The sequence below is a fragment of the Castanea sativa genome, chromosome 6 (genome assembly GCF_040712315.1).
Source record: "Castanea sativa cultivar Marrone di Chiusa Pesio chromosome 6, ASM4071231v1".
NCBI lineage: Eukaryota > Viridiplantae > Streptophyta > Magnoliopsida > Fagales > Fagaceae > Castanea > Castanea sativa.
Window position 1 is genome coordinate 7,104,635 of NC_134018.1, and position 72,089 is coordinate 7,176,723.

The 72,089-nt window shown below is 34.6% G+C and overlaps 4 protein-coding genes, 1 long non-coding RNA gene and 1 pseudogene across 7 annotated transcripts; 5 read left to right on the forward strand and 1 right to left on the reverse strand.

Annotated features, from left to right (window-relative positions):
- Positions 1–293: 293 nt before the first annotated feature.
- On the forward strand, positions 294–7,221 carry LOC142638653 (fimbrin-1-like). Of its 2 annotated transcripts, none has more exons than XM_075812703.1 (15): positions 294–545; positions 1,471–1,603; positions 1,711–1,878; positions 2,131–2,369; positions 2,468–2,639; positions 2,729–2,767; positions 2,950–3,018; positions 3,152–3,268; positions 3,604–3,815; positions 4,208–4,363; positions 4,735–4,934; positions 5,576–5,733; positions 5,832–5,928; positions 6,148–6,239; positions 6,681–7,221. In XM_075812703.1, exons 2-15 carry the CDS (start codon positions 1,520–1,522, stop codon positions 6,942–6,944), a joined length of 2,067 nt encoding a protein of 688 aa, XP_075668818.1. In that variant the 5' UTR covers positions 294–545; positions 1,471–1,519; the 3' UTR covers positions 6,945–7,221. The 2 variants fall into 2 exon arrangements, with proteins under 2 accessions (XP_075668818.1, XP_075668816.1); XM_075812701.1 differs by having other exon boundaries at positions 295–545; positions 1,479–1,603.
- Positions 7,222–15,528: 8,307 nt separating this feature from the next.
- LOC142638320 (ribonuclease 3-like protein 2) lies at positions 15,529–19,347 on the forward strand. Of its 2 annotated transcripts, none has more exons than XM_075812336.1 (3): positions 15,529–16,064; positions 18,817–18,948; positions 19,047–19,347. In XM_075812336.1, exons 1-3 carry the CDS (start codon positions 15,915–15,917, stop codon positions 19,194–19,196), a joined length of 432 nt encoding a protein of 143 aa, XP_075668451.1. In that variant the 5' UTR covers positions 15,529–15,914; the 3' UTR covers positions 19,197–19,347. The 2 variants fall into 2 exon arrangements, with proteins under 2 accessions (XP_075668451.1, XP_075668452.1); XM_075812337.1 differs by having other exon boundaries at positions 19,077–19,347.
- On the forward strand, positions 18,307–18,430 carry LOC142641800 (U2 spliceosomal RNA; annotated as a pseudogene).
- Positions 19,348–30,218: 10,871 nt separating the features above from the next.
- On the reverse strand, positions 30,219–33,867 carry LOC142641727 (disease resistance protein RPM1-like). The gene is made up of 3 exons (XM_075816203.1): positions 31,029–33,867; positions 30,635–30,682; positions 30,219–30,506 (listed from the first exon to the last, which is right to left on the reverse strand). The coding sequence occupies exon 1, from the start codon at positions 33,865–33,867 to the stop codon at positions 31,051–31,053; it is 2,817 nt and encodes a 938-aa protein (XP_075672318.1). The 3' UTR covers positions 30,219–30,506; positions 30,635–30,682; positions 31,029–31,050.
- Positions 33,868–34,690: 823 nt separating this feature from the next.
- On the forward strand, positions 34,691–37,005 carry LOC142638857 (uncharacterized). The gene is made up of 3 exons (XR_012845071.1): positions 34,691–34,907; positions 36,057–36,125; positions 36,892–37,005. It is a non-coding gene; the product is annotated as an uncharacterized LOC142638857 (long non-coding RNA).
- A 32,861-nt stretch (positions 37,006–69,866) lies between these two features.
- LOC142639366 (uncharacterized) lies at positions 69,867–70,628 on the forward strand. The gene has a single exon (XM_075813560.1). The coding sequence runs from the start codon at positions 69,867–69,869 to the stop codon at positions 70,626–70,628; it is 762 nt and encodes a 253-aa protein (XP_075669675.1).
- The last annotated feature ends 1,461 nt before the right edge of the window (positions 70,629–72,089 follow it).

The window sequence follows — 72,089 nt, forward strand, 5'->3', positions numbered from 1 at the left end:
TTTTAGTGATGCATTTAGTTACTACATTTACCGTTTACAATGAAATACAAGTAGTACTATATTTTTGGCCAAAAAAAAAAAAAAACAATTGCCAAAGGAAAGGACAGTGTCTCACATAGTCACATGCTTACACATAGCAACAAAAGGCAGTTGCAGAAGCGACCAAACAGGCGTACACACAAAACTCAATGTGTTGGCACTGCAAAATGAGCGAGTCCATCTACCCTACCATACACTCGCAACTACGTGAACCACAAAAACCGCAAAAACTCTACAATAACCATAGTACCAAACTCTCTCTCTTTCATCTCGGTTGTCCTTCTCTCTGGTCTCCTTTGCGGGTCCGAAAGCCAAAACTGTTTTCTTTCTCTCCCACTTTGCTCTCCCACGAAGGAAAACTCGATCCCTTTCTCTCTGCGTCTCTCTTTTTGTTCACATTGTGTGTTATCACAATTGAGAAAAAAAAAAAACTAAGGAGAGACTTGAGACTTCTGTGAGGGACCAGGCTCATTCATTTTTTTTTTTCTCCAAGGCTTTTTTAACAGGTAATGGCTTCTGGGTTTTCTTTGTTTACACGTTTTGTTTACTGGGTTCTGATTCATTTGTATTGGTATATTGTTGTTGCTCATGAAAATCCATTGAAACAAAAAAGTCTCACAAAAGACACAAACTTTATTTGGTTTGTCTTATACCATTTGATTTATTATTGCTTTTTTTTTACTGGTATGGACTTTGGGATTGCTTTGATTTGACGTTTTCTTTATTGGGTTTTGATTTCTTCATCATGATAGTGTTCATGAAAAGGGCACTAGAATAAGACACACGCATAATATTATGTCTTGTGCTATTGGGTTCTTCGTTTAAGACTTATTGCAGGTGTGGAATTCTCGGTTTTGTTTTTATTGTTTTACTTTCTTTCTCTAACACGCACGCATGGACATTATGCAATAATGTTATGTTTCCTTCGTCTAATTTACCAGATTCATGGTCTTCTACTTCTTGTGGTTCTTGTTGGTTTTGAAAGTAGTGCAATTGAATGTTTTCCAAATAGTTAGAGCTTGAAAATAAACTCATCGATTATGACCCTTTTTTTTCCCCTTTAATTTCTATAGATATGCAGTTCTGGGCCCTTTTTAAGTTATGATATATTTGACAGGATTTCATTCATCGTTCATATAATCTAAAAACTAATTAAGTATTATTGTTTTAACTTAGTTTTGTGGCTGTTTTTTTATTTTTTAATTAATTTTTTTGTGTGCACCCCTTTTTTATGCTATCTGTTTGGAAATAGTCGGACAGGCTGGTGATTAGTAGGAACTAAATCACCCTAGTGCATGGTCTATTTATGATTATAACTTGTCCATGTCTATGTGGATTCAATTATGTACTTTTGTGTTTAATGCCAGACTGAATTGTTGATTCAAGGTTACTTGTTGGATTTTTTTACTGATTTTATGTAATTTGGGGAAGAATTGTAGAGGTTAGTTAGTTCTCATCTTTGCCTTGGCAATAGGCGGAGATGTCAAGTTTTGCGGGTGTTGTGGTTGATCAATGGCTTCATAGCCAGTTCACACAGGTTGAGCTTCGCAGCCTTAAATCCAAAGTAAGTTTAATTTTTTTTGAATTTGTTAGTAAATTTGATTTGAGAATATCCTGTGATGGTTATTTCTGATCATGTTAACATTTAATTTCATTTTTGTGGGTTTGAAGTTTGTATCAGTAAAGAATCAGAATGGTAAAGTTACAGGCGAAGATTTGCCACCTTTGATGGCGAAGCTAAAGGCTTTTAGGGAGTTCACTGAAGAGGAGATCAGGGGTATTTTGGGCGAATTGAATTCTGATTTGAGCGAAGAAATTGATTTTGAAGCCTTCCTGAGGGTGAGCATTCTGTGTCTTCTGGTTTCTCTGATTTCTCTCTCCCTTCCTCTGGTAGTTGATAAATGATTCTTTGTAGCATTAGCATCAAAAAAGGAATGAAAGTAGAGGTCATCTAATTTATTTGTTATTGTTCTGAAGTTAGAAGTAATGTTTGTTGTGTTGAAATAGATTTCAATGATTTGGGAATTTATAGGCTTTAAGGTTATGAAGGATAAGAGGTAACATGTTTAATTGGTTGCATGGTGGTACCAGGCATATCTGAATTTGCAAAGTCGAACTACAACAAAATCGGATGGTTCAAAAAACTCTTCTTCTTTCCTTAAGGCCACCACAACTACTCTCCTTCACACAATCAGCCAGTCAGAGAAAGCATTATATGTCGCTCACATAAACAGCTATCTTGGGGATGACCCATTTCTAAGCCAATATCTTCCGTTAGACCCAGCTACAAATGATCTATTTGATCTTGCAAAAGATGGAGTTCTTCTATGGTATTTAGCCAGGGTCTGCTTGATAATGCTTAACTTTTTTATGTAACTTTTAGCTGATACAATGTGCTGGTTTTGATTTATCTTATGGTTTTATGCAGTAAGCTTATCAATGTTGCTGTGCCTGGTACAATAGATGAACGAGCAATCAATACCAAACGGGTTATCAACTTATGGGAGAGGAATGAAAATCATACTCTTTGCCTCAACTCTGCTAAGGCTATTGGCTGCACAGTAGTTAACATCGGTACACAGGACTTGGTTGAAGGAAGGGTGAGTTTAGCTAATGCAGCTTCCCAGTTTAGGTTTATTAATGGACTCATTTCATCTAGTCTGAAGTGTTTTTTTTTTTTTTTGTGCAGCCTCATCTGTTATTGGGGTTGATTTCTCAAATTATAAAGGTGAGCATCTGTACTTAGGTTCTGATTCTGACAAAGTTTAATAGCCTTTAACCCTGTACTGGACACCAGAGTTGGGTCTGTAGCATGATTATATAAACATTGGGCTTCTGAATTTTAGAGATTGATTATTCAGTCATCTCTTTCACCTCCTCTCTGTCATGAACTTATTGTTGCATTTTCAGATACAACTGTTGGCAGATCTTAACCTTAAGAAGACACCTCAGCTTGTGGATCTGGTCGATGAAAGCAGTGTATGAAATTTAGAATTTTCTTGTTAATTATCGTGTTCTTAATATTCAACAAAACTAAGTCTGTCAATGTTAGATTTCCAATTGTTTATGTCTTAGGAGTGAAGCTCAGAGTATGCATTGCTTTATTTGACAGGATGTTGAAGAGCTTATGAGTTTACCCCCTGACAAAGTTTTATTAAAATGGATGAATTTCCATCTCCAGAAAGCAGGCTACAAGAAACCTGTTACAAATTTTTCTTCTGATTTGAAGGTATTGGCTACTCCTTCTGTGTACCTAGTTGCACTATAATGATGGTGTTATGAATAGCTGAGTAGTAAGTGGAATATTTAAATTGTATTATCCTACTATATATATTTCAATCATATTATCCTATTATTGCTTGTCTAGGTATCCATCTTGCTCTGTTATCATACTCTTCCCCAACTTCTCCCCTTCTTTTAAGTAGGGATTTGCTCTTCCTCACAAGCAATTACAGCAGAATTTTTTCTTTCTTACAAATTAATTCAAATTTTCTTATCAAGAGATTATGTTTTACAAGACTTGTAACTTGATTTGCTTTTATGTTTTTGCTCATATGCATGCAGAGTGGAGAGGCATATGCTTACCTGCTAAATGTTCTGGCTCCAGAACACTGCAATCCATCCACACTGGATACCAAGGATCCTCAGGAAAGGGCAAAACTGATACTTGATCATGCAGAGAGAATGGAGTGCAAAAGATACTTATCCCCCAATGACATTGTTGAGGGCTCACCAAATTTAAATCTTGCATTTGTGGCACAAATTTTTCATCAAAGGTGGGAAGAGAAATTCACCATCTCTTATTACATTGAAGTGTTTAGAACATGTGTAGGATTTCTTAATCTTCTCTCCTTTAAAGTCATATGGTAACTTTGTGGAATGGTTTTCCTCCTCCTCCTCCTTCTCTCTCTCTCTCTCTCTCTCTCCCTCCCCTTTTTTTCCGTCTCTTTAGCCTTTTGCTTCGCTTTTTCTTCTTCTTTTCAACACACACACGCACGTGCGCGCGCGCGCGCGTGTGTATATATATATATATATATTGGTGTGTGTGTGTTTATGTACACTATTAATATGAGTCCAAGAAAAATTCTTTATTTGTGTAATATGTTGGATCTCAGTAATTCATCCTCCCAACTTAGTGGTTCATTATGTTGAGAATGTATGTTTCCAGGAGTGGCCTCTCTACAGACAGCAAAAAGATTTCCTATGCAGAGATGATGACAGAAGATATACAAACTTCTAGAGAAGAAAGATGCTTTAGGTTGTGGATCAACAGTCTTGGAATTGCTACTTATGTCAATAATGTGTTTGAGGATGTCAGAAATGGGTGAGTTTTTTCTATTTTTGAAGTATTTATTATGTGTGAATTCTTCTAATCTTATATAGAAAAGAAATACAAACTTCAGCCAAATACTTATTCGATATATTCTGAATATATTTTTAGAAGAAATGCACACTTATGTTTTATTCAAATGTAAATGCCTGCCTTTTCTCTTCTCAATTCATTCTTGAAAATATTTACCCATCTCCCTCCCCCTCTCCCCCCCCCCCCCTGCGCGCGTGCTCCCTTTCAAGGTCTTTTTCTCTGATTAATTCAAATTTCCTCCCCAAAACCCAAAAAATCTTAAACAGGTGATTAACTACATTGCATTTATAGTTTCTCTTATATGGCTTGATGAGCATTATTCTTGTACACAGCTGGGTACTTCTAGAAGTGCTTGACAAAGTTTCTCCTGGATCAGTTATCTGGAAGCAGGCATCAAAGCCTCCAATTAAGATGCCATTTAAAAAAGTAGAGAATTGCAATCAAGTCATAAGGATTGGGAAGCAGATGAAATTTTCACTAGTGAATTTAGGTGGAAATGATTTTGTACAAGGAAATAAGAAGCTCATACTTGGTAACTCCTCCATCACATATTGCATTTGCATAGCATAATTGCAGACTTTTTATTAACTATTACAAATTTTCTGAACTCTCATTGTAGTTGATGATGTTGGGACTAGGCTTTTGAGTTTTGATTTGTGTTGTGAATTTAAATTATTAATTTATTTCATGTTTAAAGCTTGTGTTTGATTACCAAATCACCTTTGAAGCATAACAATATTTAAAGAATGACCTCATGTTAAGTATCTTGATTAAAAGGCATTATACTCGTACACTTACGCAGTTCCTCTCCTATTTTACCATATTAAGATGAGTTATTTTATTCAAGTTGTAGCCACGTTGGTTAAGTGTACAAGCAGGTGTCAATTCAGAGTAGTGTCTGACATTGCAACTTTTTGTAGGAAGAAGTATTGTATGTATCATAGCATAAGATATGAATTTAAATCTACTTATTCCACGATTCCCTGTTGAGCTTAAATATTTTCCTTTGTTCTTTAAACAAGCTCTCTAAATATTTTTAGTGGTACAGTTTTTTGATACATTTTATTACTTACTGAATTAAAAAAGAAAGAAGAAATGGTTGTTTGATTTTTGTTGAATTTGTGGCAGTAAATTTGTTGTCCCAATGCTCAAATTTTTTTGAATCTGTTTCAGCTTTCCTGTGGCAGTTGATGAGGTTTCATATGCTTCAACTTTTAAAGAACTTAAGATATCACTCCCAAGGAAAGGAGGTAAAAGATGCTGATATCCTAAATTGGGCAAACAACAAAGTGAAAAGTACAGGCAGATCCTCTCATATAGACAGTTTTAAGGTGAGGGAGAATTTTTTACTTTATATGTTTATCACATGAACATAATACTTTTATGGAGATTGATTGGTGACTTTGCGGAATATGGAAATTCTCTTCAGGATAAGAGTTTGTCAAATGGAATATTCCTCCTTCAGCTTCTTAGTGCTGTGGAGGCTAGGGTTGTCAATTGGAACCTCGTTACAAAGGGTGAAAGTGGTATGTTTCCTGCAACTCTGTATCATGGATTGGTTAATAACAGGATTACAACCATATCTTTTAATCTTATGGAGAGGCCAGAGGGGAATAGATGAAATCTAGTGCTTCACTTTATCAATTTTTATTTTTTTCTATTACTAGTTGACTCTAGACATTGCCAAAACTGAGTGAAGTACTAAGGAAGAAGTGGGCTGACTGTTTTTGTTGTTATTATGATAGACGATGAAAAGAGGTTGAATGCTACATATATAATCAGTGTTGCGCGAAAGCTTGGTTGTTCCATTTTCTTGTTACCTGAGGACATCATGGAGGTAAGATTGCAGCTGGGGCCTGTAGCTTTTTGAGTTGTACATTTCATTGCACAGGCTATAACTATAAGTTGACACTTCCCCTTTTTATCTTCATTACCTTGCAGCCTACCATGATTTATGAGCTTAATTTACCATATGTCAATAATTAACCAGATTACTGGCAGTTTAGTTTTTTTCATTATAGAAGAGATACAGACAAAAACATACGCAGGTGTAAACACGCACACGCACACGCTCACCCTCACACAGATTAATCTGTAACATGTCTATGGTTTCATAGCAATACAAGCAATAGGAATGTTCATTAGAGATAGTAGCAGTTACCCTTTTGTAGGCAACTCCGTCATTCATGTCAGTGAGTGATGCCTCTATGAAGTATGAATTTAGAGATGGAAATTGGAGAATTGCCCAATCATTGTCATCTTTTTCAAACTATGGCAGGTGAATCAAAAGATGCTTCTCTCCCTTACAGCCAGCATTATGTACTGGAGCCTGCAAAAAGCAGTTGAAGAGGCAGAGTCAGCTCCTTCACCTGCTTATACGTCTTCCAGTTCCACTATTACCGATGCATCCCCAGCACCATCAATTAATGGCGAGGATGAAATCTCATCCCTTTGCGGTGAAGTTTCAAACTTCAGTATTGATGATGCTGCCTCTGACACTTCCTCGCTGGTTGAGAATGACACGGCTTCTGTGGTAGATTGAACCATGAATTGCTATAGTTTTTACCTCCATAAGATCAGTTTAGTTAGAAATGAAAAAAAAAAAAAGTGAATATATTTGCAGTTAAGTGGGTAGATTTTCAGCTTCTCTTTATGCTAAAAAAAAAAAAAAGAAAAGAAAAAAGAAAACTACTTATCTACAACATGTGGTTGTAAACAAAAACTAAACGAAAGGGATGGAAAAAGAAAGAAAGAAAGAGGGAAGAATTTTGTACAAACAGTTACTTTTTTAGATAGAAAGAGGCTTTTCTTGCCACTGAGAGAAGGGAGGGGGGGGGGGGGGGGGAGAGGGGGGTGTTGGGGAAGAAGAGAAAAGTAAAAGAACAACTCTGGTGATACAAAATTTTCACAAGCTCTTTTTAATTGCTGAGATGGTAGGTTGTGAATTTGTGATGGATGAGTAATAAAAATAGTGTTAATGGTGGACCTATATAAAAGCAATGTTGCATTAATGACAACGGGTCACCTTAACAAGTTGTGAAAAAATGTGTTCATAGCATGTCTTAGAGACAGATGTTTGGCTTTACGTTTATTTGTCTTCTTTATTCTTTCATTACTCAAGTGGGCTCTCCCATTTTAGCTGTATTCTTTTGAAGGAAATTGCATTGGTCATAAATGATATAACTCAAAAAAGTTCATTCATACTAAGCGAAGAGTATTTTTTACTTGGTGTTTCTTGAGTTGGATTTGGATACAAGATAATAGTTTGTAAACAATATATTTTAGGTAGTTCTCTGGGTGCTTGTACAAGGAGTCACCTTGGTGCAAGTTGTCACCAAAAAAATGCATGTCAAAGAGGCTACATGTCAAAAGCTTTTAATTCGAGTGATGGCTAGTCCCAGCCCAATATGAGCAAGGGTAGTGTCTATTATACACAACCTACCCACATTTTTTTTTTTTGGGACTGAAAAGGTAGGGAAATAAAGAATCAACCTACCCACATTTGAAATGCATTGAAATTGAGATTGTGTAATATGATGTGTGTACTAGTATTTCCCAGAAAAGTATAGATTTTTTTATGAAATGTATGAACAAAGATATATAAAAAGTCAAATTTGAGTTAGCAAGCATGATTTGAAGTCAATTTACCTAAAGTTCTCCAACGAAAAAAAAAAAGAAAAAAAAAAGAAAAACCAAAACTTGGCTCTCACAATGGACTTGGCCCAATGTCATTGCCTCATTAGTGCCTAACCCCTTGTCATGTAGGATTACTGTAATTTTTTTTTTCTTTTGGGGGGGGAGATGGATGTAGGATTACTGTAATCTAATGATTATCGTTTAACACAATGATTTTTTTTTAGAATATTTCATTTTATTTGTTAATTTGATTACTTAACAATAAAAAAAAAAAAAAAAAGTCGATAAAAATATTTGACCCTTGATTGTAACATTCACCTTAACTCCAATTTTGGTTTTTTTATTTTTATTTTTTAATACTGACTCGAATATTGGGAAAGAAGACTATGGTTCACTTAAAAAATAAATTGGGTAAGAAAAATTCCATTTCAATTTCCATTCTTTACTTTTGCATTACCCAATGTCCAATAATTTCCATAATCTTCTTTCTGAATAGATAACAAAACAAAAATAATCTATGTTTGTTTAAATAATTTTTATACAAGGTTTTTTTTTTTTTTTTGGTATAATTCAATAGTTGGGGGTGTGGGAAATTTAAATCCTAGACGTTTCACTAGGAGGTACCAAACTACCAGTTAAGACATAAGGCCCTTGGTAACAAGCTAGCAAACTATAGAGACATCCGATAATAGATATGATGAGGTAGGTGGATTTGATCTCTGGACATCTCCGTTGAAAACATCAGAAGATATTAGTTGAACTATTAAGTGCTAATAACATAGTAAAATCCCATATATTTGTTTCAAAATTGATAGATATGATGTCGAAAACTATTATATAGAATTATATTAAGAATTCTAAGGATCTAATCCCCAAACTCAAATCGTGATGAAGGACTAGCAGATGGACAATATATAGCTCCTTATTTTTGTTCTCTAATAAAGTGAAGTTACTGAAGGACAAGAAGAAGAAGAAGAAGACGAACAACAACAACAACAACAAAGAGAGAAAAGCAAAGCAAATAATTTAGAACCATGAAATAATCTTATTAAATATATTGTTCCCCACGTCAACTAGCATATCAAGTAATGATAATTATCCTTTGTCCATATTCCTTTCTTCTTTGGTCATAAAATTATGGAATAATGTTGTACAATCTAATGTTGTGGTATCACTTTTCTTTTGAAAAGAGAAGTGTTGTTTTATGATTTCTAAATTTTTTTTAGAAAATTATTAATAGTCCTTTGTCCATATTCCTTTCTTCTTTGGTCATAAAATCATGGAATAATGTTGTACAATCTAATGTTGTGGTATCACTTTTCTTTTAAAAAGAGAAGTGTTGTTTTATGATTTCTAAATTTTTTTTTAAAAATTATTAATAGTTCGTCTGAATTGAGGGGAGGGAGTGAGTAGAGTAGGATAGAGTAGAATTGGCAAAAAAATAACCTATTTTCAGAAAATTCTTCTCTATTCTCCCTCATTTCCCCTCCCTCCCCCTTCAACTCAAACGGGCCTTAAGTGTTCTTATAGCACAGTGACATGAGACTCTCCTTTCTTACATTCTTAATGGATCTACTATAATTTCTAAGAACACCTAATAATTTTTTTTCTATCTCTATTGAAGTGTATAAAGAAAATAAATTTAAAACTTAGAATATTAGTTGTTATTCATTTGAATAATGATTTATTGGTTATCGTAACTGTGGGGTCATGGATTTTGGGATTTGGCCGAGAGTATGTGGTTTTGGCTGAGAAGTATGGGTGGTTCAAGTCCGAGGAGTACTATCTCCTCGGATAAAGCTAAACCCAAATCTGGTATAGATCCTAATGATCAAGGATGACCTTTCAGGAAGTTCTAATGATAGCAACGAGTATCATGAACGTACAAGAGGGATAAGGACACAAAAATATCTAAGGGAAAGCTTCTACCACCGCATTAATGAGGAAGTGACCTCTGAACAGTATTATGGCAGCCCTACAACCACCCCAGAAGACTTTTAGAGGGGGCTGATGAGACATGTATCAGCATAAACCATCAACTGTCCAGATGTAGTCCACGTGTAGGGTAAGGATGAAGGGAGAGATGTAATATAAATAAGGGCAGAGATTCTAGAGAAGGAGGAGGATGAAAAAAGGAGAAGAGAAAGCACTATATCAATCTCAACAACTCCTGTAATCATTGTCATCCAATATATACTAGAATAAAGCTCATCGGACTGTGTCGAGGACAAACTTTCTCGCACAAACCGGGTTCAATTCTTGTTAGCTCATCATCCAAAACCATATTAACTGTTATCTATGCACTAAAACCTAGCTTTTTAACCCACTCTTTACAAATTTATTGTACTGGGTTCACTGGGCCAAGATCCCTTACATTTTGGGCTTGGTCTGAAAATCGTGTCCTTATAATTGGCGCCGTCTGTGGGCAGAGCTTGTGTGATAATGAATGCAGCTGTTAAATATGATAGAATTAGGCCCCCATCAGTAAGAGTCCCTGGAGAAAGCCATTATGGTGGCCAGTTTACTATGCGAGCAAGTTACTAAATGAGGCACACAGTTGTTGTCTTAACTTAGCTTTCGTTCAGGTCTATACTACAAAGTGCGGATTATACGGGGAGGATTACTAAAGGGGGCATAGTTCTGGGGGCTTCTAACATCAAGTACTTGCCTCGTACCTCTGTCAAGGGCCAAGTCCTCGTGAATTTGATGGCCGAGTTCGCTGAACCTCCATTAGAGGAAGTGGCAGTAACATATGAGCAATTTAAAGGGGCTTTGCGGCGGGGCTAGTTCTTGAAGGTATATATTGATATCTTCTAATTTATTGAAGTGGTTAAACAGAACCTTAGCTATGCCAGGTCCTCGGACCTCCTACTTTGGGGAAATTAACACACACTGGCATCTTTAGAAGTGGTTAAACAGAACCTTAGCTATGCCAGGTCCTCGGACCTCCTGCTTTGGGGAAATTAACACACACTGACATCTATTGAAGTGGTTAAACAGAACCTTAACTATGTCGGGTCCTCAGACCTCCTGTTTTGGGAAAATTAACACACACTGGCATCTATTAAAGTGTTAAAAGAGTCTTAACTATGTCGGGTCCTCGAACCTCTTGCTAAGAAGAGTCTTAGCTATGCCGGTTCCTAGGACCTCCTACTAAGAAGAACCTTAGCTATGCCGGGTCCTTAGACCTCCTACTTTGGGGAAATTAACATATAATGGCATCTCTTTTCAAAGTGTTTAAACTATAACTCAATTATGCCTCGGTCCTCAGACTAGATGATGTGAGAAAATTAACACTTCATGACATCTCTCTTCAAGGTATTTAAACTATAAACTTGATCATGCCTCGGTTCGAGGACCACATACTTTAGGGAATTATTATTCCACAACATCTATTTGTTTCTCACTAAGTGTCAAGACAGGCCCAAGATTATAACCAAATCCTCAGAGTGGTAGCTCTGAAAGGAGCAATTCACAGTATAAATATGGGGCGCGTGAAACGACACTCCCACAGGTGTAAATCAAAAGATCAAAGTAGAATCAACTCTTAAGAATTCAAAACCCCACTTTTCTCCTTGGATGCGAGGAGAGAACCGTTGTTTTGAGGGGCTATTGTGGGGTCATGGATTTTGGGATTTGGCTAAGAGCATGTGGTTTTGGCCGAGAAGCATGGGTGGTCCGAGTTCGAGGAGTACTATCTCCTTAGTTAAAGCTAAACGCAAATCTGGTATAGATCCTACTGATCAAGGATAACCTTTTAGGAAGTTCTAATGATAGCAACGAGCATCATGAATGTACAAGAGGGATAAGGACTCAAAAATATTTAAGAGAAAGCTGCTACCACCGCATTAATGAAGAAGTGACCTCTGAACAGTATTATGGTAGCCTTACAGCCACCCTAGAAGACTTTTAGAGGGGGCTGATGGGACAAGTATCAGCATAAACCATCAACTGTCCACATGTAGTCCATGTGTAGGGTAAAGATGAAGGGAGAGATGTAATATAAATAAAGCTAGAGATCCCAGAAAAGGAGGAGGATGAAAAAAGGAGAAGAGAAAGCACTATAGCAATTTCAACAACTACTGTAACCATTGTCATCCAATATATACTAAAACAAAACTCCTCGGACTGTGCCAAGGACAAAATTTTTTGCACAAACCGGGTTTAATTCTTATTGGCTCATCATCCAAAACCATATTAACTGTTATCCATGCACTAAAGCCTAGCTCTTTGACCTACTCTCTACAAATTTATTGTACTAGGTTCACTGGGCCAAGATCCCTTACATTTTGGGCTTGGTCTGAAAATCGTGTCCCTACTGTAACTAACATGTGATCCTCTCACTTTTGATTTATTTGATTAGCAATTGGAGATCTATTTGATTTATGAGTTATGACTTAGCATGAAGTAATCATTTCATGATTTTATTAATTGATAATAGCTTTTACCACACCAAAAATTAATATCTCAATAAAAAAAAAAAATCCAAAATTATTGCTGGGAAAAAATGTATGATTGTTAAAAGATTCGAATTATAATTGATAAAAGTCCAGTTCTCAAATTATGCTGCCACCCCTTTCTCCTTCCTAGATTTCTTTTTTCTCAACTATCTTTCTGATGGAAATGTTCTTTGATTTTTATGTTGCAGGGCTTGCGAATGTGATGCATTAAGAAGTTGTCTTCTGGACATGTTGCAAGATGCTACCTTCAGTAGTTGCCTCCATGTAAGTGTTTCCCCCTCTCACTGATTTCATTCGTAAAGTAGCTTTGGTTATTTTGTGAAAGTTTTTAGCCTATTGTGTGATTTTCAATTGAGCTTTGTTGGTAGCTATGATTTGTGAATCTGAAATGCAATTATCATGTTTTGAATTAATGGACATGGCAACAACTGACAATGAGTAAATATGTTATCTTTCTTGTGACCTTTAAAGAAAAGAAGAAGAAAAAAGTGGTTAGTGTTCTGCATTCAGAAGAAACATAGATGGCAAAACAAGTGAGAGAATTTGACTGGTCGCTAGTTTCTTGACAAAAAAGAAAATCGCCAAATTCTGCTCTTATGACTTATGCATATTTTCATTTTACTTCTCCCTGTTGTTTGGTTATTTAGCAATTTGATGATCTTCATTTATGCTTATAGCCTTATAGGAAGATCCCAAAACAAGGATGTGGCTGCAACAGTTGCTTCACAATGTTGGAGTAATTAAACCAGGTTCCAGCACTACAGGCCGGAGCCGGAGCAGGAGCAGGATTTGATCATATGATGGTGAACTAAACAAAATTATGTAATGGACAATTATTCTATTTCAGGATGTGAAGATGGCTTGTGCAAATTTTAAAAGCTGTGATTTTTTTTTTAAACAAAGGTTGCAACTTGGATACTTTAGCCTTAGCAGATTGTGCTTGTAATTCCATTGCTGCTGAGACCTGGTGGGGAGCCTCTCCATCTTTTCTAACCCAGTGTATAAACACTTGTAAATGTCTAGTATTGAATAAATATTCTGCCCTTTCTTAAAAAAAAAAAAGGAAAGAATTGTGTCATTCAGGTTAAAAAAAGGTGAGGGTGGGGGATTGTACTAGATATCAGTAAAGGAAGATTCTTAAAAAAATAACAATAATAATAATGCTATACTACTGTAATAGTGGCATTTGATGCCATTTTCACAACCAGTCGAATATGCTTCATTAAGCAATGTTCGGCCACTTTAAAGGAATGATAATTCTGTGTACACACACTAAGTGCAATAATTGAAATCGTGACTTGAAATCACGATTTCAGTTGTTGCACACAACATATTATGTGCAACAATCACTACTCTCAGAAAAAATCTTGTTGCATATTTGCTATTGCATACTTTTTACACACTTTTTTTGAAAAAATTATTTTAACTAAAATTTTGAAACCGTGTTTTCAAAACATGATTTCAACAAAAGTGTGTATTGAATGTGCAATAACAAGTGTGTGATAATCATTTCTTTTTAGAAATTCTAGAGCCTTACTTTTCAGCATTAAGTGCTCTCATTCACAGTGGCGACGCCACTCAGTAGCCAGGGTGTTCCTAGGAACACCCTGGCTTGAATTTAATTTTTTTTATATATATAATAATTTAATTTTTTTTATTTATTTACCCTTAAAAAAAAAAAAGAAACACCCTCAAACAATATTAAGAACACCCTCAAAATTTTTATGCCAAACAAATTTTGAACTAAAAGGCATGCAGAGGCAGGGGTGTGTGCACACATGAGGTGTGTGTTTACGCACAGTGGAGTGTGTGCTAGACTCCTAATAGTTAGTAAAAAAAATGAATGAAGCAACTAAACACCAATAATTAATAATTTAATTAACTGATACATTATAAAAGACAAACAAATTAAATTATGTTAAGCTAAACAAAAATTAATAATTTTATAATTTAATAATTATTGAAACAACAATACAACAAATTATAGTTTATAAAAAACAAACAAATTTATGAAACAACTAAACAACAATAATTAATAATTTGATTAATATTTCAAATGAACTTATAGTTTATTGTACCGGTACCTTTGTTCATTAATTTCTTTTCTTTTTTTTTTTCTTTTGAGGTTTTTCGGTGTGCAGAATGCAAATTTGTTTTGGTTTTAAGAATTTTTTTTTAAAGTACAAACTTCATGCTTACCGAATTTTGAATTGCGGCCAGTATTTACCGAAATGTCCCGAAACACCCGAAATAGACCGAAATGATCCAAAATTTTTTCAAAGTGAAATAGGAACACCCTGAACAAAATTCCTGGAGTCGCCACTGCTCATTCATAACCTATAGAAAGGGAATATTTAAGTTTGCCCGTAGTGCTCTCAATTTGTAAAACTAAGGGATATGTTAGATGTGAATTTGGAAAAGATTACATGTTCTATAGAAACATATAATCTCTGCTTTATTTTATTCATTTCTTTTTCATTTATTTCCATTACTTAAATACGTTCTATTCCATTTTATTCATTCTCGTTTTTTTAAGTTTTATTCATTTCATTTTATTCCATTCTTTTATGAACTCCCAAATGAAAGCTTAGTTTTATTTGTTGTTATTTGATATTCCTTTTTGTTTTTTAATTATTGCATAACAAATAACAGCAATGGAATTGTATCAGACAGACTGAACAACTATCATATCCCTGACTGCGTCGAATCCAAGCCATTTAGAATGTGTTTGGATAGTGCGTCCACGTCCACGTCTAGCGTCTGGGCTCCCTTTTTTTTTTTTTTCCCTTCCCAGCCGCAGTTGTTGACCAAGTCTTCTGTGAACAGTGTATTCGTGCATTGTTCACGGACCCACAAATTTCACTTTTCAGCTACTTTTTTATTAAAAATAGGTTCCGCGGTACTATTCACACATTTTAAAATTATTTTACTACAGTATTTTCAGTTTTCAGTTTTCAGTTTTCAGGATACGTTAGAATCTTTTTTTTTTTTTTTTCACATGCCAAGACAATATATAGTAAATAAAAGCGTTAAAAACCTTCTTATTCACTCCCACGAATTAGCAAGTTGGTCATTTAGGAATTCTGTAAAATGAATTCTCTGCTTTTTCCCTGGGCGGAGGAGAAGTTACCTCCTCCTTCAAGTCTGGTGGTTACTTTCTTTATCTGGTTAGGCGTTGGGTTTTTACTAGACTATTGCATTTCCAAAAAAAAAAAAAACTTCACACAGAATCACAAACCAAAATAAGAGCCGTGGAAAAAATACTCTCCTACAGGTTCAAGAACAAGACGCTTCTACTAGACGCACTGACACACTCAGCCTACACCAACCACAACGACGGCTAGTCGTTTAGGCACTACAAGCTGCGGCTTGAGTTCCGAGGCGACGCGGTGCTCAGATTCGCCCTAACCAAACACATGTACTCAACATACCCTAGCCTCAGCACAGAAGAGCTCTCGCGCCTACGCGACGCCAACATCAGCAACAAGAAGCTAGCACGCGTCGCCGTAGACCGCGGCCTCCGCCCCTACATCATTCACAGTGCTGGCACCTATCTTTACAAGGAGGTCTAACAAAAACTTCTCACTTTTCCTTTTTATATATAAATTGCCATTATCTGTTTGTAAATTTTACTTAAGCTAGTATTTAGAATTTTTAGCATTTTTTATATTTTAGAGCATTCACAGCAGTGGAGCTAAAAAATTAGTTTTTTTAGCTTCACCAAAAGTTACTTTATCTATTTTACCTATACATATCTACACACATGTTGCAGCAGTGGATCTATTTTAACTTTCAACACAATAAAATAATATAAACATCACAATAAAATAATATATCTCCAACAATAAACTAATATATCCCACAACTCAAAAAACATTCACAGCACCAACCACAATCACCTTTACCATCAACCACAGTCACAACCACCACCACCACCACCATTCCATGGCAACAAAAAAAAAAAAAAAAAAAAAAAAACCAACCGAAATCTCCAATATTTTTCCTTAGACCAAACAAAATCACCAATTATAAACAAAATAAAAAATCACCAATCATAGAGCTGGGCTTCGGTGAGGAGGACAGTGTCGGTGTGGGTCTGATCGGCAGAAGAGAAGTGGGTCTAAAGAGTAAAGACAACCTAATTAAGGTTAATTAGTCTTTTTATATTTATTAGTTACTTTCTATATTATTCTTAATGTTATTATCTTTTTTTTTTCTTTGATAATTTGGCATATTATATTTTAATATATAAATATTATTTATTCAAAAAAAAAAAGGTTTAAAACTTGTTTTTCTTTGTTTTTGAGATACAAAATTGCCAATATAGTTTTTAATTTTAGGTTTTATTAATATCTTCTTTTACAAGTTGTTAGAAAAATTGATTTTCAATTACGATTTGGCAGATTCAGAACAAACTCCTAACAATTTTTATTTTTTTTCAAAAACCAATTTATGGTTTCAATTGTATTAGATTTCTATTTACTCAACATTTTGAAGGCATTTTTAAAGATGGATAAAGAATGCAAAAACCACGTACTTTTTTTCTCTTAAAAAAAAAAATTGTTATCATTGTACGATTTTGGTATACATTTGTTGTTACAATTTTGGTGCCTTTTGTTTGTTTACTGGGGACCTTAATTTTTTTTTTTTTTTTTAAATTGAGACAAGTGGGGGCCTAAGGCCTAGGCCTTGAGCTGACATTAGCTATGGTTGAGCTATTACAAGTTAAATTTATTTGTTTAGAGTTTAATGTTAGATTTTTTACTTTTGAGAGAGAGAGAGAGAGAGAGAGAGAGAGAGAGAGAGAATATTGGTCCAAGATCAAGTCCCTTAGGTTGTAATTTTTTTAGAGCAATGTTAGAGACAAATTTGTTCACAATCATTTTCACAATTTATTAAGGTGGTAAGTCATGATTAGAGCAATATTGATTTCACATGGATCTACCATTAACATCGTTTTATTATACATTAATCACAATAGACCACATCAACAATTGTAAATAATCTTGCATCTCTCTAGATTTATTGTTTCTATTTTGAAAAAAAAAAAAACTTTTCTTCCTTATCATAATAATAATAATAATAATAATAATAATAACACTCCTCCCATTTTTGTGGGAGAAGGAAGTATCTTGAGATTAAGATAGAGGTCTGGTTTAAAAAATTGTGATTTTTGTCCCTGAAAATTTTATTGAAGTACCAGTCTCCCCTGTCAATTTAGCCACATAATGTTTCAATTGGAAAGTGTTTACAACAAGGCACATTGAAAGATTGAGTCGTTGTACAATAAATATATGCGCAAAATTAAGGAAGTACACAATCAATACTTTTTTAAGGGGCTAACCTTATTTTACACAAACTGTTTTACACTCCAAAAAGTAACTGAAATTGTGGCTTCAGTTACTTTTTAGAGTGTGTGTAAGATTGTATAAAACAATATGTGAGTAATAAACACTACTTCTTTGTAAAAATTTTAGAACTAAATTTTATAAGTGGGGGCATGAAAAAAGTGTATTTTGGCCCATATGGGAACTTTTTGGTCTTTTTCAAAACTAGAAATTTTTTGGGTTTTGAAAAATGAGCTTTTAGTGAGATTTTTATTAATTATTATTATTATTTTTTTATGGTGGCACATTGTCTCTAAAATTATAAGGATTTTATTATCACTAGAACTAGTAGGTCTCAGTTAGTTCAACTAGTAAATTGTAACAAAATAAATAAATTAGAACACGAATTAGTGGCACATTTATGGTAGCATGCACGTTGTCTCTAGTTTTACCTTTTTGAACAAGAATTAATGGCACATTCATACCTTTCTCGGCCTTTTGGCTAAGATAAAGTGTAGTATCTATTCTTATTAGTGATCTTTTTTTTTTTTTTTTAATCCACAAGAAATATAAGGAATGAATTATTTTTGGAATGCTGACACATTGTCTTTAATTCTTCTGGTGTAAATAATATTTTATAATGGCAGTGAATTGAATGTTTATATATTTTTGATAAAAAAAAAAAACCAATGAATCGAAGGCACCCTTTAAAAACTTTGTGTAGGATATGCTTTTAAGAGCTTATAATTATTAAGTAGAGCTGTGTTTTTGTTATACACAATGTGTGTGTGTGTAAATACAAGCATTGTGTTGTTATAATTTGAAAATGGGACTTTACAATGTGTTTTATACGTACTGTGTTTTACAGGATTTTCCTATATAATTAACAATTCTGGTGTGGATATATGTGTATTTTGGACTTATCATTGGTTAAAATTTGTTTAGAATTTGACCAAATATCTTCTCAAATGGTTTTGTGTTACTTCTATAGATTGAGAAGTTTGCTGAAGTCAGTCGGGAAGACGGTAAAGTCCCAATCCAAAAGATTCTTGCTGACATTGTAGAGTCTTTGGCAGCAGCTATATATGATGATCTCAAATTCAATCTGCAAAAATTTTGGGAGGTGTGTATTTAGATTCTCTTTTCTTATTTGACAAAAATGATTTGTCTTTTTTCATTTCTTGTTTTGGACTTTTAGTATCTATCTCTCTGTTGATATAGAATTCATCATTGGTTGTATTATATTTGAAGATCTTTGAGAAGCTCTTGGAACCGATTGTCACACTTGAAGACTTGCCCACGAACAATGTTTGTGACAAGAAAAGGTGGCCTAAGCCTATTGTCAGGTTTGAGCTTCTTTATCATGAGTAGTGAAGAATTATATATATGTGTGTGTGAGCGCGCATGTGCGTGCTCTGGATTATTTAATGTCAAGCCTATTAGTTTTGGGGGGTGTTTATTACATATAATTTGTGTGTGTAAGGGTTATTTCCCTTACTTTCGTGAGTTGAACCACAATTAATTGAGCCTTCGGTATTCGCTCTCTCACTTTCACACTCGCTCGCGCTCTCTCTCTCTCTCTCTCTCTCTCTCTCTCTCTCTCTCATATTTGAAAATTGTAAGTATTAAATATTAGTATAGATGTATATACCATGTTGTATATGCTAGAGTAAATGCAAAATAAGAAGCATAAAATAGAAACATGAAAATACGAGGGTTACGTAGTTCAATTTTGACGACCTTGTCCATAGAGGAAATTGTTAATGGTAACATTTTTATTATGTAAGAACATGGTACAAAGCTTGCATTACAATGAACCACAACATGAGGTATATATAAAAGACTAAACCCTAAACTACTAATACAATTAGGAGACTGATTTTGCACACATAGTAAACGGGCTTAGGTTTATTACATTGGACTAATATGTCTAATTTAAATAATGAAATTTTTTTTAAAATTTTTTTAGATATTTTAATTTATTGAAATAGTTTCTTAAAGTTTTTGAAATTTTGGGGAAAAAGAAGAAAGAACTCTCTTATTTTCGAATAAGAGATTTTGAGTCTAAACTTTGCCTACACAAACTATGTTAATAATTTCAATATGCTTAATATATTTTATTTGGCAAAAGATTGTTTTACCACATAAAACACTTACATTTAGCCATTTATTTATTTTTAATTACAATATAAGATGATTTCTCTTTATTCTCAACTCAAAACACCAATTAATTTTTTGTGTAGGCAAAGTTTAGACTCAAAATCTCTTATTAGAAAATAAGAGATTTTATTAGTTAAATTAACTAGAACCCACTTATTGAGCCAATTGGTGCAACAATGTGTAAGACGCAACATTTTCTTGATAAATATATATACTATTATGTGGTACCACTGCCCAACTGGGCATTGATACCTCCTTAGGCCTCATGTGGTTGGGAGAGCAGGGGAAGTGAGTTATTTTATGTAACCATTTCTAGCATATATAGTATTATGTGTAATCTCTTTTTATTTTATTTTATATTTTGACTTATAGTGCGGCAACATCTCAACTTCTTGTGAAAATGTTGTAATATTTTATAGTGGTCGTAGAAGAACTCAAGCATCATTTAAGAATATGAATCAGTGAAGTGTAAAAAAAATTCAATTTACTTAAATAATTAGTAGACCACCAATAATTAATTAGTATATCATAAATGCATTTACCCTCTACAACATTGTTTTGAGGAAAAAAATTTAAGTACTCTCTAAGTATAGTGACGTAATACTCCTTACTCTCACATGAATGGTAGATCCTATCATAAATTTAATATTTGCGATCGATTATTGTTTGAGTAAAAGGAGTACTATCTACCATGTCATTGCACTCCAAAAGTATTAGATAATAACTTACACACAAAGATTTTAGTAAATTCACAAATATTGAATAATTTCAACTAATTTAAGTGCACAATTAATTTTTTATATTATGTATTATTAAATTTGATTTTTTCTTTAGATGGTTTTTGTTACAATTGTTATGAAAGAAACTAAAAACGAGAAAAAAAATTATATTCCAAATCATTTTTTTTTTCTTTTTGATAATAAGTATTCCAAAGAACTTCTTTCTTATTATATTTAAATAATTAATGCATTATTTATAAATAATTAATACATGTAAATAAATGAATTTATCCATCAAACTATGTTAATTAATTAATTCATTATGATAAATGCAAAGTTCTAATGAGGGGGAAGGTTAAATGCAAAGTTTTAATGAATTTACCCATTTGAGGAACAGGTCACTTGACAGAAACTTAGACCACTATAGACTATAGTTGAGGTTGATTCCTTATTATAGAATTAAAACAATGCAAATTAAAACAATCTAAAAGTAACAATTATAAGGAGAAAATAACAAAGATTTTTGTAGACACGGACAAAATATAAGATGAGCAAATTAGACCAGACCTGAGCTGTTGAAGAAAATGTGGTCTCACTTGAAAACACCCAGTGGAAACCGTAATTCCACTCCCTTGAAAACCCCGTGCGTGGATGATACTATTCCTAGTAACGTTTTTCCTAACCGTTGTTAGAAACACTTTTTTTTATTCTTTTTTTTCTTTTTAGAGTATGGCTATTATTTTGCTTTACATATGATCATAGATCAGGTGCAGATGGTTGAATAGTTACAGTTTTGATAATGAGATTATAGAAAGGAAAGGGGACTTAGAGTTTCTCTATCATTTGATCCAAATTTATAGAAACCAGAGATGTAAAGAAAATTCCAAAGCCAAATAAGACGGCAAGGAATTTTTCTTTTACGTGAACACGCAGAGCAAAGCAACAAATTATTTTAAGATGATTTATTAAAAATCACATAGTGTAGCTTACTCAAATCTATCAGGGACAGATTTAGTGAGCATTTGGGAAGTGCGTTCTGTGCTTCCTATGTCCGCGTTTCTTTTTTTTTTTTTTTTTTTTTTTTCTTTTTTTCAGCTGAGCACGTCTTGCACTATTCATTGTTCATGAATAGTGCATTTAGGCATATAAACAGTAAAAATTTTGTGAACAGTAATTTTATTATTATTATTTTTATTGTTTTCAGTTTTCAGCAAAATAAACGGTATCCAAACAGACCCTTAAATTCCAAAAAAAAATTACTATAATTTTAATACTATGCCAAAAGTTTTAAGACTTGATTAACCTTAAAGCTACATGTGTTAGCATATATTAAAAACTAGGAATTCAACCCATAACCTCATATAATAGTCATCATAGCACAATTCAAGAATTTCAATCTCACAACTCATATGCAATTTACCAACCACTTGGCATGCAAAAACCACATGCTCACATTCACATATGTTAAAATCATTCAAACGCAAAGGAAACAATATAAAATCAACTCATGCAACAACAAAACCCATATGGTTGCTCTAGAAAACCAACCCTCAAATACCCATAGTAAAAGCTAAATCATCCCATCAAAGCAAAAACCCACCAATGAACTGAAATTTTCGGATTTAAACAAAGCACTTGCTACGCAAATCCTCGTAACCCTCTAATCTTCCATTACTCACCAAACCCATCAAGTATATACCATAAACATCATAAAATAACAAAACCCAAAGGATTTCATAGAAGAAATTGAGAGAAAACTTAGATTTTTACCTTGGGTCTCTTGCACTTCAAAATCTCATGGAGTTTTGGCTACTAGGAAAATCAATGGAGACATAATCCTCCCTAACAAAGAGATTTCGACTAGAGAGAGGGAAAGAAATAAGGAAGGAGATGGAAGCTTTGAGGTTCGATCATCATTGGGGAAGAAGAAGAGTAAGGGTGTTTTGGAGGAGAATCATGCGAACGGTTGTGACTACTTATGTTATTTCGTAATAGAGAGTCCCAAAGTGCTATGATATTACTGCCAGGATGCTTTCACATTTTTGACAGCTATATATGGACATAAATTAATTGCTAAAATTTTCTCCACTAGGGTGTCACATCAAACTAATAGCTTATCCACCTTATCTCTCTCCTTTTTTTCTTTTCTTTTTTTTTTTGAAACCGAGAAAGCTATATTTATGTTTGGATTTTTCTAAAAAATGAATTTTCTGATTTTGATTTTTTTGTTGTTTTTTTTTTTATTATTAAAGTTGCTAAAGGTCTTGTAGCTGAATTGACACTTCTCATATACAAAGTGTTTGGAGGTTTAGGGAGGAAAGGGTTCGAGTTGCAGAGTTAGTAGCATCTTGTAATTATTTCTCAAAAAAAAAAAAAAATTGCTTTTAGAATTTTCCAAAGTTTTAAAAACTGTTAAAGAACTGAAAAATAGATTGATTATCTGTTTTATGGTCTGACAGGAGCCAAATCAATGGTCGAATCGATGACGTTATAAATAATGTAATTAATAATTTTTAAATTATAAAAATATAAAGTGTTGAGTTATGTGTATATTTAACTTTGATAATGTTAATAAGTTTTTATAATTTTAATAATGCTAATAATTTTACATAAAACTATCTAGTAAATATTATTTAAATATTAAAAGTAATCTACTGTATGTTCACAAATATTGTTAAAAGCCTCCATGATAATAGTATATAAGTTGTGAAACATGTGAACACCATATTGGGATCTACCAGTGTAGCACGTGTCTAAGAAATAAGAACATTTTAAATGAGAAGGCATATTGACAAGTGGATCATTTAATGATTGAACGGTGAGGATTAAATCATCTGATATTGCTAGGGTTTGTTCATAAATATAAAAGCAACACTTGGTGCTGCCACTGCCAGATTATATTTTCACCATTTATTAGAGCATCTTCCATTTCCAGAGGCCACTAAACTCGCAAAAGCCAAATCAGTCCTCTATTAAGAAGTGTTGCCGGTATATATATTTGCTCTTCCATTTCCAAAGGCTACTTCATCCTCTGTAATATAGATCAAGTCCTGCATTTTGTTTGGTTCGCCCTCTCTCTCTCTCTGTTAAAATGGAACGGTTCTTGGTATTATTGATCAAACCAGCAGTTTCCAGTTAAAGCTGGTTTTTCTTTCATTTTCAGCCAAAATGGAAAATTAGCAATAATTTCTAAATAATATAATTAGTAGTTACTGTTATCAAACTATATTTTTTACTAACATCTCGAGTCTAAGAGACTCGATTTTGGGCCTAAAAATCGAGTCTTTGAAGGTCGATTTTTATGGTTTGCTCACGTTTGATGTGACATTTTTTCACATGGCGTTTACCTGAAAATTGAGTCTCTAACACTCAATTTATAAGCCAAAAAAAATTTAAGTCTTTCTCTCATGTACTAACCATTCCCAGAAATACCAAAAAAAAAAAAAAACACAGCACCTTCACTGTCGGCTCACCAGTCACAACCACAAACCCCAACAGCTGAAAAAAAAAATTAGAAAAAAAAAAAAACACAATCCAATGCCTACAGAGCACCACCAACACGGTACAGCCACCGCCAATACAACGCCACCAACAAACCCACAGTCACCACAAAACAAACCCACATAACACCACAAAACAAACTCGTAGCCACAAATCACAAATTGGACCCATAAATCACAAATCAAACCCATGCTGCCGAAACCCAAGCCGATCAAACCCACAACACCGAAACCCACGCCAATCAAGCCCATAACGCCAAAACCCACGCCGATCAAACCCACGACGCCGAACCTACACCGATCAAACCCACAACGCCGAAACCCACGCTGATCAAATCACAAATCAAACCCAAACACCGAAACTATACACCGATCTCAACCCTGAAACTGATGCACACCAATCTCAACCCCACCGCATGCCCATGCCGCACGCTGAGAGAGATGTGAGAAAGGAAAGAGATGGAGAAGCAGAAAGGCGACAAAGGAAAGAGTTGCGTGAGTGAGAGAAAAAGGAGAGAACAAAACAAAGAGTGAGGAGAGAGGAAGAGAAGGGTCTGGGGCATGGTTGGTGCTGACTTAAAATTTTTGTGGCTTATAAATCAAGTCTTAGAGACTTGATTTCCACGTGGACACCACGTGAAAAAAATGTCATATCAGACATGGTCAGGCTATAAAAATCGACCTTTAAACACTTAATTTTTAAGCCCAAAATTGAGTCTCTTAGACTCGAGATGTTAGTAAAAAATATAGTTTAGTAATAGTAACTACTAATTATATTGTTTAGAAATTATTGCTAATTTCCCATTTTGGCCTTCATTTTCTGTTATTAATGACAACGGACTGGATTAGTGTCTAGTTCACGGTTAAATTGGTTGAACTGGCCAATCCAGTCTGATCTTTAAAACTATGGTTTTTGGTTTTTTTAGCCGATAAGTTGCATTTAGTTCACAGTTCACACTACAAGAATATTACTTTATTTTTTGCATAAACAAAAATATTACTTTTACATCTTTAAAAAAGTAACAATCTTAGAATTTTCTTCTACTTTTACATCTTAAAAAAAGTAACAATCTTAGAATTTTTTTAGAAGAATAATGATCTTTCTATTTTATAGAAGAGAGAGGTAGAGGAGTTTGAACTCTGAAGTGAGAGGAAGAGAGAAAAGAGAATAAGAAATTATAAATTTTTTACATCTTCATAAACAATAAGGTTGCAAATATGCAATCTTACTATAGCTGAAATGTAAAACTTTTTGGTTTTGCATACCCGAATGTGGAAGGAATTTAAGGGTTTAGTTGGTAAAATAGCAACTCGGGGATTTTTACACCCCCAATGCTAGTGCTTTTATGAACTCCCAAATGAAGCCTTAGTTCTCGTTTAGAAGGAGAGAATGGAAAGGAAAGAAAATAATAATTTTAGAATATTCGTTCTTTCTCTTGTTTAAGAGTTTTAATAAAGAGAATGGAAAGTTCATTCTCCTTATTTAAGAGTTTAAGCCCTTGTTTGGGAGGAGAGAATGGAATGGAATTGAAAAGAATGAAAAAAAAAAAAATTTAGAATATTCTTTGCTTATCTTGTTTGGGAGTTTAAGTGGGAGGGAATAAAATGGGTAGGAAGAACATGCATTCTTCTCTATTCCCTTAAAACCTCAAATTTTCATTTTCCCTGAAATTAAGTGAAATGGGAAGGAATGAAATTAGATTTAATGAATTTTTTACTAAAACTCTCAAAATACCCAAATATTCTTTAACTGCTATCTACCAATACTTTTGGTGTTATCTTTGAAATCAATATTAACTAGTCGCAAACATATAATAGATTTTAACAAAATTTATTTGTAATTTTTTCTTTTGCAGTTTTCAATATCTTATTGGTTGGGTCAATGAAACTCTCCTGTAATAAAACAAAAACAAAGGAAATAAATATGCCATTCAATTTAGCAAAAAAAAAAAAAAAAACTTATTACAGTCAAGTTTCACAAATGAGACCCTTCATTTAAAACATATTTAACAGTGATAACATATGCACAGTCAACAAATAAATAGTGAATACTTCCCAAAGTTCACTTCCAATAATACTCCTTGCCATTTTTAGATGAAACACGCCTACAAGTAGCAACAGTGCTTGAAAATTGACATCATTACTAGTTGCTTCTTTCTAAAAGAAATTTCAAGAATCGGCACATACATAACTTCTGATAGCAGCAAGCAACCAATGATTCTATCCTCTTCTTGTTAAGGAACCTTTTGAGTGGATGCTCTTCATACTATAAACAATCTGTTTGAATCTGAAATCTAATGGGTGTGTGACCTGAAAAAGCATTAACATATGTTAAAGCTCACAATGTTGACATTATATTTCTGCATATCAATAAAGTAAAACTTCTTGATGCAAAAGACCCCAGAGATAAAGAAATTTCAAGTTCGAAACATTGTGAATCAGATGATTATTATCCACTTTTTCCAAAGAAGAAAGAACATATCCTTAGGTTTGACAATTCATTCAATACACACACACATTTATAGCTAAGAATAAGTGTGGTATTTGAAAAAATTATGCAACAAAACATCAATCAATATATATATAAAAGAGACCTCATGCGGGAGTGCATGAGGTTCTGTCAAGTGGCGCTCTACTTTTATATTTAGCATTTTCTTTACCTCTTTCATTAATTTTTTTTTACTGTCACCCAAAAGTTCACATTAACTTATTTTACTATTATCTCATTAATAACTTATTAATTGCCTAAGCTTACATCACACACTATTTTAGCATACCCACTATTTTAGTATTTAAAAAAAATGAAAGAAGAAGTAAGGACTAATAGTAATAAGGTTCTACCAAGTGGCGCATTTTATGCAAAGAAAATTAAAATATTCTCAAGATAAGAATAAATTAATTATTGACTTTTTGGTTCAATATTTTAAGACTTTTCTAATTAAAAAATAAATATTATTTGTATCATTTGGTTCAATGTTTCAAAACTTTTTATCCCTCACACATACACACAAACTTCTTTGCATTTTAATTCACAATTTTCATCTCTTGCACTTCTACCTCTTTATATATACCTAGCCATTGCCCTTTAAGCCATCCCATGTTGAATATACACAGACAAAAAACGATGTCATTTACCTTTAATCTTTCGATAGCACCTACGTAGCTCTAATATTGTTGTTTCATTTAATCATAATCCATATGAGTTGCTTACAACCAAGGAAAGGGGGGCTTTCATTTTATATTGGGTGACAACATACGGCAATTACTATTTTGATGTTAAGGTTGGATGTTGTGAATTTGTGGTTTTTGTAAATGATGTAATTGACTGTGAGTGTTTAGTATGTGTATTTATTTTTAGATTTAAGAAAAAAAGAAAGACACATTCTATATCAACTTTTATTCTATAATATTCCTCCAAAATTTTATTTATTTCTCATCATTGCAATTGACTATTTATAATGGATATATGTGTAAAATTTACAATGGTTTTTATTTTATTTTAATAATAGACTCATTACAAATAAAGTTCTATAATAATTATGTTATAGTATTTATACAACATTCTCCAAAACCATTTTATATAAAATATTACAACATTATCCGTGCGTCGCACGGGTAACTTACTAGTTTATATAGTTTATTTGGCTACCTCATCACTTCTGGTTGAAGTAGTCATTTTTTAATAAAAAATTTCTACTTATCAAAAAAAAAAAAAACATTTATATAGTTTAGTACTTTGAAGTATTAACTACTATTTGCTATTACATTCAAAGAGGCCATTCATAATGCATACACAAATGGAGGAGAAAATTAAAATACAAAAACCTTTAGCATTACTATCACAAATATAAAGCTGTTACAGGTCAATGTCACAACAATGATTCACATATACAAAAACTTTAGTTCAACTACGAAAGAACAAAAAAATGCCCACAATCATATAATGAAAAACATATGAAAGACCCACAAAGCCTTCTGTGATCTCCAAAGAAACTATTGAGGAAATAAAAATGAAGCTTTTCTTGAAAACTTCATATAAGGAAATTATTCGATCATCCTTAAGCACCCTAGTCTTGGATACTAAATTACATTCTCCCCAATGCATTTTACCATTCATTAAAATAAAACCAAAACAACCACTAAAGAAATGCTTAGCAAAAGTGCACCATCACCAAATTCATATGACTACCCAAAAATATAATTTGAATTCAAATTCCACTGTAAATTAGTAAATTTAATAGCTGTAATGAATAAAATATGCTCAGCAAATGCTAATCACAACACTCATAATGTCATTACTCCCTTGGGCTGGGCATGAGAGGCAATAAGAGTAGCTTGAATGATGAAGTGGCAAAAGTTTCTGGAGTGAGTAGTAGGGAAGGAGATTTGAAGTGGCCAAGGAAGGCGTTGGTGGAAGCAGCAGGAAAGCATGAGGCTTCTGAAGCAGATAGCATGAGGATAGAGGAAGAATGACGAGAACAACGACACCATTGAAGAATCAAGAATGTTACTCAAGCAAGAGGTGCAACAAAAAAAAAAAAACTTAAGCCTCTCCAACTATACCAGAAAACATACAGTAAGTTTAATCCCAGAAATACACTTTCAAAGCCCTCATGTCACAAAATTCTGTCAGGCATTTTGACAAACACCTGTAAGCAGTTTCTCAAGAGGTCAATCGTTTAGCCTAGTTTGATCAATTTGAATTTCCATTTACATATATGCATCAACATTCACCAAATCAGTATGTTCCACCATTTCATTGGGCCAAATAAAAATCCTTATACCTACTGTAACTATGGCACTCTAACAAGACAGAACGTCAGCAACCTCCAACCACAGTGATTTAAAAAAGCACTCTCTTTACCTCGTATCACCAACTTCACACGGGGGCCTTAGGCAAATAAAGTGGATGGTGGAAGAATTGTCTTTGCTTGCTCAGAACACACATGTGGGGTCCTTATGCATTGTGGAGGGCTTATTGGTTCCGCCTTCCAACTTCTCTGCATTGGCTGTCAAATTAGGGCCTATGAGTGACTTACTCCAAGCTCAGTAGCCCTCTATTTAACATGAGGATTAAAACATTGGCATAGCGGTTTTATATTCATTCTCCTATTTTTTACTATGAGTATGTACTCACCTACATTTTTTTTCAATTAATGTTGATGTGCCTCTTGTAAGAAAATCACATTGTGCCTATATTCCTTGACACACTGCCAATCCATTAGCATTTACTCTTTCATGGACAAAACTTGACCATTTGGTAAATGCTTACTGAAAGGATAAAAACTTGGATTAGAAAATTGCAAAGATATTATTAGCTGTCAAGATGTTCTCTGCATTAAGTAAATTTCAGCACAACTACATTAAATTTCACTTCTTTGGTAAGGATAAGAGATAATTTCCAAGTAGGACCCTACAGTGACAATGACAAGGTAATTTATGAACTCATTCATTGACAAGTTTTGAGAGAGTAACAAGGAAGACATAGTTTATCAGACTCCAGGATTTGGAATGTAAGTTCCGGATTTCCTTGCCAAAAATCAGGTTGTAAAATATTAAGGCCTTTGGAGCGACACTCGTCATATTTAAATCCAATCCATAGTGTTTAAAACTAATTAACTTGTGTTGAGTTTATTGATTAGAGATGGACTAAAGTTTATCATTATGAACAATGCATATAGCAAAATTTTACTCGTTTGCTTGTTTGTTTTTTTAGATGAGTGATTTAAATTTTTTGAAACAAGAATCACAACACAAACACTTACCAAACATCAAAACAAGAACCAGCAAATGAACTAGGCAGCAACACAACAACAGCAAAAACAACATAAAACAGAAATGGCGGCACCACACCAGATACAACATCTTAGTCTTAAAAGGGAGTAGAGGACAATCCCCAATCCGAACAAAGAACCTTGTTTATAACAGTTTTCTAATTTGTTTTCTCTTTGCAAGAATAAAGAAAACACACAGACACACACACACACGTGTGTGTGTATATATATATATATATATTTTTTTTTCATAGGTCAAATGTCATATATAGTTTATTCTTCCACAAAGCATAGCAAATGTCATTATAGATATTTTTTAGCCACATGCAAGCATACCAACAAAACACTTGGCATACTTAAACCACTCTAGTGACAACAAATACATTTCAAATAAATTTTTTTCTTTGCGTAGAATGAGTTTAAGAGGTTCAAATAAAAGACAACACAATTGCAACAATACAATAACAAAGGCATCAATGCAGGGGAGAACAACTATCGATGTTCTAGTTGGTTGAGCACTTGAAAATCCTTGAAACATAGGCATTTGAAGAATGTCAGTAAGAACAATAGCAATATAAATAATAAATAATTTTTAATATAAAAATGTAAAAAGGAAAATGGTATATAATATGTGAAAGGGGGAAATGCAGGCTTACCAACTGTAATTTGCAGGGAAGTAAAACTTGATAGCTCAAATGTCTTTCCTATCACAATAAAAACTTGGTAATGTGAATTATAACATTAGTAAAAGAATTTTCTACAAAGTTAGAAATTTGAGTAATGTTTGTTATCCAATTATTACTTCATTCTACTCACAATGATATTTGTAAAATTATTTATTAGTTTCAAGCTAATTGGTACAATAGAAACAGTTTAGTTAGAAATAGTAGTAGTATAAGAAAGAGGAAAAAACAGGGAAGATTGAAAGATTTCAGTAACTATTTGGGCTGTTTTCTTTTATCTAAAATTTTCATTGTGATACCAAACAAAAACAATGTTTTTGATCTTTCTTTGTAACATAATATTTTATGGTTATCTTATCTCTATCACAAGCTAAAAGATACTCCACGAATCACCTTTGTAGACGCTTCAACAATTCTGAATCGCCAAGCTTGTAGATTTTGTAGTATTCTCCACGAGTCCTATACAAGAAATTGACAAAGGGAATATGCTTGACTTTTCCAAAATCAGGACCTCCATCCGGTTGCAGACTAAGAACGAGTTCGGTCGACATTTCAGAAAATTGCAGATTGTTGAGGCTTTTTAGATGGTGGATGCCAGAGGGCACCTCCTTCAGCTGTGAGCATTCTGCGATTGCAAGATGTTCAAGAAGAGGCAAGGCACCTTCATCTATTATCAACCTATTAAATCCTCCCAACTTATAAAGTCCTAGAGTCTTGAGTTTCTGGAAGCCTCCTCCCTCAATATGTAATTGCTCACCTCCGTATGCATCGTGAAGATGAAGATGTCTCAAATTAGGTAGAGCTTGAAGGACCTTTAATGGATCTTCCATTAATTTTGACCAGTTTAAAGCAATTTTAACTATACTGTTGAGTTTCAGAATCCATTCTGGAAACTTTTCTAGCCGTCCAGATACGAAAAGAGTTTGTAGGAGGGGTGGAGGAGAAGACATTAATTGTAATTCAAGAACTTCTTCCTCACTTATTGCCCTGATTTTCAATGATTGAAGTTGGCTCATTGTCTCTAGCACGGTGCACAAAGCTATCCCATTTTCTCTCTTCAATTTTGTGATCTCCAACTTCCTCAACTGTCCCAAACTCCCCAATTCTGTTATAAGGGCATTGTTGTTGGCTTCAATCTTAGAAAGCTTTTGTAAGGATTTTAAACGCCCAATGCCACTGGGTATCTTTACTGCTTGTCTAAAGTTAATATGGTATACTACATTATTGTCTACAATGTACGCCGCAAGATATCGTAGCTTATGGAGCCTAGTGATCTCTGGTGGTAGTTCAGACACAAGGGAACATTTCAAATCCAAAGTCTCTAGGTAGTGCAATTTACCAATTGACTTAGGAAGCATTTTCACTTTTGTATCTCTAAGGCTTAAATATCTTAGATGTAATAGGTTTCCGACTTCTTTAGGAATGTAATCAATTGGGGCACCTTCAAAATCCATTGTTCTCATGAGCTTGAAATTTGCAAAACAAGTAGTAAAAAAGGAATTGGGTACTTTGTCTAACCCAAAAATGAGAATAGAACGAGTTTGGGAATTAGAAATACCCTGCAATGGAGTATTTACATTGTTTGTAATTGAGAGATGTCGAGCAATTTTCTCAAAACTTGAGTAGTTTTGAATTGAGACTAAACAAAAATTCAACTCCTCTGATCTTGAAAGAATGACCTCACGTAACATATCATGAACTCGACAAAATCTTTTTCTGCCAGCACAATCAAACACTGCCACTTGAACCAAGCTTCTATGAATGAGTTGGTTCAAGTAAGCTTGTGCAAGTTCTTCCAATGTTAATCCTTGCTTTTCTTTTACAAAGCCCTCAGCTATCCAAAGTCGAATTAGTCTTGCACAATTTATGGAGTAATCCTCTGGAAACATGCCTAAATAAAGGAAACAAGCTTTGAGGTAGTAAGGCAAATCATGATAACTAAGAGATAGAATTTTAGGGATACTTCTTAGACGTGAATTAGTCTCTAATTCCAAACTAAGACCGTCATGCAATTTACCCCACTCAGAAACAACCTTGTCCTTACTTGACAAAAGGCCTCCTATAACCACAATTGCAAGTGGCAAACCTTCACATTTCTCAACTATTTTGCATGACAACTCAACTAGTTCATGTGGACAATTGTACTCTTCATGTTGGAACACCTTCTTGTAGAACAATTCCAAAGCTTTATTTGATGGTAAAGGTAGTTGCTTGTGCACATAACAGGATGAAGGTTCATTGTGAGAGGGAGCAACATCCTCATTTCGAGTTGTGATTACAATTCCACTACCTTTGTCATTATTAGGTAAGGCAAATTTTAAACATTCCAGAAAATCTGTATCCCATAAATCATCAGCAACAATTACATATCTTTGCTCATGCAAATATTGCCTTAATACTTTAATAAGATTTATCTCTTCCATTTTGTCAATTTCTTTAGGAGCAAACTCCTTTCTTGCCTCATAGAATTGCTTTATCATTTCCCTGAATAGGTCTTCCTTCTTGTATGATTGAGACACAGTGATCCAAGCACAACAATTAAAGTGTGCTACCACTTTCTTGTTGTCATACACTTTCTTCACAAGAGTGGTTTTGCCAACACCACCAATGCCAACCACTGAAATCATAGTGCGATTAGATGGTCCTTCTACCAGCCAGTGTATCAATTTGTCTCTATGCGACTCAATGCCCACAACCTCAGCTTCCTCAATAAAATGAGATGCCACTCGAGGGTCATACCATGTAACACTTCTAGCATTGTTGCTCAATCCCCCTTGCTCTATAGTGTCGAAACGATATTTTACGGCCAACTCTCTCTTTTCCTTGAGGTTGATGCTGATGTCTTGAATCTTGGAGGCTATGACATGTTTAGCTTTAAACGTTTTGGTAAATTGAAAAAACTTTTGAAGGAAATGAAAGTGTTGCCTTGCCCCAAGAGGACCTTTTGCTAAATGAAGTACGTATTCATCAATGATGTCTTCAATGTGGTAAGCTTCTTCCCTTATCTGTTTCACCCATGTTTTCTCAACATTGCTTATATTCTCTTTCTCAACCCTCGCATCTGCATCCTTAAGGAAAGATTGAATCATCTCTAATTCACCTTTGATGCTTGCAACTTTGTCGTGGACACCCTTGAATAATCTCACTTCTTGGAATAACAATGGGACCAAATTTTCAATAACTAGGCTAACTGCAATCTCTGCCATTTCTCCTCCCTTCTTAAAAAAGTGGCCACGCTAAACTGTAAATGAATCAACTCAATGTCAGACGAAGCAAAAATACTACTGAGATGTAAAGGGCAAAACTCGCCTCTTTTTCACAACAGTACCTTGTGAGCTAAAGGTCAAGGTACTTTCTCTCCTCTATAACTTCACAAATTAGTTGTGTACTCAAAGAAAAACAAGAAGTTGGAATCACTCCCCCATCAATCTTTACGAGCCCACCATGGGTAACTCAATAAAAGAATCCTTGGTTCATGACAGCAACATTCTTCTATAAAAAGCAAACACAAACACATGAAAGTATATATTAGATAAATTCATTAAGCCAAATGGCCAAGCTATATGCTTAGAATTATTTGGATTTAGTATCTAAATTGATTAAGGAAGAATTTTGAATGTAATGATAAATGATACAATAAGGCAAAAGATGCAAGGAAAACAAAATCATCATCATGGTGTTTCTGATAATTTCTAAATCAAACAAGTAGAATAAATTTTGCAATACAAAATAGTCTTTGTAACACCCCAAACTTTTTGAAACAATTTTACAATGTGAATAATATCTCAAGTGAATTTTATGTTTTTCAATAAGGTTGTTAATTTTTTATGTAGAGGTCTTTTTAATTTTAAAAGCTTGATGTGGCATTTAAGTGATTTGTGGTGATGGGCTGAGTGAGGAATAAGGAAGAGAAGAAATTTAAGGGTGAAATGGTAAATTTCTTCCCAAGATATTTTGTGATGAGTGGTCTATAATAACCCATACATCACCATACAGTAAGCCACACCCCCCCTCCCCTCTTATTTTTCTTCAATCGCTTCTCCCTCTCTCCCTTCCCCTCTCTTCTCATATTCAATCTTCTTCTTATTTCTTCCCCAATGATGATCGAACCTCCAAGCTCCCATATCTCTTTCCTCATTTCTCTCTCTCTCTCTAGTCGAGACCTCCTAGTTAGGAAGGATTATGTCTCCATTGGTTTTCCTAGTAGCTAAAACTCCATGAGATTTTGGAGTGGATTAAACCCAAGGTAAAAACCTAAGCTTTTATCTCAATTTCTTCTATGACTTTGGGTTTTGCTATTTAATGATTATTATGGTAAATACTTGATGGGTTTTGGTGAATAATGGAAGATTAGAGGGTTTAGATGATTTGGGCAGCAGTAGTGGTTTTGATAAAAAAATCCGAAAATTTCATATCATTTGCGAGTTTTTGCTTTGATAAAAGGTTTTGGTTGATTAGTTTTCTAATGGGTATTTGAGGGTTGCTTTGTTAGATCAACTATATGGATCTTGCTGTTGCATATGTTAATGCTAGTTGATTTTAAAGTGTGTTTCCTTGCATTTGGGTGACTTTAACATATGTGAATGTTGGCATTTGCTTGTTGCGTGCCAAGTGTTTGATGAATTGCCTATATAAGGTTATGGGTTGCATTCCTAGTTGTTAATGTGTGTTAAAACATGTAGCTTTGAGGTTAATCAAGTTTGAAAGTTTTGGCATAGTATTAAGATTATAGTAATTTTATTTTGGAATTGTAAATCTGGCCCTGACAGATTTGAGTCAGTTACTATACATGATTTTTAATAAATTACAGAAAACTCATTTTGAGCTGAAATTTTGATGGTACATACGAAACATATAAGACCTTATCCCTATTTAATTTCAAGTTAATCGGATAACTTTTCATGGACCAAACAAGTTTTACAAAATGGCTAACCTGCTATGTATTGAATCTGAAAGTGCAATGAAAATGCTAGGATTTTGTGGAATTTATTTCAAATCTTTGTTGAATGGATTGGTTTGTAAATTCATGAACTTTCTTCGACATGTGTTTTACTTAGTTAAGTCTAATAATGGTTTGGTTTAATCATTTAGTGCTCTAAAGGGAAACTCATGAGATATGCTACCCCCATTATGAATTGATGTGTTTTATGTTATGTTTATATGTAAACATTGCTTGTAGTGGAGAATTCAAATGCTTTGGTTTTGTGCTATGGCACTATGAGTTTGTATGCTTGTTTGGTTTTTGTTGGGAATGGGTACTTGTCTTAGGTTAGGCAAGTTAGGCTTTAGTGCATTTGATTTGTTTTAGGGGATCCTATTCGATTTTGGAGACAAATGTGATGATAAACTTTGCGATAGGTCTTGTTATTAATAGGCTTGTTCCTTATGTTTCTAGGTTTTGAGATTCTTGGTGATGGACCTAGTGACGGGATTGGTTGATTTCCTTTATTTTTGCAACTAAGAGGTAAGTGATGTTTACTAATTTTGGGGGTTTTTTCAAAACAGTGTTGATTATTAAACTATTTTATATAAAAGAAATATGTTGATATTCCATATATAAATTGATATTTTATAAATGTTTGATGTGCACATTGACTATTCGTTTTATGAAAAACTTGTGGGACAACCTAAATTTATTTAAACTTGTATGTGTGTATATATTTTTATATTTTTTAGAATTATTAATGGATTATTTTTGTGAGCATATTGAATATGTTTTGAAAACCTATGGCAAGTTGTGATTGAAAGCTTAGTATTGTATTTAGTCCTTAGTAAGGGATAATCATACTGCAGCTAATCCTTAGCAAGGGACAGTCCCAGATTTGATAGCTTCTTAGCAAGGGAGTATACAATTGAGGATCCAAAAAGGAAGCTCCTTAGCAAGGGAGTGCACCTTTAGGTTCCAAAGGAGCCATTCTTAAGAAATGGAATGAAAAGGAGGTTTCAGTCCCAAAAAGGGGACAGTACAACCCTGTCAATGGGCCGTAAACGTTGACCACGAGAAAAAACCTAGGAAATTGTGTATATGATGGTATTGATAGATATATTATGATGGCTCACAATATAAATATATTTTCTTTTATATGAAATATTTAATGATAAAATATTGATGAGTTACAAGTTATGAATTTGTTGTAAGAATTATTTATTTGAAAGGTTGTTCCCACAGCCCAATATTAGTGAATTTCACTTATTGAGTTATCTCACCCCACTTTTATTTCCCCTTACAGATACATTAGAGGGATTATTGGAGCAGAGATTCTTGGAAAACAACAGTTACGAATTATTTTGTAGAACTAAGAATTTTATTATTATTATTATGGCATTAAACATTGTATTGGAGAATTATTTTGAGGATGTTTTGTCTTTGGTGGATTAGAGCTCTGACATTTGTGATGAGATTTTATGTTGCTAGTTTCTTTTATGTAATGGATTATTTAGATTAAACAGACTTTTATTGTTTATGATTTTGGGGCGTTACAGTCTCTTTCTATTGCTAAGAATAAAAAAAACGGAATGATAAACTCTTTTTGGCGTAGACCCAATGAAAGGCATCAAAACAAATGAGCACCTTATCTTTATATTGAACCTGTTTTTCTTCTCATGTAGACAAAGCAGCAACTTCAACCTGACATAAATATCTAAGATAAGCTAATATAGGAGAAGGGCATATGTTACATTACAAAATACACTTAATGGAGTTTCTAACTATGCTAGGGGCTTAGGAACGGAGAGCCCCATAAATGTATTTTCCTTCACAAGGTAATACTCAAGTAAGAAAGTCACACGGGTTGCTCTTTCTTACCATTTTTTTTATTCATAAAAAAAATTTAAAAAAAAAAAAACTTAGAGAATTCCAACAATAAATCCATATAAGGTCAGGACATAATGGGGCTCAAGATGGGACATTTTACTCTCACTCCATAGCCGAACCCAACTTGAAATTCAGCCCACTTACTAGGTCCAAGGCCCAAAAGGCCTACGTGTTAAATATATTACACAGCTGGCATACTTGAAGTATATTAAAATAATAATAATAATTTTAATAGACATTAAAAAAAATGGCCACTTTTAATGAAAAAAAAATCTAATTTTAAAGAAAGAGATTTTTTTATATATTTAAATGAACCCAAATTTGGGAATCTCAGCACCCACAGATCATCACCAAATGATTTTTCAAAAGTTTCACCAACACAAGCTCAAATCAACCACAAATCCAAATCAAAATTCAATCAGTTCTTTAATCTCTTGCCTTTACGCACCACTGTGGCTCACTGAATCCTTAGCCCACCGTGAGCTCCACTTCACATACCGTTTGCTTCTATTGCATACAAGATTCACACACTCATTCTCAATTTCTTTGATTTTCTTTTGTATTCTTGCACTTTCTTAGCTAACAAACACAATATTCAACGGCAAAGCAATCTCAGAAACTGAGAACAGTAACTGTTTATGTTTTAGAAGTTGAACTGTAATTTGTTTTGGGTGTATTTTGTGCTTGCTTGCCAAGAAAATGTAAGAAAATTTGCATAGGAAGCTTTTCTTTTAATTCTTCTTTTCTTTCTTCAAATTTGAGAAATTAAGAGTATGTTTGGTACCACAAAAGCTACTTTATCTGTTTCTTTGATTTTCTTTTGTATTCTTGAACTTTCTTAGCTAACAAACACAATACTCGACAACAAAGCAATCTCATAAATTGAGAACAGTAGTTGTTTTTGTTTTAGAAGTTGAATTGTAATTTGTGCTTGCTTGCGAAGAAAATGAAAGAAAAATTGCATAGGAAGCTTTTCTTTTAATTCTTCTTTTTCTTTCTTCAAATTTTAGAAATTAAGAGTATGTTTGGTACTACAAAAAGCTACTTTATCTATTTTATCACTTCACTTTACAAAACACCCAACATCAGTGGTTTTTTTTTTTTTAGCATTCAATACAATAAAATAATATATCTACTATAATAAACAACAACCACCACCACCAACACAATAAAATAATTTATCTTTTAATAATAATTTTTTTTATCATCTTAGCTATAGTGCACAGTCAACTTTGGCTATGCACTGTAGCTCAACAACAAAATAAAATGCCTTTTGCTCCAATGATACGTTAGCCTTTTGTTCCACTTTTTTTATATTTAGTTGCTAAATTTATCATTTTACCTATTTGCCTCCACTAATACTAATGCTCTTAATTATCTGTGTAAAGTTGTAATTTACAACTGTGTTTTTGTTGACTTTAATTCCGTGTCAAATTTGATTGTATTTTGTTCAATCATTTCCCTGTATGTTTGTGGGATTTAATGTAAGGGTTGAGTATGAGAGTTTTGTGAAGAAATGTAAAGATGGTGAAGCTAGTGACTTGCTCACGATTGGCTCACAAGTGGACAACCCGCGAAAGGTCACGTGAGAAGCACATACTTGGAAGTTGCATAGACTTATGCTAGGCTGGTTTTTGCGAGTCACTTCGCAGCTTGGCCAACTCATGAGTGACCCATGAAACTCTCTACTTGCATGATTTTAAGGAGTGCTTTCCTCGTTTTTTTTTTACGCACACTATGTAAGCCCACATTACCCACGAAATTGTAAGGAGACATTTCAGAGAGAAAACGCTAGCATTACACTTGAGAGTTAGAGATTGTAAAGTCACAATCATCTACACAATTTCTCTTAGTTTTCCTCTACTTCAACCTCTCCAATTACAAATCCTTGAGAGGTTCTTAGCCCAAACACTTACCTTATCCAATCTAAGTGTTAAGAGAAGTTTTGGTGCATATGGAAAGCATTGGAAGAAGCCATTGATTGACAGATGCAACTTGAAACTAATTGCGGAATCTGGATAACTAGTGAAGGCATGGCTCGGTAAAGTTCGTTGGTAGCTGGAACTTTGAAGGTTCAATTACATTGGGTAGATTAGGTTTGGAGGGACTTTTTGATATCCTTGTACTCCAATTTTATTCACTAGTGGATCGATTCGGCTTGGAGAGCCATGGAGAGATTTTTCACTGAGTACTTTGATTTTCTCTTCGATAACACGTCTTGGTGTTATTTTGTGTTTGCATCTCTCTTCCCTTAGTCTTTATGATTTATATTTATTGTTTATTGTATTTGCATATGCTATAAAGTAGTTTCAGCCTTATTACATTACACTTACTCTTATGCCGCACCTAGTTAAGTAGGGTAAAAGCAATCTAGCCATTTGTTTAAAATTGGGGGTCTAAACAAGCAATAGTGTTTTACACTATTTGAGCTTTCAATTAGTATCAGAGCAGGTACACATTTTTTATTTGATTATCTTTGTGTGATCCTAGATCCCATTTGAGATGGATGATCTCAATCTCTTAACGCACTTCCCTTCTTCAATGAGAACAATTATGCATTTTGGAAAGTACGTATGCATGCTTTCTTATGTGCTATCGATGAGAGTGTGCAGGACTCCGTTGAGATTGGATGGGTTAGGCTTGACAAACCCAAGGCCGAGTGGGATAAGGCCATCGTTGCTTTGGCCAATGCCAATAGCAAAGCCATTAATGCTATTTTCTGTGATGCGTCTACTGGTGAATTTCACCGGATATCTCATATGAAGACCGATTCAAGGAAGTGAAGATGAGTGAGGACGAGTCATTTGACTCATTTCATGGTAGACTTAACAAGATGGTCAATGCCAAGCTTAATCTCGGAGAGAAGATAGGGGACACCAAAGTTGTGAGGAAGGTCCTAAGGTCTCTACTTGAAAGCTTCCGGGCCAAAGTCACTACCATTTAGGAGAGAAAGACTTAGATGCCATTAACATTCAAGAGCTTGTTGGCTTACTCCAAACTTGTGGGCATAGGCTGCCATCTTATAAAAGCAGCAAGTCTCTTGCTCTTAAGACCATAATGAGAGAGCTAATGAGTCCTCAGATGAGGATGATGTTGAGAAAGAGGTGGCTTACCTTGCAAAGAATTTCCAGAAATTTCTGAAAATGAAGAATAATGGGAAGTCATTTGGCAAGAGGAAATCTTTATCCTTCAAGAATGACAAGAAAGGTTTCAAGAAGAAGGATGTCAAAGTGTCATCACCATCTCAAGGAATCGTTTGCTACGAATGCAATAGGCATGGTCATTTAAAGAGGGAGTGCCCAAACTATTTGAGAAGGAAGGGAAAGGTGTTAACCACCACCCTTAGTGATTTCGAAAGCTCTAGTTCAGATTCGGAAGATAGTTGTGATGGTGATGGAAATTATTCTGCCTTTATGGCAATTACCTCAATGGACTCAAAAGAATAATTAGAAGAGTTGAATGAGGAACTCAGTGAGCACACCAATGTTGAAGACATTAAAGCTACTGATGATGAGGAAGAATACCTTAATGAAGGTGATAGGAAGTTTGAAGTTGTTTACGATGCATTTCTTGAGGATTGTGGAAAGTATACCAAAGTAGCAAAGAGTGCAGTTAAGAAGATGAAGAGAATTAAGGAAAGCCACAAATCCACTCTTATGCAACTTAGAGATGCCAAGAGTGAAGTTGAGAATTTGAAAGAGGAATTGTTGAATGCCATTCCAAAATAAAATTTCTTGAACTAGAAGTGATTCAAGCAAATGAAAAGGTTTAGCGCATCACAACCAAGAAGCTTGACAACATCCTAACATCTCAAAAGTCCTTTTCGGACAAGACTAGATTGGGTTACACCAGTGAAGGAAGTTCAAGTGCAGAACCAAAGCAGGAGATGAAGTTCGTGTCAGCAATGGTTGTTGAGAAGACAAAACTTGAGAGTCCAAATCTTGGGAACAAAGCCGTTGTGGCAAAATCTAAGGCAAAAAGGAAGTCATTGCCTAAGAATCAAAGAGGACCTCAAGTGAAGCATTTTTTCCATCATTGTGGCATTCGTGGTCATACTAAACCGAATTGCTTCAGACTTTATGCTCTCAAAAGAGCCGATCTTCAAAGCGCTCAAGGAATTGAAAAAGGGAAGCCAAAAGGAAAGCAAGCCAAGGAAGACAATGGAGGACAACTCATTGGTGATGTCATGGAGATGCTTAATAGCATTTCAACTTGCCTAGCTAGCTTCACCCCGAGATTTGAGTGTTATGTTGCACGTACCCCTCCTATTAAGGATCCCACCCAAAACACCCGTGTGGTGTGGGTGAAGAAGGGTACTTGTGCATGATCACTCTACCATGTCCGTGCATTAATATTTCCAATGTTTTAGGGACATAGTTTCATGCATGCTCTCATGTGCATCATCTTGTAGTTGTCATGCTACCCCTCTAGCATGTTTCTTTTAATTGCCTTTTAGTTAAAAGCTTGTTTGTTGTTGATCTCACTTTATTGCTTTTGTTTTGTGTGAGTAAAAAAATCAAAATCACATAAAAAGTATGAAATCCAAAAAGTATGAAATCCAAAAAGTTTGATTGCTCGTTGTATCCTATCACATATTGAGTTTGGCCTAGTACCTTCGTACTAATGATGTAGTGTATTTATAAACTTAGCTTGTTATGGATACACATTTTGAATATGAGCGAAATCTAGAAATCTATGTTTGATTGTTGTAAATAGATCTTCAAGTTTGTCATGGATGTCTAGCCAATAGTCTTGTTTGATCTTGATACATGCATAGACTTACTCTTATATATCTCCTCACATTTAATTTTTTGTCAAAAGGATCTTCAAACATCAATCTCTAAAAAGAGAAAAAGCTGAAAAAGTCTTACTTCAAAAACTAGGTTGACTAGGAAAAGGTCGAGCACAATGTATTTATTTGTGTGATGCCAAAGCCAAAGGCATATTCTCCAATGAAATATAAAAAATTTCTTGGCATCAATGCTCAAAATTGAGTTGTATTGATAAAAAAAAAAGTATGAAAAATGGAAGCGAAATGAAAAGCTTTCAATTAATGTAAACACTTTGATGAGGAGTCATATACGTTCATTTCTATTAGTGAGATAGGTCTCTTGATTTCGTGTTATTTGTGTATGAATTGATTGAATTGATCATTGAAGTTTCATGCTAGACTATGGACTGACTCATACTTGATACTCGCACACAACACACAAGTTTAATGTTCAATGAATATCCATTTCATTTGTGTGATTGTACGTGTTTAAATGTGATATGTGTATGCTCAATTGCTCATTGATCAGACCAAAAAGATTTTTAAGTGTTTTATTTATTTTTGGAAGTGATTTTTATCACTCATGTTTTGAAAGTTTTTCTCAAAAAGCAAAAAAATTTATGTTAAAAAACTATGTTTGGCGATTTCGCAACTCATTTCGCAAGTGGATGTAGTCTCATCCAAGTCGCGAGATGAAATGGGAAAATTTAGTCCCTTTGAAAAATCAAGCAGAGAGTTTTACGACTTGTTTGTGAGTGGTTCGAGACTTAAGCCTGACACTTGAAATGAAAACGAGGAAATTTCAATTTCTTCACAAATTCTGGCAGAGAGTTTCGTGACTCAAATGCGAGTGCTTCGCAACTTAGATCTGACCCGCGAAAGTCTGCCTTGTGCATTTGCACATTTCGCGAGTAACTCGAGAAATGCACAAAAAATCAGTTTTAAAGGGCTCAAATTGACAGTTTTTCAAAAATTTGTTTTTTAGCTCTTCATGAGTCCCACTCCCCAAAACTCAAAATTTCTACAAAAACTTAACCAAAATTCTTTGGATTTCACTTCTAAGACTACTCTAATCTAAGGTATTTTCTAACACTTTTACTCTTCCAATTCCATAGATTTAGTTCTAGAATGCTTAAAACCTAGGGTTGGGTTTACTTTGATTGGGGGTTGGGAAAATTTAGTTTTTGTCAAAAATTTCTATTTTGATGATTGGGCTTAGTCCCATTTGTGGTTTTGATGATTATGTTGGCCCCTTGTGGCATTTTGAACTTGTTTTAAGGCATATTATCACATGTTCATGCATTTTTTCACTCATTTCGACTCCGATAAGTACCAAACTTTGGTGTTTACCATGTTTGCTTATTTGTAACATGTTTTGATCATTATTTGTGTGTTTTACACACTTTTCCCCTTTATGCTTGTTCATGCCATTTGCCCTTTTGTGCTTGTTCATGCCATGATCATGCAATGCACACACACCCTTGGCGCACACACCCCATCACATTTGACATGTCATGCATTTCTCTCATGCTTTTAGTCTATTTAGTAAATCTTGCATCTATAACAAGTCTTTGTGTTTTGCTTATGCTCTTTAATCAATCTTATGCTTTGTTTTTAGAGTGTTTATGCTTGATTTTTGTACTAACTTGCATTTAGTCAAGTTTGTTGGCATTTTGTTTGTGGTTTATGTTTGTTTCTTCTTTGTAGATGTCTCCAAGAAAAAAAATAGTTGCAAAGAAGTATTCTAAGTGTCTTCGATTCGACGAAAAACTTTTTAGAAGTAGAGACGCTTTTGAGACTTATACAAATTTCTTCAGCTCAGCTATGATCATTGTGGAAAGTGAAGTGAACCTTGACTCACTCTCTTAGACATTCATTCCAAAGATGTTTAAGGATTGAACTTGGACTAAGCTCCTCAATAGGTCAACAAATGTTTGGGATCCTGTTATTTGAGAGTTCTTCTCGAATGCTATTGTGGAAGGTGAACATCTCAATTGCTGAGTAAGGGAGAGACAATTCTACATTACTCCCAAGTTAATCCAAGATCTCCTAGAAGTTTGCCCAGTCATTCCTGAATCCACTCTACCATATGATGGAAGAAGAACTAAAATCACATCTGCTGTTGAAGTGCTTGGAGGAAAGGAGAAGAACCAGTCGATGCACATAGTTGATTTCTCTCCTATAATGAGAGCCTTGGCATACATAATGATCTTCAACCTTTATCTGGGGAAGAAATTGACTACTCTATTTCAGCCAAGGACTCTATTTCTTCATTACTTATACAGGAGGAAGGAGATTGACATATGTGCTCATATTTACCATCTCCTTGCCAAGTGTATCCGAAAGAAGTAGACTTGGATGACTCTTCCATTTCCAGGAGTGATCATATCTATTCTACAATGCGAGAAGGTCAATCTTCTGCAAGATCCCATCTCTGCTCAAACCATGACAAGGAGCAAAGCTTGCCTTCTGGGTACCGAAGGGAAAGTAGAAGGAGAAGGAGCACAAGAAGAGGACATTGTTGTTGAAGGTGGAAATTGTTAGGACCTATGTAAATATTGTTAAGAACATATGTCATGTAAAATTAGTTAATCCTTTGACAAAACACACTTTACTTGTAATTGGGTAGATCTAAGATGTGTTTAATACTTCAAGGAACAAGAGTTCAAGTTCAAGTATTGAAGCCATACAAATTTGTCCAAGAGACAAGTGAAGAAGTGTTGGATTTTAAAGCTCGACAACTAGCTCGACAGATAGCATCTATTGAGGTTAAAAAGAGATCTTCAGGCCGATGCTTGACAGCTACTCGATAGATATCCTATCTATCAAGATTTACGAAAATCAATTTTTCAGATCTGATTTCACACATATCCGTGTATACTTATTTAGGCTTTCTTTTCTCACAACCCTAAACATATATAAGGATTATTTTAAGGACTGTCAAAGGTAGCACGAGTGTGAGGCAAAGTTTAGTTCATGCAAATTGTGACCGGAGATAGAATTTGCCTTAGTTCATCTTTCTCTTGAAGAAGCTGCTGCATTTGTACACCTTTGGGTTTTGTAACCAAGGAGCTTCATGATCTTCATTGTGTTGATGAACTGAAGAACTTTGTAACCAACATTTTTCTCAAGCTAGTGGTTAGTCATGTACTTGGATTCATGCAAAGGAGTAAGCTACGTATGAGGATTCGCGCATCGATTGGTTAGTCACATACTAGGTGCCGTGTATTGAAAAGGAGAGATTGTCACTACAGAACAAGTCCAATTGTTTATTGGGGTAAGCGTTCAACTGTAGGTTGGTATAAGGTACAAGGATTCCTTTACTTGTGACCGTTTGTTGTGATAATAATGGATTCTCGAGAGTGGTGACCTTAAAATCACCCAGTGGGGTTTTTGCCTTAGAGGTTTTCTTCATTCGTAAACAAATCACTGTGTCAACTTTATTTTCTACTGCATTTAACTTAGTTGGTGATTTGTTTGTGCTACCACGCGTATTTCATGTTAATTAACTTGGCTAATTAATTGGTTAATTTATCACAATGGGTCAATACATTCTTAGCCTATCAAGTGGTATCAGAGCAAACACACTCTGATTAGGATTAATCTTTACTGTGCGATCCATTGACCACTATTTTTCATGGATAGAGGAAAGTCTTTTATTGTACCTCCTCTATTTGATGGCACTAATTATGCATACTAGAAAGTACGCATGAGAGCTATCTTGCAGTCACGAAATGAAAAATTGTGGCAAGCTGTGGAGATAGGCTAGACCAAGTCAAAGGAAGCACCATCGATTGGGATGATGCCAAGATCCAGGTAGCTAACTTCAATAGCAGGGCATTGAATGCTTTATTCAATGTGGTCACGAATGAGGAGATTAAGAAGATATACTCTACCAAAACTGCCAAGGAAGCATGGACCATCCTCCAGACAACTTATGAGGAAACCAAGGCTGTCAATGATTCAAAGCTTCAAAGACTCACTACAAGCTTCGAAGAGATGAAGATGGAGGAGGACGAGCCGTTTGATGAGTTTTATGCCAAGCTCAAGGATATAGTGAACTCAGCCTCTAATCTTGGGGAAACCATTCCTGAACTTAAGATTGTTAGAAAGGTGCTCAGATTTCTACTCGAGAGATTTCATGCCAAAATCACCGCAATTGAGGAATCAAATGATATTGACAAAATTCCTTTGACAGAACTGGTTGGCAATCTGTAGACCTATAAGTTGGGTTTGATAAGAATCGGGAAATCAAGTAAGGGAAAGAGCATGACACTGAAGGCCAAGAGCATGACACTGAAGGCCAAGAGCAGTGACACTGATGAGTCTTCTGATGATGAAGATTCTAAAATGAAATCCTACATTACAAGGCAGTTCAAAAAGTTTATAAAGAATGCCAATGCGAAAGGATTTGACAAAGACCGCAAACAATCCAGTTTGTCTCAGTTCAAGAGCCAAGACAAAGGGAAGAAAGATGCTAGGGATGGCAATCAGTATATTGTTCCCTTAGGACCTAAGTGTTTCGGGTGTCAAGGCTTTGGACACGTGAAACAAGAGTGCCCTACGTATCTCATGACCATTGGGAAAAGCAAGGCACTTGCTACTACATTGCGCGACACCGAACCAGAGGATGATTTAGAAAATAAGGATGATGGAATCTTGAATGCCTTCACTGCCATTGTAAATCCTATTAAGGAGATTATTGAAGATGTGAATGAAGAAGAGGACTTGGTGGTATCTAAGTTTGAAAAGATGGATGAACAAGAAGACATCCACACAGACTATGAAAAATTATGTAAGGTCTCGGAAAGGCATGAGAAGTTGTATAGGTTGGCCATCAAGAAGCTCAATATGGAGCTTGAACGTGAAGAAATCTCCATGAAATTTAATGAAGCTAATCGGACAATTGGAGCATTGAGATTTGAGAAAAATTTCTTGGCTGGGAAAACCAAGAAGCTTAAGGCAGTGCTATTCCAAGTCAGAGCTCAGTTAAAGAGGACTTCCAGTGCAAAGCTTGATGAGATGCCTAGCGCACAGAAATTAGCTTATGATCTAATCTATTTAAGGTATGATTTCTCTTCTCCTAATATTGCTTCCTCTAATACTACTGTTTTTATTTCTCCTACTAATAATGTTGAATCTCAAAACACTGATGTCAAAACTATTTTAGTTAGTAAGAATATAGACAAGGGTAAATATATCTTAGGAGCACCCCTTAAGCTTGTTAAGAAAGAGACTAAAAACCCTAGGGCTAAGAAGGGCAATACTCAAAAGTCTAAACAGAAGAAGCAGCATCTCTGCCATCACAGTGGAGCAACCAAACATACTCGACCTAATTGCTATAAGTGGTTAGCCACTCAATGGAGCAATAATATGATATCATCTGAAAACCAGAATCAGTTTCCATCCTCTTTTGCTCATCTTGGAGATCTACTCAAAGCCCTCATGTTCCTTTCAAACTTGAACGGTTTCAATTCTTCTCCCTCACCGCCAAATCAAGTGTTCATTAAACGAAAAGGTTCTTCCAAGGTGTGGAAAGAAAAAGGCTCGAAGTGATTGTGTCCCTTTTCTCTCTCTCGCTCTATTTGTTTGATTGCATCATTTGTGTGTTTTGCTTTTTTGTTTTAAGTCAGTCTAGTTCTATGCTATGCTTTGTATAACATGTTTTTGTTTGTTTGTTTTTAGTTTTGCTTTATTTTGTTTTCCTAAAAAAAATTGAAAAATAAAAAAAATACAAAATCAGCGTGTGTTTGTGTAAATTGGTACTTGTGTACCTTAAATGGCCAATAAAACGAAGTTTTCTAAAATTTGTATCTTTTACAGCTTAGATGAGCATCTCTATGTACAACTAAACAAGTGAGCTTTGTGGCTCGTGTTTGTGATGAGTAAGATTAAGTAATCTCTTGTTTTAAAAGGGAGAGATTGTTAAGACACATGTGAATTATGTTAAGAACATATGTCATGTAGAATTGGCTAATCCTTTGACAAAACGCACTTTACTTGTAATTGGGTAGATCTAGGATGTATTTAATACCTCAAGGAACAAGAGTTCAAGTATTGAAGCCATGCAAATCTGTCCAAGAGACAAGTGAAGAAGTGTTGGATTTTAAAACTCGACAGTTGGCTCGACAGATAGTATCTATCAAGGTTTAAAAGGGATTTTCAGCCCGATGCTCAACTGCTACTTAATAGATAACCTATCTATTAAAATTTACAAAAATCAGTTTTTCAGATTTGATTTCACACATATCTGTGTATACTTGTTTTGACTTTCTTTTATCACAATCCTAAACATATATAAAGATTATTTTAAGGGCCGTCAAAGGTAGCACGAGTGTGAGGCAAAGTTTGGTTCATGAAAATTGTGACTGGAGACAGAATTTGCCCTAATTCATCTTTCTCTTGAAGAAGTTGTTGCGTTTGTATGCCAATGGGTTTTGTAACCAAGGAGCTTTGTGATCTTTATCGTGTTGATGAGCTGAAAAACTTTGCAGCCAACATCTTTCTCAAGTTGATGGTTAGTCACACACTTAGATACGTGCAAAGGAATAAGCCATGTATTGAGATCCACGCATTGATTGGTAAGTCACACATTGGGAGACGTGCATTGAAAATGAGAGATTGTCACTACAGAATAAGTCCAATTATGTATTAGAATAAAGGTTCAACTGTAGGTTAGTATAAGGTACTGGAATTCCTTTACTTGTAACCGCTTGTTGTGATAATAGTGGATTCTCGGGAGTGGTGACCTTAAAATCACCTAATGTGGTTTTTTCCTTGCAGGTTTTCCCCATTTGTAAACAAATTACCGTGTCAACTTTCTTTTCCGCTGCATTTAACTTAGTTAGTGATTTGTTTGTGCTACCATGTGTATTGCATGTTTATTAACTTAATTAATTCACTTGGCTAATTAATTGGTTAATTTATCACAAAGGGTCAATACATTCTTGGCCTATCAGCAATACTGATGAAGAGATTGATAACTTTACTCTTTGTTCGGATGACATGCAAGCTTCACCTTTACAGGCTTAGCCTTAGGGACAGCCACAGGCTCAGCTTCAGGCACGAGCTCAGGCTCTCAACTACCTCGATTTGCTTCTTGACAAATTGGATCACCTTCAAAGATCTCAAGACGTTTTGCAAAGGACATTGGATGAGCATTGTGCCTACTCTAGAAGTCAGTTCACCTACCTCTAAGAGCAAATCACAACTCTCTCTTCTCAAATCCAAGTTGGAAGCTCAAACTAGCAACTTTGGCCATTCCGATAATAAAGGGGGAGTAATGTTAGCTTGAGGGGGAGTACAATTTGAATGGGAGTAGTATATTTCATTTCGTAGTTTTTATTTACCTTGCTTTAGTTTAAAACTCTGCTTATTTTAGTACTTTTGTACTTGGTTTTTATAACCCTTATAATGCATTTAGTTTATCTATTGCCTTCTTGCTTTAGTTTCTTTATTGCATCATATGCTTGTTATTGGACATGCAATTAGTGTTTGCATTGCACTTAATTGCTTGCATCTCCGGATGTTCATTTACTCGATAAATGTTTATTGTAGTCTTTTCTTAATGACTATTCGTGTTTGATCAAGCTATAATTTATGTTTATATTTCAATTGGTTTTACTTGATCGCATTTTCCTTGTTCTATATACATGCCTTGATTTCTACTTGTCTCAAGCTTGATGAAGTTATTTGTTATTTGCAAGTGTTTCAGGTTACAAGTATATATGATACAAATTCTTCATAGATTTTAGATTTAGGTGAGTAAGTTTTACCTCTATTCCCAAACTCACATTTTAAATCTAGAGTATGTTTAGAGGTTTTGTCATGGAATAGCCAAAGGGGGAGATTGTAAAGTTGTAATTTACAACTGTGTTTTTGTTGGCTTTAAGTGTCAAAATTGATTGTATTTTGTTCAATCATTTCCATGTATGTTTGTGGGATTTAATGTAAGGGTTGAGTGTAAGAGTTTTGTGAAGAATTGTGAAGACAGTGAAGTTCACAACTAGCTCGAAAATGGACAACCCACGAAAGGCCACGTGAGAACACATGCTTGGAAGCTGAACAGAATTATGCCAGGCTGGTTTTCATGAGTCACTTCACGACTTGGCCAACTCGCAAGTGACCCGTAAAACTCTCTACCTGGATGATTTTAAAGAAAGCTTTCCTCATTTTTTTTGCACACACTATATAAGCCCATATTATCAATGAAATTGTAAGGAGACTTTTTAGAGAGAAAACCCTAGCAATACACTTGAGAGTTAGAGATTGTAAACCCACAATCATCTACACAATTTCTCTTAATTTTCCTCTACTCCCACCTATCCAATTACAAATCCTTGAGAGGTTCTTAGCCCAAGCACTTACCTCACCCAATCTAAATTTTGGTGCGTGTGGAAAGTATTGGAAGAAGCCATTGATTGGTAGATGCAATTTAAAGCTAATTGGGAGATCCAAATAACTGGTGAAGACATGGCTCGGTGAAGTCCGTTGGTAGCTAAAACTTGGAGGGTTCAATTACATTGGGTAGATTAGACTTAGAGGGTCTTTTTGATATCCTCGTACTCCAACTTTATTCACTACTGGATTGATTCGGCTTGGACAGCCACAAAGAGGTTTTTTGCCAAGTACTTTGGTTTCCTCTTTGATAACACATCTTAGTGTTATCTTGTGTTTACATCTCTCTTCCCTTACTCTTTGTGCTTTACATTTATTGTTTATTGTATTTGCATATGCTATAGAGTAGTTCTAGCCTTATTGCGTTACAGTTACTCTTATACCACACCTAGTTAAGTAGGGTAAAAGCAATCTAGTTGTTTGTTTAAAATTGGGGGTCTAAACAAGCAATAATGTTTTACATTTGAGCTTTCAATCTATTTTCAAAAACCACTTTTATTTTCTAGACCAAAAGACATGTTTGGTAACTCAAAATGGACAAAAAATAAAAATAAGGTCTAGGCTTTGAATCTTGGCTAAAAAAATATAAATAAAATAAATATAAAATAAAATAAAAAAACAAAGCACACCCAAAAAATCTGAAACATGTGCTCAAACCCACCACTATCTTTTCTTCCATTTTAGGGGTGTGCACGGGTTGAGTTGGGTGGGTGGAGGGAAATATTTTTAACCAACCCGTCAATGGCGGGTTAGGAAAATTTCAATCTACCACTGACCCACCAATCTATAAATCTGGTGGGTTGGTTGAAAATCTTAAATGGTCTTAATTCAACAAGTTGAGCGGGTTGGGTGGGTTGGCAAATTTAATTGACTAAATTAAATTATTTCAATTAAATTGGATAATTTTTGGCTCCACCAAATTTAAAAAAATAAAAATAAATAAATAGAACATCTCAAAATATGAAATTAGACTTGTACATAGAGTAAGAATAATAACAAAATCTTAGAGAGAGTAGATGAAGTTTATTAGGGAAGAGAAATGTGAAAATGAAAAAATAAAATGAAAGAGAGATGATAGAAATAAAGTGAATGTGTATGTAAAGTAGAGTTTTATGACATGACAAATTATATATACATATATATATATATATATATATATATATATATATATATATGTAGTCAGGCGGGTTAGAAATATCTCAACTTGCTATTCAACCTAACTAAATCATCTATCTAACCTGCCCAACCCAACCTACCTCACTTATTGGATCTGCATGGGTTGGGTCTGGTTGGTCCAGATTGGGTAGGTTGGCAGGTTAAACGGTTATTTTGCACAACCCTACTCCTTACCATCATCCTCATCCACAAGATCCTCTCTGTCACACCACCATTGTTGAACCAACCATCAAACTATGTGTGGGCCACCAGAAACCCACTTTCAATGTGAGCTTCAATGTGTTTTACATAGGAAGTGGAGACTAGCTCATTATGACCTATGCTATGGGGTTATATCTCGTGTTTAGGTTTTGGTTGTGTTTAAAAAATACAATGTCTATGTGTTTAGTGGGCCTGTTTTACTTTTGCAGCATGTGTTTGTACCTGTTGTATACAAACGTGTATTTGAAATTCAAAAAAAAAAAATTATCGATTAAGGGAAAAAATGGTTCATCATGTAGTTAATAGGCTCAAGAAATGCTCACTCAATTTTGTGTTGTTTTGAACTTGTTAGGGTTGTATTTATGTATGTTGACAAACACGTGATAAAACGCACCTTATATGTATTTAAGTCTTAGTATTTAAGATCATCAACAAGTGGTATGCTTCGAAGACTAAAGACTTCTTGATGCTTGTTGATCTATTGAGAATAAATGAATCTTGATACTTAACTCGACACCTCTCGACCTATCAATCTACTGGAAAACTTAATAATAAATTTTGTTTTAGCCAATGATGAGTAGGCCCAACTTGGAATTCATGCACTAGGATTCCAAAACATACAAACATTTTGAGTAAAATTGCTACAGTCCAATTCTATTAGTAGAATGACATCGTAGCCAATATATTTGTTTTTATTTTTTATTTTTTTGTCTCTCTCCTTCCACGCCTCTCTTTTCTCTAACCTTATTTTTTATTCTCTATCTCTCTTCAAGTTCAGATACAAAACAGACCAGCCCTTTTTCCCTTCCTCTCCCTCTTCATCTTCTCGTCTTTTCTTAGCACACTCTCTCCTCAAATTAGTGCCGCCCTCTCTCTTTGACTCCTCAGATCAGCACCAACCTCTCTCTTTTTTCTCTCCTTTCCTTCATCTTATCCATTCTTCTCAACCCTTTCTCTTCTCCCTAGATTGGTTGCACTATCCTCCTCACCAATGCTAAAAGTTCTTTGGGTAGTTAGGTCATATCGACAACAGTGGTTTGGTGTTTTTCTTGGTGGTGTTATGGGTTTGGTGGATTTATGACAATTTTGGTGAATTTTGGTTAGTTTTTTGTGTGATTTAGGTGGTTGGTGAATTTTGGGATGCAACGGTGGTTTGGTGTTTTTTTTGGAGTTGTGTCACAGTGGCGATTTTTATTGGATTTGGTGTTTTGGGTTGGGTCATAGTGGTGGTGGTGATGATGAATGAGGTTCTGGTTCAAAGGAGAGAGAATTTTTGGATTTTAGAGAGACACGATTAAATGATTTTTTATTGGATTAATTAATTTAGAGTCAATCTTTAACCCAACAAAACTAACCAAACGTCTTTTCAATTTTGAAAAACACGATAAAACTGTTTTTTTTCCTAAAAAAGAAGCTTTTGAAAACCAAAAAAAAAAAACAAAAATGGTTACCAAACTTGTTCTAATTTTTTTGGTTTTGTTTTCATTCAAATACTGACATGGTATTTTTTTAATGTCAATTAAAATTATTTATTATTATTTTAGTAATCAAGTAACCTTCAAGTGTGCCAAGTGTGGAATTTGTTTGACATGTAGGTGTTTTTTGTCACTAAGAAGACGGCAAGGACTAACTTAACTATAAGTTAACAATAACAAGACTAAATTGATTGTTGGGAAAAAGTAGAGACCAAATTGAAAATGACCCAAAATATAGGCAACAAAATAATAATTTCTCCTTATTTTTATTCAGTAGCTAACTTTGCCCATTACAAGTGATGCTATCATAAGGTGCCCACTAAATTGAGTAAGGAAGAGTTTTGAATGTAACAATTAATGATACAATAAGCCGAAGGGTGTAAGAAAAATTCAACGTCCTGGTGTTTTTGATCATTTTTAAATCAGATTATTGAAAAAAATTATGCAATTCCGTCTCAATAAAAATTAGTAACAAAATAGGCACATATCACAAGCTAAAGAACAAATCAAATAGAATAACTCATTTTGGAGTAATCTCAATAAAAGGCATCAAAACAAAATAGTACCTGCTCTTGAAACTGCACTTGATGTCGTTTAAAATAGCACTTGTTTTTTTTTTCTTATGTAGACAAAGCAACAACTTCAACCTGCTCATGAATGTATGTTAATTATTCTCCACGTAAAGAAATACATGTCTATGCTAATCTTGGAAAAGAGCATGAGATCTTACATTTCAAAATACTTTTAGTGTATTTTTCTTTACAAGTAATCGCATCCATGGCTAAAGATGATGGCTTTGGGGAGAAGGAATAGCAATATGTAATTTCTCCTTCAATTGCTCTGTGAATATAGCAATATATAAATAATGTCCTTTCTAGTGGAAGACAAAAAATGGTCCTACATTTTTTTTTTTTTAACTCTCTGAAGTTATCCATACCGTTCATTTTGTATTCTCCTGTGTCTCTCAAATATTTTTTACTTGAGAAAGTCTGTGAAACCTGTCATCTTTCAATCACTGTGGAATATTCAACAGTGGGTCAATGTTAGTGGTTGTTGAGAGTGAACGTACTAATATGAATTCTAACAATGAGTATCTACATAATTGTTATAGACTTTTGAAAGTATGTTCTCCACCTGCTAAATTAATCATAACCAATATTACATTAGTAGATTTAATAATTAAAGTTCTTTTTTTTCCCCTTCTGAAAATTACATAAAGTTGTTCTTTTTACCGTGTCAGATGGTGATTTTATTTATTTATTAATGACAACAAGTAAATTATGATTTGGTGAAAATTCTGCTTGATTTCTATTATTCTCTTTTAAGATGTTTTCCCCAACTAACTGTAATCATATGCCCTCACGAAAAGAATGGGCTCCTACTTTGCAATAGGCACAGTTGAATATTTTGATTATATTGGGAATACACTTATAAGTAAAGTCTCACACTAAATAAGTATAATAAGAGGGAGTAGTTAATATAATATAATTGGGGCAAAACTCAATAGATTTAGGTCTTTTGAGTTAGATGATGTCCCTATATGTTACATTAACTACTTAGTTAATGGCTCCCCAAGGTGTTATCTCTGTCAAAAGTGGTGAGGTGTTCAAAACTTTATTTATTTAATTGTGGTATTAACTAATGAAACAATAGTAAACTTTATTTATTCAAGATCAAGTTGTGAAATGGAAAAAAGAAAGGAGAGCATTTTTCTAACCAAACAATAGCCTCCACGCAACTTTCCAAGGCAAAATCTAGTTGAATTCAGCAAATCCACCAATTCATTAAACGTGCTTTCCACAGTAATGTTAAATCTCTTTTGTGGCACTAGCAAGAGTTAGAGTTACTCAATTACATTGTAAAGGAACACTAACAAATGATACAGAATAAAAACATTTTCTAATCCAAGCAACTTCCAAAGGCAAAATCTAGTCAAAGTCAGCAAATCCACCAATTCATTGAACGTGCTTTCCACAATAATGTTAAAGAAATAGTTTGCCTGACAGAACAAAAGAGCTTCCCTCATAAGAATAGCCTTGGGGATCTTCCTCCCCCGCCAAACAACAAAGCTCATGAACTGCCTGTGGGATCCCAAAGCCCACGACAATTCAAATTAAGAACTCTCCTTTAGAAGAGGGGGGTTGGATACCAACCCCAATATCTAATGAGAAGACCCTTGTTTTTGTTCAACTGCTTGTCTTTTGCAGAAAGTTTCAGAACTGAGCTTTGTGGCTCGCCTCATTTTTCCCAAACAAGAACGTTGGAAAATGCCAAGTACTAGCAGTTGTACTACATAATACTTAAAAATTAAATGAATGTGATTGATAAGATTTAACTGCCTTATAAATGAATATTTGAATTGTTTATTTGTGATTAGCAATACTAACATATTTGTTTGTAAGTTTTAGTAAAGTACTCATAGCACTTTTATTTTTATTTTTATTGAGAGAATGTTTTTCTGTTAGGATTATTATTCTCACAAATAAAACTTTTCCAAGTCCTTAAGGAAGACTTGGTGGGGCCCAGAACTTCCATATGATCTGCTAATTCCATTTCAAAATCATTATAATATACATTCGAAGCAATTACGGGATTTTCCAGAGCATTTGAATATATGACTAGTGGATAGTGCATAGCAAATGTATTACTTAATATTACATCAAGGTACATATATATAATTATTGTTTTTCTCAACAACAAAAAAAGTACATATATTGTCCCATAAGGAATGAAAGCTTCGAAGAAATCCTACTTCAATTAGAAATAGGTGATCATGGCATAAAAGAGTGATTTTTATTTTTTTTATTTTTTATTTTTGGTTCAGGACACATGCAAGTGAGTAGGACTAAGAGGGTTCTTTGGGTTTAGAGTGGAAGATCTTATTGCCTTCTTTTACTAACTTCTTTTTTCTTTTTCTTTTTTTTGTGGTGAAATTAAATTTGTTCTAGAAAGGTATTGTTGTGCGTTTTCTCAAATTATTGTAAACTCAAGTTTTGGGTTTAACTATTGTAATCTCAATTTTATTCTAGTAAATTGATCATATTTGCCACATGATTTTTCCCTCTGCTGAAGGGTTTTCTTTTCCAACTAATTTTGTGTGTTCTCGGTAGCTTGGAATTATATTAAATTTAATTCACACATAAACTGTATTTATCCCAACAAGTGGTATCAATATCAACTTTTGTTTCTACTTACAAGCATTCTCTTTGGTTTAATGTAAAACCCATAAAAATGCAAAATGTATCAATACTCCATATCCAGTGAGGCATTTTGCATAAATTTTTACAACTTGTTACAATGATTATGTATATTTACATAACCAATTAACCATTGTGGTATTGTGTAAAGTTTTTTATTATTTTATTCTCTTTCATGTAGAATTAAAGTAAGATTATTTTAATGTGATGTATCCCAAAATAAAGAATGAGATGTAAGGTGTATTCTAAAAGTGGTTATATATATATATATATATATATATATATATATATATATATTGTTGCATAAGTGGACGGGAATACTCTAAAGGTGATCCACTAAAGTAACCATTCACTTTGTTTTCTCCTTGGCCTTTTAAAAAAGTGTGTGAAATCATTCATCTTTCAATCATAGTAGAATATTCCAAAATTGCGCCAATGTTAGTGGGAATGGTTTCACATTGTGGAGACTGGTTGTGTTTGTTTACACTTAGTTTAGTTTATTTCATTTCATTTGTAATCTTCAAATTATCATTTTTATATGGGTTTTAATTTTGTAATTGGGGTTTTTACATGGAGTGTTGAAGAGGGAAATTGTTATGCCTATAGGCCCTATACCTGTTTAGTGTTTGCAAATTGCAACTCATGAACAAATTGTAAGTCTTGTGTATTAAATATTTGTATTTTCAAGACAAAGACAAAGTATCAAAATCAACTCAAGAAAAGAGAAATTACTGTCTTCTTTAAACATACTTGACACACCTTCAATCAATCGATTTGTGTCTCACACAACAAAGTCTTGATTAATTGAGTTTTGCGAATTATGAATTTTAATCTGCCCATTAAGCCAACTCATGACTTGGAATTCAAACTGTATACTGGAGATACCAAAAGAAAATATGAAGATCAGTATTGCTGAAGATTGGCAATCAAGTTGAAGCCATAATATTGACACAATCAAGTTTCTATGAAATTTTTGAGGTGGTCCCTAAAGTTGCAAGCAGTAAGATTGTGTTGGTCAAATCTAAAATAGAAGAGACCAACCAATTGAATAAATTGGAACCCACGGCACAATTAACTTTGAATTGAAATCATATTCTTATTCGTTTAACTAATAAACTTGACTTTATTCCACATAACTTAGTCGACGGGATTTAGACCGGAACTTTTCAAAGTTAAATATCTTGATTAATTAAGGTACGTATTATTATAACTATTTAATTGAAGATCTTGAGTCATATGTCAACAACACTAGGTGGAATGGGTCCCGTACTTGTAGTTTTTCTTTTCTTTCATTTAATTTATCTATCAATTGCACTAATATATTTAGTCGTCCCATAGGGTCAAGAAGAAAGAAAGGGTTTCGGTCCCTTACTTTCTTTTCTTTCTTTCTTTTTTAATTTTTTTTTATTTTTATTTTTTTTTGGAAAAAGAAGAAATGGTCTCGGTCTTGGCCTTGGTCTATTGGCATTTTTTTTTTTGGTGGGGTTTAGATCTAAGATTTTATTCTTTGGATTTGATAGTTTATAAAGTGCCACATCATTCAAAATATTAAATGACATTACTTTAAATACCCTTTTAGGTTTTTAATATTTGTGTATCTAAAAAAAAAAAAGATTTGTAATATTTGTTACATGGCACGTTTGTGTGTGGCTTGAATTGCCTCTTCAACTAAAGCAGGTCATGCTATCTAAGTGAATATACTTTGTATTACACACACACCCAAAAAAAAAAAAAAAACACACACACACACACACATACACACACACACAAAAGGTGTGTGGGCACACCTGAATGGAAATTTCACTAGTCCTCTTAACCTAGCAGCCATATGTACTAAAAGATAAAGAGAGGTTTTGAGTGAGAGAAAGTTAGGGTGTATTTGGGGCTTGGGTGTTTTGAGAGTGATCTCATGCTATTGTTGTAATCTCCCTATTTTATAATAAAACTTTATCCCTATTGCCGTTTGTCAACGTAAGCACGCTGTCAAATCATGTAAATTCCTTGTGTTGATTCTTTCTCTCTCTTTTAAAGATTTGTTGGTACAACAAGGTTTGGTGAATACTTTCTACAGGAAAAAAAAAAAAAAATTGGAGAAAATAATAGATGGCGAATGGGTAGATTTCAATACCAAGGCGATGACTACAGTCTTGTTATGTCTAAAAGACAAGGTTACGTATTATGTAATGGAAGAGAAATCGATTACGGGGTATAAGGTTGAAATTGGAGAGCCGATACATGTCCTGGTGCCTTACAAATAAATAGAATCTTAAGCTGAAACTAGACAATGGTACAAGAGGTTGATTCCTTATGATTCAGATTGTTTATACCCATTATTGTGAGTATGATTGTTGCATGTATGTTAGAATGATTGATGATGGTTCTTATATTTTCAACTATATGTGAATGATATGTTAATTGCTGCTAAGAGCATGTGTAAGGTTGATAGGCTAACGTTTTTGTTACACAAAGAGTTTGATATGAAAGGCTTGGATACTGCTAAGAAAATTCTGGTTATGGAGATTCGTAGGGATAGGGAGGCAAGAGAGTTGAGATTGTCTTACAAGAACTACTGTCAAGAAAGTTAGGGTGTATTTTTTTTTTTTTTTTAATTTTGTTTATAATAACTCTATATCGAAGGGGTGAAAAGGAGTGACCCCTGGACTAACCAATAATTCCCAAATATGAGGAGAAAGAGGGAGGAAAATTGGACTTAAGCTGCGTTTGTTTTAGTGTAAAAGCATTTTCAGGTGTAAAATAATTTCGGGTGAAAATATTTTCAGAAAAGGAAAATAATTTCTAGTGTTTGGTTGTATTTTAAAAAGTATATTAGAAAATAATTTCAAGTATTTGGTAACATTTTGAAAATGCAAATTTTCTACTAGTCTTTTACATTTTCTCAGCCATTTTCTTATCTTCCAAACAAATTTTATATCGGAAAATCCACCACCACCAGCACCCATAGAAAATCCACTACTATCCACACAAAACCAACCACCACACAACACAAAAACCACCAAAACACCACCACCGACACCACTACAACAACAACAAAATTAGAGATCAAAGAGAGAACGCATATCAACGAGTGGCGGACGACAAGGTCGACAGGAGATGATCTGACCCAGAGGAGGACGAGGCGATCTAAAGGGCGGTAGCAACATTAGACCCGGTTCAAAAATCAAGCGGCGGTAGGCTGTATGCGGCTAGATCTCGGCGGGACGATCTCGGCCACGAGATCTTGACGGCGTGATCTCGTCGGTGCGATCTTGAAGCGTGATCTCGCCAGCGCAATCTTGAAGGAGGGATCTCGAAGGCGTGATCTCGCCGGCATCTTCTCAAAGGCGTGATCTCGCTGACGTCTTCTCGAAGGCACGATCTCGCCAGCGCGAGTTGGGGCGCGATCTAGCTCCCTCTCTCTACTATCTCTTCTCACTCTTTCTCTCTCTCTCTTTGGGTGTCTATGAGTCCGGAAATGATTTAAAGGTAAAATAGAAATGTAAATCATTTTCTAGGTCAAAAGCATTATTTTACTGTCAAAGTTATTCCTGTACACCCAAACATGCTACTGGGTGTAAAATATTTTCTGGAAATCATTTACACCCAAAACAAATGCAGCCTTATTAACAAAAAGCAAATCTTGTCCTCATTATTTTACTTTTGTGTGCCAGTGCCACCAACACGTCTATCTTTGTCATATTCCTTTTGTTTTTTCCCCCTTAGGTCCTAAACGGTTAGGTAGCCACCAATGGTTCTAATAGTGGGGAAATTATTGAATACTCCGGGAGTACAATAAATTCGTACTTTTCACTCTCATATGAATTGTGTGTCTCATTATGAATTTAATTAGTGAGACCTACAATTATGTAAGAGGGAGGAGTATGCATTTATGATACTCTAGGAGTATCCAATAACTACCCCTAACAGAGAGAAAAAAAAAAGTTTAAATAATGTAATAATTGGGATGTGTAGCTTTTATAATGTGTCAAATTACTTATTTAATGATGCATTGTTTTAGATTGCTACCTTTTCATGTAAAGCAGGATTGGCCCATTTAAATCTATGGACCCAGAACGTGATTCTATTTAAGCAATTCACACATAGATTCAACCATTTTAATACCCTACTTGGTAACAAGTTTGGCTAGGCAATGCATTGCTTTAGAGAAGCTAGATGCTCTAACGACAAATGGGGCTGAGCTTCTAAAAGACTTTTGTTCACCCTCTTGCCTTTATTTTGAATTTTATTAGGTTAGATGCCATGGAAACTATATGTAAGGTTGAAATTTATCAACCATTTTGTTGGCTTTATTCCATACCAATTTGCTTGTAATTCAGCACTTAGAAACCCTGTATTTAGGTGGGATTCATGTAAGGGTAGTGTGTAAGAGAGTGTGAAGAAATGCTCAAGATTGTACAGTGAAGCAGGGACTCGCGGCTGGATCTCGCGGCTTGCAAGCTGCCAGATGATGCACACGAGTGAAGCATGCAAAGAAGATGAACAGTCACGTCAGCTGGAGCACTACAGGACAAAAAGTCCAGTCTGGCCATTTTGTTTGCTCGTGGCTTGAACTCGCAACTCAGTCAAGTCGCGAGGCCAAGTCGCCAGACAGCTCTGTTTTGGAAAAACTGACTCTTCGCATTCCTTTCTCTCTTCAGTATAAATACCCCCTATACCCACTAAATGTAGAGAGCTTCCAGAGAATATTTTGAGAGAGAAACCCTAGAGAAAAACAAGATTGACTCATTCACAATCTTCACATAGAGACTCTTCAAATTCCTCTACTCTCTTTCTCTCCATTGTTACATCCTTAAAAGGTACATTACCAAAACATTTTCTCACCATACCCATATCTGTGAGAAGGCTGTTTGGTGCTTTGAGAAGCAGTTTAGGAAATGACCAATTTCATATTAGTTGATACTATGGGCTATAGTGGAATTCGGTACACTAAAGAAGAAATAGGTTCGGCGCAACCTCATTGGAGTAGGAGCTTGGAGGGCTTAGGTACACTAGGTAGATTAGGCTTGGAGGGTCTCATGCTATTCATGTATCCCAACTACATTCTTTAGTGGATTATTGACCGCTTGGAGGGTGGCGGACAGGTTTTACGTTGAGGGCTTCGGTTTCCTCTTCAATAACACATCGTTGTGTTGTCCTTGTCTTTGCATCTCTCTTCCCTTAATCTTTGCTATTTAATCTCTGTTGTGGATGTGATTTTATTTGGTGTAGATTGTTTATCAATTCTGTTATAAGCTTACGTTCATTTTCCACACATACTTTGTTTGATATTAAGCTTGAATTGGTAATTTGTAATTTGGGGGTCTAAACGTTCATAGGTGTTTTATATACATATTGAACTTTCACTATATATTTAAGGTGTTGTGGTATCAGTAACATAACTTTGTAATTTCTTCATTGCTAATATATTATCCAGTTAACCAAAAAATAAAAATTACTTCATAAATACTTCGTCATAAAAAATTTACTTCCTATGTATGCTATGTAATAGGAGCATAATAACAAATTTATACAAACTATTTTTCCAGTCTTCTAATTTTTCTTTTTAACCAAATAAAAAAAGTTTATATTTATTTTCCATCATTCCAAATCCAACCAAACACGAACGTTAAAAAATTAAAATATTTTCTATCCTCTCAACATTTATAATTTTTTCACTTTTCATCCATTGGTGGCTCCACATGCAAGCCAAGGTGGTCACAGGACCACCCTGACTTGCAAAAAAAAACAAAGTATATATACACTTGCCTAAAAGATATTATATGCTAAACTAACCTATTGTGATCATCCTAATAAAAATGTTGAATACCTGACTTGAAAATTACAAAAATTTGGATTCAACAAAAATAAGAATAATGCTACATTCACAACATTTTCACAATAATTTTACAACAAATCCAATGTGGTAAGTTATTACTAATTCTAATTTGGGCCCAATACTGATATTATTTTTTTACCCACTAATAACAACTCCTGGCATAAGATTTATTGTAAAAATGTTGTAGACATAGCATTACTCTAAAATTAATTCTGTCCCCTAAACATAATCCTTAATCCCTTTTATATTTAAAAAAAAGTTTAAATTACGGCAATAAATATTAACTGAAATAACAACAAACATAAACCAAACAAAAACTAGACAAGACCAACAACAAGTGAACAAATTATTCAACAAAAAGCCTATTATAAAACAAAAAGATAAAAATCGCTAATCATTCAAATTTGTAGCTTGTTCAACCTATTCAATAAAAATAATCTCTAATTTCATTTTTCCTTAAAAAATGAAGCCAAGAAAAATATTGTGGTTGTGAGTATTTCTTTATAGTGACAACAATTAGAATCTTTTTAGCTTTGCAGTCGTAACAATTTTTCTTTTTTTAGCAACTCACAGCTTTAGCAAATATTCAAGTTATCGCTTTACTAGATTTTGTATAATTTAAATTTCTTAGTGACTATCCTAAAAAAATTCCTAGAACCGCCACTGTCATCATCTCAATCAAACAAAGGCTAAGAGGGTGCTTGGCAAATCACGAAGAAGGTCAGCTAAGAACAATATAATTAGTTTTAATTGTTTTTAGTTTGGTGACTATTTATTTCAAAAAACTCGTTCAAAATAGGTATAGATATATTCACATATCAAAATAGTTATAATTTTAACCTTTTTTTTTTTTCAAATACAATCCCTCCAAAATCATAATTTCATATTTTAGTGGTTTGGCATATATAGTCGCACTAAACCTAGTTTTAACTTTGGCTTTTTTCATGAACCGCATGTTAATTAAAACTACCCGCAAACCTGCACGTTGCGCATGATAATTATTTTATGGTGGTTTTATTAAATTTTTTTATACAATTTAAACTAATTTAATAAAGAGTAATGTATTTTGTAATTATATTTTTATTTATTATAAATATAATCATAAATGTAATATAGGAACAATCATAAATCATAAATTTAATAATTTTTTTCTTACTAAAAAGAAAAAATAAAATTTTTCTCAAAAATTCAATAGGCAAGGTAATGAAAATATTTATTTTTTAATAAAAGTTATTTATAACATTTTGTGAATCATTAAAAAGAATATAAAATTTGGAAATTATTCTTTTAATTTTAAACAAACTTTCTCAAACTTATTTTTTTTTGCCTATAATACAAAACACTGAAAAAAGTAACTAAAAAATTAATAAAACTTAACTGTGATTAATTGGACCAATTAGGAAAACAGTATGTTGTTTATAATTTACTAAGGTTATTTTCTTTCTAGAAATTGTAATTTCGTCCACCCAAAACATATTATCAAATAAACAATTATTAGTAAAATCTAAGAATTAAATTTTTATATATGCATTGTTATAAAATAATAATAATAATAATAATAATAATAATAATAATTAAAGTAAAATTGCGAAAGATAAAATTTGTTTCTCATCCAATAATTTTTGTTTGGTCAACCTTTGCTTTTCTCTAAATAAATGGCATTATAGAGTAAGTCTAATACAATTATTAAGAGTACTTTGTCCACCACAAATGATTAAAAAATAAACAAAAATTATTAAAGTCTCATAGTTTAACATCTAAATTGAGCACTATAAAAATCATGCTATCAAATTACAATAACTACCAAATTAAATTATCCAAATCATGCTATGTAGTATAATAATATTATATTTTTATATGCTATATTTAATCCTTTATAATGCAATAGGATAACATTTAACAATCAAAGAGAGAAAAAAAAATTTTAAAAAAACAAAACTGAATTGCATTAACGTAAAGTAGATTAAAGAATATAAAAAATTATCAACCTATAGCGAAGATGTAAGAAAAATAAAAAATAAAAATCCACCCAAAAATTTTGTGTGTGTGTGAGAGAGAGAGAGAGGGAGAACCTTTTTTTGTAAGGGAAAACTATGCATAAAATAAAAGAGATAGTGACAAGTTTATAGTAAGAGGATGTGAATAAGAAGAGACAAAAATAGAGGAAGATGAAGGAAAAGATGCAGAATGATATTAATGTGGAGGGTAGTGGGGAGATGAGAAGGCGAAAGGTTGGAGAAGTAGTGGGGAGATGAAAAGAAAGATATAGATGGGTTCTGACTTAATTCTTGAAAAAATAGATAAAATAAAATCAGTTCAATTGGTTTAGCTTATGTTAGAATTGAACCAGTTCTATTATTATGTAGTTTGCCAAACATGAACAAGGAAAAAGTCTTGACCAATGCACTTGTCTAGTTTAGGAGCCTTGACTGGGGTTAAAGAATAAAGCTACAACAGACAAAGTCAGCTCTTTTCCATTGGGATAGGTAGGTGAGCAATGGAGATTGTGGTCATGATGTACTTAACAGAGCATTGAGCGGGAAAAGTATGAATGGGAATTTTCAAAGTCTTTGGGTTTGTGGGGTTGTCATTATCTTGATAAATTGGCTAACAAGTTTCCTTCATTCAAGTTACACAAGCATTAATCCTATTTTAGATATTCTTTCAATTCTTCTATCGATGCACACTTGTCCACGTACTTTGACACAACTTGTGTCAATATATGATTAGGTTGTATCACTTACATCCATGTCTATCACTGAAACTTAATGAAAAGCAATACAATCTGTGCTTGTTAGATGTCTAAATTATGTCAAAGTATGTAAACAAGTGTGTGGTGCTACAATGAAAGGGAAAAGGATAAATGAGAAAAACAAAAAGTTCTCTCCAACATTTTAGAAATCGATATACATTTAAAAGGATCAGAAATTAATAATCTTATCATGATTACAGTAGTTTAAACATTAAAGGTCCAATTAAATATAGACATGATAGGGTCCAATTAAAAACAATTGATCTTTTCACCAAATGGCAACAACTAATGTGAGCCTTTATAAATTCATTTGCCAACTAATGAAAAATTATATGAGTTTCCGAGGGGTCTAAGACTATGGATAATTTTTTTCTGGATTGGAATTGCTGATCCAAGGCCCAAAATGTTAGGCCCAAAGTTCACTAATGAGCCATTCCTTACTGCCCATTTATTACCCCTTATTAAAAAGGACCGTTATCATTTAAGGCCCATCAAGAAGTGCAACCCACTAAGTTTAAACAAATGGTCCACATGCACGCTACTTGGCCATGGAAGCAAGGTTTTTGGGTGTAGCTAAATAAAGACCAATGCCTCGCTTCCTTTCTTTGGTCTCTTAACTTTCCATTGGTCTAAAATGGATTCATTTTATATTGTTCAAATTAAATATTTTAAATATAAAAATATATCAAGTGTCATGTCATTATAAATTTTACATGGCACTCAATATATAGTTAGATTCAAAAAATAAAAATTAATTCTCTCCTCCCAAAAAAAAAAAAAAGGACAGAGAACTTCGTTATTACTATTATTTTATTTTGCACAATTAGAGCTCCATGTAAACTGTCTATTAATCTCATCCAACTCGTTACATGTTCTACTAGGTAATGCAAGAGCTCCCCAAGTAAGAACAGCAGCTAAGCTTTCCACCTAATAAGTTTCATTTTAATTGTTTCAACTATATGAAGTCAAATTGTGATCCACTTTTCCTCGCTTCAAGTATGAGAAACCCTGAATACTTATCAAATTCCAAGTTTTTCTCATTTCCAACATCTCACAAAGAGCTTTCGAGTTTCAAGGGCCACATTGTTGGAGCCAAAAATCTTTGATTTCAAATTACTTACCTTTTCCTTTGAGACCATACAAAAATTTTCTAAGCATTTCCCTTCACTTACCATTACCATATGATATTATTTGTGCTATCACAGAAAAGTCCATTTCATGACATGCCATATATTTGAAATAGGGCTTCATATTTGTCAATTTGACTTGTTATGTCTTATATTTTTCTTAGAGTGCAAATTATGTCTAGACCTAGTGTAAAACCATTATTTTACACCATCTAATTGCATCATGCTACATCAGTATTTCTCAAGGTAATCAAATACACTTAACACAGACACTCACTCATTCATAAAAAAAAAAAAAAAACAGACAATCACTACTTAAAACCCGCAAAAGCGGCAGGAGCCACCATTTTTGTGGTTGAATTCAGATGATGCTCTTACCCAAGTGAAACACTCCAAAACCTCCGGTGGCTCAACCAAAACAGGTAAAAGTGTAAAAAAAATCAATTAAAAAAAAGAATCTAATCTCCGATCCAACGTAAAAGGAAGACCACCCCAGCCCCACTATTACTCTCCTCTTTTCCATTTGCTTTCTTTGTTCATTAGTTTAGACTTTGCCTTCAGATCTACCAAATACGCGAACAAACTCCTTTACACAACCAAAAAAAAGTCCAACTCCTTCCAATATCATTAAAGACTTATAGTTTGCCCCAACTTCAACCTCTTCTTCTACATCTACCAAAAAAAGCATACAAATCTGAAAAATGCTCTAGCAGACTAGCACCGTTGAGACTCCACGCCAAATCATCATTTGTAACTAGGTTTGATGGGTTTTGGGTATCACTTAATTTGACCACAGAAACGGCGGCTCCGGCAGCTTTGTACTGTCTTGCAACGCTCCGGAAGCATTCCCAACGACAGTGTGAGATGTGGGTGGTTCTGCCGTGCTTGGGTGATTTTTTATTTTTATTTTATGAAATTGGGTTTTAAGAAGTGATAGTGTGTGGCTGGTGCCTTTGATTGTTTGTGAAATACTGATGTGTCATATTATGATTGGAGGGAGTAAAATGGTGTGCTTATGCCAAATCCGGATGGAATGTTTTCTCTTTTTCTTAAGGTCACGCAAGCACACGTAAACAATACAAGATTAATTCAACCATCAGCATGAGATTTTTGTATCCTCGCAGATTGTACAATTCTATAAAAAAGCCTCATAGTATATCGTAATGTGTATGGTAAATCTATGGAGGCAATTGCCAAAGTGATCTCCCAACAACCCTTTGCCCTTGCCCTGAAGCTGCCTCGTAAGATGGGGGGTTCTTGGAAGACTTCAACGAGAACACTGTTGGAAGGTAGAGTCGTGACTTAAGAAAATAACTGAACGGGCTGGGAGACGGTTGTGATTGCATTTCTAGAGGAAGAAGATAATTTTTGGGGGTAACCTTTCTGCACCATGTTCTATTCCATGTAAAGAGGGGGGGGGGGGGGGGGGGGGTAAGAGAAGTTTTGTAAATAAACTGTAGGCCTCGAAGATGGTACACAGCTGTTGATAAGCTCCAACATTGGTGATCCTTGTTGGTGGTATTTGGACAATATGTCTAGTTTGGTCCAATAAAATGAGCAACAATCAATGTCTAACTCCTGCGAATGTCTTGTGAAATAGTCCCAACAGATTTTTGAAACAGAAGCCATGTGTCCATCTCGTGTGAGTGAAATGCTCTTCTCAACAACAGCAACTTCAGCACAAGAACTTTTACCCGATTACAAATAACCCCACAATACAAAATATTTAATTGACATACAAACAAATTTGACACAGAATTAAGCCAACCCAAAATATAAATTGAATACAAATGAATTTACTCCCTCAGAATTCGTCAAATTTTAATGAACAATCTTTACCATTCGTCAATGAAAAGAGTAAATTCTCACATCCCTATATATAAAAAATGTTATATATGCAGAACTAATTTGATGAGACATCTCTAATTGAAATGAGTGGAACAAGCAGCAAAAGTTGGATTGCCATAGCAAACTAACAACACTTACCAACCAAACATCGAAAGAGAACCTGCAACAAACTAGGCAACAACTCTGCCTACACAAAACAGTGATCACACCACACCAGATACAACTTTTTAATCTTTCAAGACAGTTGAAAAAACTCCTCAATTAGAACAAAGAACCCTGTTCTGACAGTTTCCAAGTTTTTTTATTCTTTGGATGAATAAGAAAACGATACACATATAGTTTAACCTTTCATAATTTATAGGCAAATGTCAATAAAATGAATTTTTACCTAAAATCAAAGCCATTACATGTGAATGTATCAGCAAAATACATGACAATAATTGACATACTAAAACCACTCTGACAATCAAGTACGATTCAAGTAAAACATCACCCTTTTGCGTATTATGGGTCCGTTTGGATAGAACTTATTGCTGAAAACTGAAAACTGAAAACACGGTAGCAAAATAATTTTTAAATGTGTGAATAGTGCTGCGGGACCCATTTTTAATAAAAAAATTGCTAAAAAAGTACGCGCACAATACGCGCACACTGTGCACGCATTGCGCACTTGTCCCCAGCAACAGAAAAAAAAAAAACAAAAAACAAAAAAAACAAAAAAAAACAAAACGTGGACGCAACAAATATAAGCTGGATCCAAACCCTCTCTATGTATCATGTTCTCAAGAGGTTCATATACTTGATACAGTGAAATTAAAACTATTACAACCATACAACAATGAAGGTAGCTATGCAGGGGAGAATCAACCACTGCTGGTATGGCGGATCGACTAAAGAGCAAGAATTTTAATTGATCTAGCATTTGAAAATCCTCTAAGATGTCGACTTTGATGCTTGTAGCCTAACAAGTATAAAAATAGCAATATAAACAAAAAAAGTGATTTGGTATGAACCCAAAAAATAAAAAAATAAAGGATCTATATTATGTGAAAGGGGGAAATGGAGACTTACAAACTATCTTTGAAAGCAACTCAACTTTATGGCTCAGGCCTTGGGCGAAATACCTATCATAATAAAAAAGTTAGTAATGTGAACAATAATGTTAAATAAAAGAATTGTCTGATAATTATAAAATTTAAACTTCTCTTACAACAACAATACTATTGTAAAAATTAAGACTTATCTCACAGCAATGTTACAATAGCAATCCTAGGACAAGCTGCACATTGATTTACCAAAAATAGCGCCCAATATTGGCAAGTATTACTTTCTGATACTAACATTATAGAATGACTGATTAGTTTCAAGCTAGTTGTGACACCAGAAATTTTTTAGTTAGAAGCCACTGTATAAGAAAGACAAAAAATAATAAAAAAGACTGAAACGTTGAAGTAATGATTCGGACCATTTCCTTATATTAAAAAACACTGCAAGTTGTCTACCACTTCTAATAATTTTCTCTCTAGGCTTCATTGAAGTCTGGAGGTGAAACTTCTTTGCCCTTAGGCAACTCTTTTCTCCGACCCGTCGGTGGAACCTAGATACTACGTACGAATGGAAGCTATCACAAACAAGTGTGCGAACCTTAAACTCTCGGCGAGGGAAGGAAGCGAAGTTGATCTAGCCCTTCCAGGGGTAGACCAAGGTTTGGTGCTGGCTAGGAAGTTCTGTACCAAAAGGAGAGTGAACTTAGAAGCAATAGGTCGGGCATTACGATCAGTGTGGAGGAGAAAGAGAGACTTTGAGGTCAGCGACATGGGAGAGAATAGAGTGCTCTTTGTGTTTCAAGAAAAGGAAGATTTGGACAGGGTCCTATTGCAAGGGCCGTGGTCCTTTGATGACAAGTACATTCTCCTGCTGCATGAGCTAGAGGTGGGTGAGTCTGTCTCCACTCTAACCTTTCAAGAAGCCACCTTTTGGGTTCAGATTCACGGCTTACCAACTCTGAGTCAGACAAAGGAGGCGGGGGTACGTATTGGAGGAAGCTTGGGCAAGGTAGAAAAGGTGGATGTAGGGGATAGAGGATTTAGTCTGGGCTTTTATCTTAGGATTAGAGAAACCCTGGATATCTCGCAACCATTAAGCCGGGGAAGGATAGTGCGGATGGGGGGGTCAGAGTCACGGTGGGTTGAGTTCAAGTATGAGCGCTTACCTGTATTTTGCTATTTGTATGGCCGAATAGACCATGATGAGAAGAAGTGCATAGAATGGCTCCGCAGTGCAGGTTTGATGAAGGCAGAGGACAAGCAATACGGTCCCTGGTTGCGTGCCATCCCAGACCGACTACAGAAATCGCACGTGGTGCTTGGGCAGTGAACTGGAGAGACAGTAAGCACTGGGCTGTTGGGTGCGGTACCGATGGAAAGCGAACTGCAGCCTGGACAGCAAACGGCAGGCTCGGCTACTCGCCGTCAACCCCACGGAGTAGCAGAGACCAACTGGGAAAGTGGGAACCTGGAAAGCGAGAGAATCAAGGAAAAGCTGACCGAGGAAAAAGGAAATTCGGATTTCGAGGAGCAGCTGAGAGAGCTTGATGCCGAAATATCAGGTAAAGCTAACACGGGATGTAACGTGGAGAAGGTTCTCAAGGCACGGGATCTGGAATCCGAGGTGAAGGTGTCAGCCAACAAGACTGAAGACGGGGGAGACGAAGACTTAACGCATGGTCTTGGGAATGGGCCGCTTGGTGTTTTGGGCCGAACTGTGGCTGTTGATGGGCCTGCTGCATTAAAAAATCTTATTCCTAATGTGATGGAGCCACAATTATTCCAAGTTGGGGCTAAAATACCAGTTGCAACTGAACGAGGTAGGAATAAAAAAGCCAAAAGCCCAACCCGAGCAAAACGGCATGCACATGCAAATAAAACTGAGAGGGAGAACGTGACAGTGGGTAAGCCTATTTTGCAGAAGAGTAACGCCATGAAGGAGATAACCAGTATGGAGGTGGAGGAGGTTGATGCGGGGCTAAAAAGAAAGACACGGGCTCCCCTGGATGAAATTATGGAGAATGGGGTGGGGGGGAAGAAACCTAAGATTGAAAAGGAAGTTGTTGCTTTTGGTAAGTTGTTGGCCACACCAATGGGATCGGCGGCGGCTGCAGTGCAGCCCCGCCGGGAACAATGAATGCTATATGCTGGAACTATCGAGGGTTTGGGAACTCTCGGACAGTTGGCACTCTTCAAAAAACGGTGTTGGAAGAAGATCTCACCTTGGTTTTCCACATGGAAACCAAGTTTAATGTGGAGGAAATGGTGGAGATTAAGCGTAGGCAAGAAAGCTTCCTTTGCCTGGAGGAGTATAATGGCTGCCCAACAACTAGTCAAATGGGGTTTGAGGTGGCAAATAGGTGATGGTCATAATATACGGATATGGCAAGATCAGTGGCTCACTAGCCGGAGTACGTACAAGGTAGTAACCCCAGAAAGGCATGGTAACCAGATTAAACTTGATAGGGATTTGCTGAAAGCTGAAGGACGAGAGTGGGATATAGAACTGGTGAGGGGTCTCTTCCTACACCAGGATGCAGAGGCGATCCTTAGTATCCCCATCAGTGAGTCAGCTGCAAAAGATTGAATGGTATGGGCTGAGGACAAGAAAGGCAAGTTTACCGTTAGAAGTGCATATAGGCTGGTTAGGGAATTTTAGGCTGAGGGTGGTAACGCTGGGTGCTCGGACCCGACGAAAATGCATGGAATTTGGTGGGGAGTGTGGAGTATGAACATGCCAAACAAAATCAAGCACTTTGCTTGGAAGGCATGTAACGGTATCTTGCCCACT

Bases quoted from the DNA above. Each gene is read 5' to 3' on its own strand.
- LOC142638653 (XM_075812703.1), top strand. From the start codon at position 1,520: ATGTCAAGTTTTGCGGGTGTTGTGGTTGATCAATGGCTTCATAGCCAG. The intron at 3,019-3,151 runs GTATGAAATTTA...TTTATTTGACAG, and splicing joins ATCTGGTCGATGAAAGCAGT to GATGTTGAAGAGCTTATGAG. The intron at 5,929-6,147 runs GTATGTTTCCTG...TTATTATGATAG, and splicing joins CGTTACAAAGGGTGAAAGTG to ACGATGAAAAGAGGTTGAAT.
- LOC142638320 (XM_075812336.1), top strand. From the start codon at position 15,915: ATGTACTCAACATACCCTAGCCTCAGCACAGAAGAGCTCTCGCGCCTA. The intron at 16,065-18,816 runs GTCTAACAAAAA...TTACTTCTATAG, and splicing joins GCACCTATCTTTACAAGGAG to ATTGAGAAGTTTGCTGAAGT. The intron at 18,949-19,046 runs GTGTGTATTTAG...CTGTTGATATAG, and splicing joins ATCTGCAAAAATTTTGGGAG to AATTCATCATTGGTTGTATT.
- LOC142641727 (XM_075816203.1), bottom strand. From the start codon at position 33,867: ATGGCAGAGATTGCAGTTAGCCTAGTTATTGAAAATTTGGTCCCATTG.
- LOC142639366 (XM_075813560.1), top strand. From the start codon at position 69,867: ATGGAAGCTATCACAAACAAGTGTGCGAACCTTAAACTCTCGGCGAGG.